At 45.0% G+C, this 72089-nt stretch overlaps 1 protein-coding gene across 3 annotated transcripts; it reads left to right on the forward strand.

Annotated features, from left to right (window-relative positions):
• The first annotated feature begins 22740 nt into the window (after positions 1-22740).
• LOC138671389 (oocyte zinc finger protein XlCOF6-like) lies at positions 22741-35723 on the forward strand. Of its 3 annotated transcripts, none has more exons than XM_069759525.1 (7): positions 22741-23007; positions 26820-26972; positions 27080-27247; positions 28346-28469; positions 28588-28670; positions 29171-29231; positions 34286-35723. In XM_069759525.1, exons 2-7 carry the CDS (start codon positions 26895-26897, stop codon positions 35578-35580), a joined length of 1809 nt encoding a protein of 602 aa, XP_069615626.1. In that variant the 5' UTR covers positions 22741-23007; positions 26820-26894; the 3' UTR covers positions 35581-35723. The 3 variants fall into 3 exon arrangements, with proteins under 3 accessions (XP_069615626.1, XP_069615628.1, XP_069615627.1); XM_069759527.1 differs by having other exon boundaries at positions 22759-23007; positions 29174-29231; positions 34286-35611; XM_069759526.1 differs by lacking the exon at positions 22741-23007 and having other exon boundaries at positions 26343-26972; positions 34286-35611.
• The last annotated feature ends 36366 nt before the right edge of the window (positions 35724-72089 follow it).

Consider the following 72089-nt stretch of genomic DNA (forward strand, 5'->3'; position numbering starts at 1 on the left):
AAATACATAAATAACAACATGTAAACAGTAAATATATAAAACCTCGAGGGGGGGGCTCTTGGAGCTAAAAAATCTGGCTCATAATAGGCAGAGAGCCTACCCAAAATTTTTACAAAAAACACGTATTTACCCTCAGCCGTAACCACCAGCTCGAGGGCACCATGTAACCCATTTCGGGCAAACCAACCACAAAGCTCCCGAGGTAAACACCCCGTCCAGAGCCCGTACCAAAAGCCAGATCAACCCTATCAGCATCATCACCAACTCCAAGAACCCCCACCCCCCGCCACACACGAACAGCCCTGACCACCTCAGGCTCGTGAGTGCCCCACCACCGCCAAAGCTCTTTCAACTCCTTCCTGTAGACCGAGCGCCCATAAATCCATCCCGATCTCGTTAAGATGCACTCCATCATCCCTCCAAAAATTACCGACCCCGGCCTCCAGCTCGAAATGCCTCACGGCAATACCCCCATTCCGGGACACAAAACTCGCCACCATCCTGTTCAATTTTACCCTGGCTCTGTTAATCCCTTTATGGGAACGGGCCTCCCGCCACGTCTTCCGCGGCACAATGTCTGACCACACAGTCAGCATACCGGGAAAAGATACCCACAGCCTCAACAAGTCATAACGGATATCCCGAATGAGTTCCCTCACGGGTTTTGCCCCCAAATCATTACCCCCCAAGTGAACCACTAAAATATCCGGAGGGCGATCCAGACGGGCGGCGCGGGAGAATTCCGGCAAAAAACTACGCCACGACATACCACGAGTCCCCATCCAACGGATGATCACTGCCTCTCGGCCGAAACCCAGTTGCCTACCATTCGCGCGCGCATCGGCCCGGAGGGCGCCCCAATAAACGAAAGAGTGTCCGACAATCCACGCCAAAAGAGGGGTACGACCTGAAAAACACAACCATAATTAACAATCCGCAAAGACGTCCCTCTTCACCCCGCATTGTTGATTTAATGCCGCACATAAGACAGGTAACGATTAGAACTCCATCTGCCTATTTTCTTGATCACCTCCGGCCCAAACCATCGGCCTCAGATGCGGCCCCAATCCTAAAAGAATGCGAGCCGAAATTTTCCGGGTTAACACCCAGCAAACCCAAGCCCTTCTTCAAAATGGCTACAAACTGGAAACGTGACAAGAAATCCCCCTCTCGGTGTTGCAACAGAGGGCCTGACCTGACTGATGACAAATTCCAATATGCCTCTAAGCAGCGTTGCGGACACATCCCGCTACCCGCCACCCTTCCTAGCACTACTTTCTTTCCCCTACCTAGCTGATCCGTCTTTGAACGCCTTATCCAAAAGGCAACTCCCCCTTCCCAAAAAACCACATCTTCCGCCAAAAGACCACCTGACCTGTCCTTGCTCGGGGAAACCAATTCACCCAGACGCAAAGCACCAAAAAACGCTAGAGAAAAGGCCAATTGAAACAGTACCACCTCAAACTGAGATGAACAAATTACGCCCAAGGCCTCCCCTAACCGCTGCAACAACCCAAAAGAAATGGGCCTGCGCTTATCAAAAGTCGAATTACCCTTACGAAAACCTTTCAACGCCTGCCGTATAACAAAGTCCTTTGTGACGTCCCTCAATCCTTGCAACTGAAAACCAAAAGCCAAACCTGCTATAAACTTGTTTAACCTAGACACGGACCAACCCCACTCCACGACCTTACCTACCAGTGCCAATAACGCCATTGCCCTGTCGCTATCTGACTCAGCCGAGCCGCATTGAAACAACCAACTTTCCCACATGGCCCATGACGCCGCATAATCTGACCATGTCCTGTTTGACACCGAGGCTTGGATCAATCGGCCTCCCCTTCCGTAACCACCTGCCACAGATGCAAAGGACATGCTGCTCCTGCCGCCTCCGAATCTGGAGCCAAATCCCGGAATCGGTCCCACTGCAAACGAAACAAAGCATCAGCTATATTGTTCTGAACTCCTGGCACGTGCACCGCCGTAATCCATGCATTCAACTCCAAGCATCTCAGTACCAACTCCCTGACCAACCTAATTACTGGAGGGGAAGAAGAAGATAAGCTGTTAATCACGGCCACCAGGCTCGAGTTATCGCAATGGAAACGTACTCGCCGATCACGAAAGCTGTCACCCCAAACAAACACTGACACCACAATCGGGAACAACTCCAACAATGCCAAATTCTTGGTGAGCCCCTTCTTTCGCCAATCCTCTGGCCACACCCCGACGCTCCATTTTCCTCCACAGTAGGCCCCATAACCAACTCCACCTGCTGCGTCTGTGTAGATCTCGCAATCAAAAGCATTCAGATCCTCCTGCTGAATAAGCGACCTGCCATTATAGCCTTCCAAAAAACGTTGCCAAACAAGAAGGTCCTCCTTATGCTCTCTACCCAAACGAATAAAATGATGAGCCGACCGAACTCCAGCCGTCGCCCTGGACAATCTGCGGCAAAATATCCTGCCCATTGGCATAATACGACAAGCAAAATTCAGGCGGCCCAGCAGCGACTGCAACTCCTTCAATGAAGTCTTCCGCAATTTTCCAATCCGACTCACCTCTCGCTTAAGCAACTCCAACTTATCATCAGGCAACCTACACTCCATTTTCTCAGAATCAATGAGAATCCCTAAGAAACTCAAGACCATGCAGGGGCCCTCCGTTTTTCCCTGTGCCAAAGGAACACCAAACTGTCCGGCCACCCATTCCATGGTCCCAAGTAAATGACAGCACACTGCTGAATCCGGTGGACCAACAAACAAAAAATCATCCAAGTAGTGAATGACAGAAGGAACGGCCGATACATCTCTCACTACCCACTCTAAAAAGGTACTGAAAGTCTCAAACAATGCACAGGAAATAGAACATCCCATAGGCAAACACCTATCCAAGTAAAAACCACCCTCCCACCAACAACCTAACAAAGGAATGCTCTGCAGGTGCACCGGCAAGAGCCTAAATGCCGACTCGATGTCCGTTTTTGCCAGCAATGCTCCAGGCCCGTACCTTCGCACCCACCGAACAGCCGCATCAAACGATGTGTAAACAACGGAGCACAACTCCTCCGCAATCCCGTCATTAACCGAGGATCCTTTGGGATATGAAAGATGCTGAATTAGCCGGAACTTGTTCGGCTCCTTCTTGGGCACCACCCCAAGCGGGGAAACAATTACACCCGCCATGGGCAACGAACTAAAAGGCCCCGCCATTCTTCCCAGCTCAACCTCTTTTGCCAATTTAGCCGAAACCACCTCCGCATGCAAGCCAGCTGATCTCAAATTTTTTGTAGAAAAAGGAACAACATGCATCGGGTGAGGGATCTTAAACCCCTCAAGAAAACCGTCCCTAATAACCTCCGCCTTTTTAACATCCGGGTATCTACTTAGATAGGGGGCCATCTTTTGAACCCTCACCGGAGTCACCCCCTTGACCGCCACCCACTGATGGCTTACCACGTGATTTCTTGAAACACTTAGCGGCTCCGTGAGAGGCCCCGTTGCAATGAGAGCACACGTGTTTAAATTTACAAGTGGTGCCATACTTGCACTGGCCCTCATTAAACTGCCAGCATGTCCCAGATTTTTCCTTTGAACCCTGAGACCCGTGTCCTCCACTTTGTCCTGACTGCTGACTGCTACCCCCCCTCCCCCCTGAAAGGACTGCCCATAACGCACCGGAGCCATCACCTTCAGCCACAACCCGATGTCTTTTTGGTCCCACCTTATCTCCGACCTCACTGCTTTTCGCTGCCTGAACTGTTCATCGTATCTCAGCCAAGCCTGGCCCCCGTAGGTACGATGCGCTTCACCAATAGCATCCAAATAACAAAACAGGCCCGAGCAATTCTCGGGGAATTTCTCCCCTATAACACTCGCTAGAATGGCAAAGGCCTGCTGCCAGTTAACGAACGTCTGAGGAATAAGGCGCCAATGCCTCTTTTCTTCCTCTTCCTTTTTGCTGTCGTCTTTCTTTCCTTTATCCAAGTTAAATTTTTCTAAAGGAAGGAGAGAGAAAATCTCTACGTATTCATCTTTCCAAATCTTTTCCTTGACTTCTTTCTTCAAATGGGCCCCCAGCGGACCCTCAAAACACACATATACCTCGCCTTTTGCCCTGTCGTCTAACTTAACGGTATCACCTTTTCCCGTTTCCGTTTGTACCGACACCGACACCCCCGCCACAGAAACAGGTGTCCCGCTACCCGAGCTCGCAATCTCGTTCGAACCCCCTGCTACGCCCCCGGCAACTGACACCCAGGCACCAGCGGGCGACGATCCCACACTGTTAGCAACTGAGCTACCCCCGCCCCCATCCAATCTACGCAAAATCTGCGACATACCCGCTAGAAGTTCTCTGACCCCCGGGACCTCATTACAGCCCCCACCCCGCTCCACCACACCCGAAACACCCGGCACTGGGGAAAGACTGGACATGTACTCACGTGGCTGCGCAGGTGCTGTGTCCCCACCAGCCGTGCTTCCTGAATCCTGCTGGTCCATTTCGTCGCGATGTTCGTTCCCGGAATCATCGCTGCCGCTCATCTGCCCCAGGCCCGCGCCCCTGGCCTCCACGTCACCAGGGGGGACCGAGACTGGCGAAGGCGACCGGTCCCTCGACCTCCTGCTGGATCTGGATCTGTCCGGCTCCGTGATTCCTCTGCCTCCAGCCGCTGGACTGTCTCCTCTGGACGCCGCTCCTGCGGCCCGACCGCGACCCGCTCCTTGCCGTGATGCCGCCGCTGTCCTGCCCGATAGTCTGCTCTGCCGTCCTGTCGCAGAGCCAGGTGCACTGGGGGGATGGGATCCGGGTGCCCCCGCCGCAATTGCGCCCGCCGCGATACTCCCCGGCTCCTGCCTGGTGGATGCTGCCGCCGCCGCTGGGCTCCTTCCCCGTCCCCCTGCCCGTGTTGCCGCCACCGCGGGAGGTGCTCCCCGGCGGGTAGAAGCTGCTGCTATCGGTGCTGCGGCGCCGCCGCGCCCTCTGCTAGGCCGCACCGGAAGTGCAGCCCTGACATCCTGTGCAGCGCCGGCGTCCTGACGCGTCTGCACCGCTCGCCCAGCACCGCGCCGCCTCGCGCCGGCAGGGCCGCCAGGTGGATTCCTGCCGGGGGAGGGGGCGGGCAAGGTGGATCGGCCGCGTCCCCCAGCCCCCGCAGGGTCCCTGGAGGGGCTCCGCGGCCTGCGCCTGCCGCGCGGTGTAGTGTCGGGGGACAGCCTGTCTGGCGGCCTAGACCGCCTGGTTCTGCTGCCCCGACTCCCGCTGTCCTGGCTCCCACTGCCTCCGAGCAGCCCTGTGAGCTGCTCCTCCAGCCATCCGGCCCTCCTGGAACTGGCCTCCCGACGAAGCTGAGCTACCAGGCTGTCCACAGAAGACATGGTAAGAGGATGTGGCAGCAGGTCCACTCACTTCGCCCGTCTAAGGTAACTGATCTCCCCTTTTCCCGCACTTTCCCAAGCCCCCACCTCCCTTTTTGCATAAATCCCCACCCCAAATCCTACTCTTCCAATCCCCGGGCTCCTTTACTCAATAACACCTTTATTTTTTAAAAGAAAACCTACTGCACTGCTCCCATGGCAACGCAGTCATGTGGGGGCCTCCTTTTAGCTGCGCCCCATACAGCCCCCCCTCTTTCTGGACTACCCCCAAACTTGCTGTCCCCATCAGCCTCAAGGATTTGTTGTTCACTCTGGCAATGCTCCCGGGAATGGTTACCTGCACCCCATGTAATTCCATGTCCACCGAACTCATTATGTCGGGAGACCAGGCGAGCTCCATGGCCCGAGCCCTAGGCTTAAGACACTGATGGATTGTACATCAGGAAACTCCATTTGACCTCCCACTGCCTCGATCGGTTGGCTCATGCTGCCCCTAGCAACCCAGCCACACTGATCTCTCTCTAACCAGGAAGTGCTCCACTTTATATCAGCACTGGTGCCCACCCGCTGGGCTAACTCTATTCTTAACCATTTCCTAGCTAATATGCTAAATCTCCTATATCCTATGTTGTCTTGTCCTAAGCTTATCCTTAAACTATACTCACATTATGCATTAACACCTTATATACTGTACATCACCATAATACATTACATTAGACGGATGTTACTTTTACATATAAAATTGCATGACTATAGTCACACAGTTCTTCTGTTGTCTTCAGGGGGAGGAACAGGGTGCGACAGTCAACATCCTTAGGCTACGTTCACATTGGCGTTCCGCCAATGTGCGTCGCTGTTGCGCCGGCGACGCAGCGGCGACGCAGCGGCGACGCAGCGGCGACGCGCCCCTATGTTTAACATAGGGGACGCGTGCGTTGTTTTGGTGGCGTTTTTGCCACATGCGTCGTTTCCGACGCTAGCGTCGGACGCAAGAAAACGCTACATTGTAGCATTTTCTGTGCGTCCGATTTTCGTCAAAAACGACGCACGCGTCGCAAAACGCGCGCGTTTTTGCGCGCGTTTGCGCGCGTTTTTACGTGCGTCGCGCGTTGCGTCGCCGACGCAGGGCGGCGCAACGCTAGTGTGAACCTAGCCTTACATTACTCCCCTCTTTAAACATGGTAATCCTCAACCATTCTGGGACCTGGAAGATCACACACAGCATACAAAAATCACATAAAACATTTAAACTCTTAGTCTCCTCTTTTTTGGGTATAGAGTGTCCATTGCTGGTGAGTGCACTTACCCATAGGACAGCTTAACAGCTGTCCAACAGTCCTAGACCAATGTCTATGTGAATCAATGTTCCAGAAAAACAATGGCCCTGAGGACCACACATTAACAGTTGCCCCACAGTCCATGGGTGTAGTCCAGTTCCTTCATGGGTCCACATGACCTTGGTCTAACCAATCTGGAGACCTCGACACTGTGTGACTAAGTTCTTTTTAATCACAGGACTATTGGCCAACACAGCAAAAGCTCCAGTAGTTTCGGGAGCACAGTCCATACAGTCCCTTATCCGTCTGTAAAGACAAGGGTTCTGACCTTGCTCAATCTTTGGGTTGTTCGATTCATCCCCTACCCTTTGTGAACAACAGTCCCTTTAACTTACACAGTCCATAAGGCTGGAAGGGTTTGAGACCCTTAGTGGGTCACAGTCCCACAATCCAGCAAGGGGATACGCAATGTGCGTAAAACAAACTGGGAAGGGGGAACACAAAAATTATTCTGCCAACCTTGCCAACATCGGGGGTTCTCAACATATTTAGGGCCTCCTGCCCTCAGAAATGCAAAACAGTTCCTCATGTGTGGTTCTTCTTCGGGGCAATGAGCACAACTAAGCCTTCAGGCAGCATTTTACGTATGGCCGCCATACACCAGAGTTTCTCTCACTCCAGCCTGCCCAATATAGGTGGATGAGCAGGGGCCCTAAGAGACAATAACAGTGGCCAGAACACTGGCTGCCTCAGGCTTGGCCAGACAACTGGTACTGGTGGTGGAGAACACGCTGCTGGACAACAATTGACCACTGTTCTTCTGGGGCTAAGGGGCATTGGGGCCTTGGCTGCAGGCTCTACCTGTTGCAGTTGAGCGGTCACACAAGGACTCACCTTCTCCTGCCACATTCCTCTGGGATTTTCTTCTTCTGGAGGGATTACAGTCGGCGCAACTGCATACCACCCTCGTGGTCTGTACTCCTTGATAAAAGTGAGTCAATCTCCTGGCTGCAGGATATAGGGCCCATGTGGCAAGGACCCAGCATTCATATGGATTTTTTTACAGTGACCGCCTCCCGGATAAATCCATAGCCCTACCTGGAATGATAATGCCGCATGATACCTTTAGTTAGTCAGTGGCCAACGTTGCTACCTTTGCGGAGCTGCAACTGGGCCCATAGCTATTTTTCCCATTGCTTTTTCCTTTGGATCACCCTTGACACCCATTTAGCTTTCTCAGCCACCGGGCTTCAGCCACACTGACACAACCAGTTCTTTTTGTATGTCAGACTCGGGTTCAGGGGCCGACCAATAAACTTCGGTCTTGAGGTCATGTTCTGGGTGCTGAAGTTTTCAAACAGGCTCGCTGAGATCCATCAGAGACGGCAGTTCTTCCGGCAGTATCTCCTGCTCCCGCAGCTTTTCATAGAATCATAGAAAGTTAGAGTTGGAAGGGACCTCAAGGTTCATCGTGTCCAAACCCTGATCAATACAGGATTCACTAAACTATCTCAGACAGATGTCTGTCCAGCCTCTGCTTAAAGACTTCCATTGAATGAGAACTCACCACCTCTCTTGGCAGCCTGTTCCACTCATTGATCAACATCATTGTCAGGGCCCACCATGAAGCGCAGCATTGTAGAATCTCTCCATATCACCTGACTCTTCTCCTCTCTCTCTCTTTCACCAATAATGCCGCCGGACTGCTGTTCAGAGGGTGTACTTTTCCAGGGCTCCCCCCATTCCAGGGTGGAGCTATATCTGTCTCTCCTGCCTGTTTTCCAGCTGTTCTCCATTGACTCCCTGCAACCTGCAATGGACGTGGTTTCTTTTTCTTTCATCGTACCCATTGGGGGCTAGCACTGCTCACCATGGGCCGACCTCTCTGGACAAGCCTCTTCCTAGGCTTGACAAATTTCTGCCTGATGTATCATCAGGTACGCCCATGATGGGCAGGTCCATCTAGCCAATTCAAGCTACTCACAGTCATCTTGTCGTCGGTGTTCAGCTCATCATTGCTTTCGCTGCATCTTTCTCTTCAAGTGAAGTGATCGAGCTGCTGTTGCGCTCTGGCCCTTTACAGACAAGGGGTGTCCCAGTCCCAGTGTGCTGTATAGTGTGGGATGCATTACACTCACTAGTAGGCCACAGGTCTCCACTGCCTCCAGGCTTCCCTCTTCAGGAGACACCGCACACAATGCATGGGACACCAAAGACTGCCTCTATATACAGCTCTGGAAAAAATTAAGAGACCACTGCAAAATGCTCAGTTTGTCTGATTTTTCTCTTTATAGGTATACTAGCTGAAGAGCCCGGCGTTGCCTGGGCATAGTAAATATCTGTGGTTAGTTATAGCACCTCACTTCTCTTATTTTCCCATCAGGCCTCTCATTTTCCCCCTCACACCTCTCATTTTCTCCCTCACTCCTCTCATTCCCCCCTAACACTTGTCATTTCGACCTCACATCTGTGATTTTCCGATCACTCCACTATTTTACCTCACTCCTCTCATTTTGCACTCACACCTTTTCATTTTCACCTCACACCTCTCATTTTCACCTCATTATATACATGTTTGTCATCTCCCTTATATATAGTATACACCTGTATGTCATCTCCTGTATATAGTATATACCTGTATGTCATCTCCCCTGTATATAGTATATACCTGCTGTGTGTCATCTCCCCTGTATATAGTATATACCTGTATGTCATCTCCTTCTATATATAGTATATACCTGTATGTCATCTCCTCCTGTATATAGTATATACCTGTGTCATCTCCTCCTGTATATAGTATATACCTGTAGGTCATCTGCTCCTGTATATAGTATATACCTGTGTGTCATCTCCTCCTGTCTATAGTATATACCTGTATGTAATCTCCTCCTGTATATAGTATGTACCTGTATGTCATCTCCTCTTCTATATAGTATATACCTGTGTCATCTCTTCTGTATATAGTATATATCTGTGTGTCATCTCCCCTGAATATAGTATATACGTGTGTCATCTCCTCCTATATATAGTATATACCTGTGTGTCATCTCCTCCTGTATATAGTATATACCTGTATGTCATCTCCTCCTGTATATAGTATGTACCTGTATGTCATCTCCTCCTCTATATAGTATATACCTGTGTGTTATCTCTCCTGTATATAGTATATATCTGTGTGTCATCTCCCCTGTATATAGTATATACCTGTGTGTCATCTCCTCCTGTATTAGACCTCGTTCACACGATATTTGCTCAGTATTTTTACCTCAGTATTTGTAAGCTAAATTGGCAGCCTGATAAATCCCCAGCCAACAGGAAGCCCTCCCCCTGGCAGTATATATTAGCTCACACATACACATAATAGACAGGTCATGTGACTGACAGCTGCTGTCTTTCCTATATGGTACATTTGTTGCTCTTGTAGTTTGTCTGCTTATTAATCAGATTTTTATTTTTGAAGGATAATACCAGACTTGTGTGTGTTTTAGGGTGAGTTTCGTTTGTCAAGTTGTGTGTGTTGAGTTGCGTGTGGCGACATGCATGTAGCGACTTTTGTGAGATAAGTTTTGTGTGGCAACATGCGTGTAGCAACTTTTTGTGTGTCGAGTTGCATGTGACAGGTTAGTGTAGCAAGTTGTGTGCAGCGAGTTTTGCGCGTGGCGAGTTTTGTGTGGTGCCTTTTGAGTATGTGCAAGTTTTGTGTGAGGCAACTTTTGCATGTGTTGCAACTTTTGTGCATGTGGCAATTTTTCCGCGTGTGCAAGTTTTGCGTGTGGCGAGTTTTCCATGAGGTTAGTTTTGCACTTGTGGCGAGTTTTGCGTGAGCCTGGTTTTTGCATGTGGCAAGTTTTGCGCGTGGCAAGTTTTGAGCGGTGACATTTGTGTTACGACTTTTATGTGGCGAGGTTGGTGTATGTGTGGTGAAATGTGTGCTGAGGGCAATATGTGTTCAAGCACGTGGTAGTGTGTGGCGCATTTTGTGTGTGTGTTCATATCCCCGTGTGTGGTGAGTATCCCATGTCGGGGCCCCACCTTAGCAACTGATCGGTATATACTCTTTGGCGCCATCGCTCTCATTCTTTAAGTCCCCCTTGTTCACATCTGGCAGCTGTCAATTTGCCTCCAACACTTTTCCTTTCACTTTTCCCCATTATGTAGATAGGGGCAAAATTGGTGAATTGGAAAGCGCGGGGTTAAAATTTCACCTCACAACATAGCCTATGACGCTCTTGCGTCCAGACGTGTGACTGTGCAAAATTTTGTTTCTGTAGCTGCGACGCCTCCAACACTTTTCCTTTCACTTTTTTCCCCATTATGTAGATAGGGGCAAAATTGTTTGGGGAATTGGAACGCGCGGGGTTAAAATTTCGCCTCACAACATAGCCTGTGACACTCTCGGGGTCCAGACGTGTGACTGTGCAAAATTTTGTGGCTGTACCTGCGACAGTGCAGATGCCAATCCCAGACATACATACATACATTCACACACACATTCAGCTTTATATATTAGATTTTTGAGTAAAATGTAAATTGTTCTTTTATTCTATAAACTCCTGACAACATGTCTCCGAAGTTCCAAGCAATAAATTTTGTTTGTTTTTTTTCTGACAAAGAAAAATGGTCAAACCACCGCCCCCCCCCAAAAAAAAAAACAGTGCTTTCAGACCTCAAATAATTCAAAGAAAACAAGTTCATAATCATTTAGAAACAACAATACTAATATTTTAACTCAGTAAGAGTTCAGAAATCAATATTTTGTGGAATAACCATGTTTGTTAATCCCAGCTTTCATGCGTCTTGGCAGCTTTCCACCAGTCTTTCACGCTGCTTTTGGGTGACCTTATGCCACTCCTGGTACAGAAATTTAAACAGTTCTTCTTTGTTTGATGGCTTGTGACTATCCATCTCCCTTATGATTACATTTCAGAGGTTTTCAATGGGGTTCAGGTCTGGAAATTGGGCGGCCATGACAGGGATTTGATGTGGTGGTCTCTTAGTTTTTTCCAGAGCAGTAGATGTGAGCAGGTTGCGGGATGCAGTAACGGCAGGAGGCAGAGCAATGGTTAGTGTAACACCCCAGGTAACCGGTTGTTACAGTGGTGTTGCCTTCCTTTCGGGGAGGGTGATATCATGCTTGCAGGCAAGGAGGATTCTCTTTACCAGGTAAGCACCTACAAACAACATGTTCTGAATCCAGGCCAGAAGGAGGAGCTCTGAACCCGGATTCAGGGGAGCTTCCCTAGCTTTAAGTGTTCTGATCTGGAGGAGGAGTCAGACAGTCTATAGCAGACAATGAGGAGAGGGAGAAGAGGAGAGAGTGTGCGGAGACGTGCAGCCAGGACTGAGCTGCAGCTCCAGGAAAGGAATAGAACCCGAGGGGTTGAATGTAATGGAGCATCTGAGGAAAGGAGCACAGTGGAGGAAGGGGCTCAGAGGGGAGCGGCGACTGGACACCCTCAGAGCCCGAGGTCGTGTTGCTCTCCAGGACGCATGACAGAACCGGAGGGCATAGGACTGTATGTTATTTGCCCACACCAAGTCTGAGGTGAAGCAATAACCTGAATAATAATAATAATATAATAATAATAATTTTTATTTATATAGCGCCAACATATTCCGCAGCGCTTTACAAATTATAGAGGGGACTTGTACAGACAATAGACATTACAGCATAACAGAAATACAGTTCAAAACAGATACCAGGAGGAGTGAGGGCCCTGCTGCTCGCAAGCTTACAAACTATGGGGAAAAGGGGAGACACGAGAGGTGGATGGTAACAATTGCTTTAGTTATTCGGACCGGCCATAGTGTAAGGCTCGGGTGTTCATGTAAAGCTGCATGAACCAGTTCACTGCCTAAGTATGTAGCAGTACAGACACAGAGGGCTAATACTGCATAAAGTGTATGAGAACATGATGCGAGGAACCTTTTTTTTTTTTTATATATATATAAATAGGCCACACAGGGATCGTTAGGTTAATGCATTGAGGCGGTAGGCCAGTCTGAACAAATGAGTTTTTAGGGCACGCTTAAAACTGTGGGGATTGGGGATTAATCGTATTAACCTAGGTAGTGCATTCCAAAGAATCGGCGCAGCACGTGTAAAGTCTTGGAGACGGGAGTGGGAGGTTCTGATTATTGAGGATGCTAGCCTGAGGTCATTAGCGGAGCGGAGGGCACGGGTAGGGTGGTAGACTGATACCAGGGAGGAGAAGTAGGGTGGTGCTGAGCCATGGAGTGCTTTGTGGATGAGGGTAGTAGTTTTGTACTGGATTCTGGAGTGGATGGGTAGCCAGTGTAATGACTGGCACAGGGTAGAGGCATCGGTGTAACGGTTGGTGAGGAATATGATCCTCGCTGCAGCATTCAGGACAGATTGGAGCGGGGAGAGTTTTGCAAGAGGGAGGCCGATTAATAGAGAGTTACAATAGTCCAGACGAGAATGAATAAGTGAAACAGTCAGAGTTTTTGCAGAGTCGAAAGTAAGAAAAGGGCGAATTCTAGAAATGTTTTTGAGATGCAGGTAAGAGCGAGCCAGTGATCGGATGTAGGGGGTGAATGAAAGGTCAGAATCAAGGATGACCCCAAGGCAGCGGGCATGTTGCTTTGGAGTAATCGTGGAACCGCACACGGAGATGGCAATGTCAGGCAAAGGTAGGTTAGTAGAGGGAGAGAACACGAGGAGTTCAGTTTTTGACAGGTTTAGTTTCAGGTAGAGGGAGGACATGATGTCAGAGACAGCGGTAAGACAATCACTGGTGTTTTCTAAAAAGGTCGGTGTGATATCAGGAGCAGATGTATATAATTGGGTGTCGTCAGCATAGAGATGGTACTGGAAACCAAATCTACTGATTGTTTGTCCAATAGGGGCAGTATACAAAGAGAAGAGGAGGGGGCCTAGGACTGATCCTTGAGGAACCCCAACCGTAAGGGGAAGGTGAGAGGAGGAGGAACCAGCAAAACATATAGTGAAGGATCGGTCAGAGAGATAGGAGGAGAACCAGGAGAGAACGGTGTCCTTGAGGCCGATGGAGCGGAGCATAGTGAGGAGGAGCTGATGATCCACAGTGTCGAATGCTGCAGAGAGATCCAAGAGAATTAGCATGGAGTAGTGACCATTAGATTTAGCTGTTAGTAGGTCATTGGAGACTTTAGTGAGGGCAGTTTCAGTAGAGTGTAAAGAGCGGAAGCCAGATTGAAGAGGGTCGAGAAGAGAGTTATCTGAGAGATAGCGGGTAAGACGGGAGTGGACCAGGCGTTCGAGGAGTTTAGAGATGAAGGGAAGATTAGAGACAGGTCTATAATTAGCGGCACAGTTTTGATCGAGGGATGGTTTTTTAAGTAATGGATATATGATGGCATGCTTAAATGAGGAGGGAAAAATACCGGAAGTGAGGGAAAGGTTGAATATTTTTGTTAGGTGAGAGGTGACAGCCGGGGAAAGGGACTGGAGGAGATGTGATGGAATGGGGTCACTGGTGCAAGTGGTCGGGCGAGAAGATGCAAGGAGCCTGCTTACTTCTTCTTCTGTAACTGCTTCAAAGTCAGAGAGTGAACTAGATGCAGTGGGGGAGGGAGGACAGTGCATGGTATGAAGGGATTGGGAGATGATTTCCTGTCGAATGTGGTCAATTTTTTCTTTGAAGTAATTGGCCAGATCGTCAGCACGGAGATCCGTGGTTGGGGCCTGCTCTCTTGGGTTGAGTAGGGACTGGAACGTGTCAAAGAGACGTTTAGGGTTATTGGACAGGGAGGTGATGAGGGTGTTGAAGTAGGTTTGTTTGGAGAGGTGAAGGGAAGAATTGTATGTCTTTAGCATGAACTTATAATGGATGAAATCTTCGGGTAGATTAGATTTTCTCCACAAACGTTCTGCGCACCTGGAGCACCGCTGCAGGAAACGTGTTTGCAGCGTGTGCCACGGTTGTTGCCGTCTGTGCCGAGTTGTTTTATGTATAGGAGGAGCAGCTTCATCCAGAGCACTTTGCAGGGTTTCATTGTAATGCTTCAATGCAGAATCAGGACATGAGATGGAGGAGATAGGGGCCAATGAGGACTGCAAGTTCTTCATAAGTTTCTGGGTGTTAATGGCCTGGATGTTTCTATAAGTGTGGAAAGTGGGGGTGACCTGAGCGGGATGGCAGTTCTTGATAGAGAATGAAAGAAGGTTGTGGTCAGAGAGCGGGAGAGGGGAGTTTGTGAAATCATCCACTGAGCAAAGTCGGGAGAAGACCAAGTCAAGGGAGTTTCCATCTTCATGTGTTGGAGAGTTAGTATGCTGCGAGAGGCCAAAAGAGGAGGATAGAGATAAAAGGTGAGAAGCAGATGGGGAGAGGGGAGAGGCAATGGGGATGTTGAAATCACCCATGATAAGGGTGGGGGTGTCACAGGAGAGAAAGTGTGGAAGCCAGGTGGCAAAGTGATCCAGGAACTGATGACAGGGGCCGGGAGGACGATACACCACCGCCACTCGCATGGAGAAGGGGACGTAGAGTCTGACCACATGGACCTCAAAGGAAGGGAAGACAAGTGAGGGTACTTGGGGGATAACATGGAAAGTACATTTGGGTGAAAGGAGCAGGCCAACGCCTCCACCTGCTCTGTTGTCTGATCTTGGGGTATGAGAAAAGTGTAGTCCACCATATGAAAGAGCAGCAGCAGCAGTGGTGTCTGACTGCTGGATCCAGGTTTCAGTAAGAGCCAGGAGATTAAGAGAATTAGAAAGGAAGAAGTCATGAATGAAGGAGAGTTTATTACACACAGAGCGAGAATTCCAAAGGGCACAATTGAAAGAGACAGCAGGCATGCAGGGAATATTAATAAGGTTAGAGGGGTTTCTGGGTGTAGCAATTGGGAGGTTTGACTGGCTATAACATGGGGGGCCGGGGTTTGGAGATATGTCTCCAGCGACTAGGAGAAGGAGGATCGAAAGAGTGAGCAGATGGTTAAGTGATTTGTGAGAGCGTCTCTTGTGTTGGATGTTGGGACTGAATGGATCTGTGCTGTTAAGCAATGTGAACAAAGCATGAGAGCTATACATAGGAGAGGCAAGGACAGAGGGGCCGATATGGATGGAGTGTAGAGAGTTAATGCAAGGGCTGTGAATGTGAGTGAATGCAGCAGCCAGAATATAGATTATACAAATAAATATGGTGAGTATTTGTGCTGTTTCAAGTGAATATGGATTAGATTTAGATTGTCTTACCTGTCTCCTGCCCTGTCTAACTGCCATGTTATAACTGCCGAGTACTTAGAAAAAAAGTACTTTGAATAAAAAATACACAAATAACAGTGCATGAATGCACCCCTGCATGAATGCTTCCCCAAGCTAAGTCTACATTTATAGAAGGCTAGCCCTTAGATCTCTCTTTTTTTTTTTTTTTTTTTTTTTTTGGGGTTAAAGCTCGTTAGCAATCAATCTAACTCAGTTGAGACAACAGGACACAATAAATGTAGTGATCAGATAAACAAATGTCCAGGTCTACATGGATCATAAACCGCTTTGAAACAGTTATGTGATCTCTCTGAGTAAGGACATGCAAAAGTGAGTTAAATATCTATAAACACAAACAAAGGCATAATAGGATGACTAACATATATAGATACATGCAGGATTCAATGCCGAAGATAGAATGACTCAGATACCATCCAAGCTGCTTGCTGTCAGGGACTGGAGCAATAGACATGCAGGATATTTCAGCTCAGAGAATGAATGATATGTTTACCTGTAACCTGAAGAGCCCAGGTCGTGATAGAGACCCTATAAAATGGCTCACACTGCCCACCGTGCAGACATCTGTCTCAGGACAGGAGAGAGAGGGTACCTTGCCAGCAAGCTACAAGCAGCAGGGACCTCGCCAACTAGCGCAAGTAAGAAAGGCTCACGGACCTCACCTGGGAGAGAGATCCACTAATGCCTTCAGGCCGGCTGGCCCACAGCTACACCTGTGCTTGGTACCCTGGACTGAGGCCTGCTACTATCAGTAAACCAGGTAAAGACTGCAAACCTGTGTCCTCGTTCTTTGCTATACCATCCACCACACCATCAGAGCCGTACACCTTGGGTGCCCTGGGGGCCTACTTCACCGGCGGGAAGTTATACCATCTAGCTGCCAAACCATCACCCCAGAGGACTGACTGAATACCACAGGTGGTGTCATGAACAAACTTTATTCACCATATCCCTTTAAAAACCTTCCCTTTAACATGGGCGCCCAGGGCCACAGACCGGGTCGCCGTCACTGTGACATCCCCTTTGAGTACCGGACCCGGTACCGAATACCCCACGGCCCTGTCGGGCGACTCATTAACGTAGACTTTTACTTGTACAGTGAATGCTCCACGGAGGTAGAGGGAAAGAGAGGCAGGGGTCTGGCAGGTGGTATGGGCACAAAAGGTATGCTGAGGGAGGTAACAGGGCAAAAGTATAACAAATGTTCATGAAGATCAAGAATGCAGAGTCTTCCGTTCGAATGTTTTACCTCAGGACAGAAATAGGATAGAGGGGGGAACTTTCCTGCTCAAAAACTTGTATGCCTCTTTTACCCCCTCTCTTTCCTTTATAACCAATTAACATTCATCAGACCCCAAGTCAAACGATATCATCCCACCTTATTTTAATTGTTAACCCTTGCAGTCCCTGGCACCTTCATTAACCACTGTGGTACCTATAATCTACTATATAATTGTCTAAGGGTCACTTCCGTCTTTCTGTCTGTCCCGGATATTCATTGATCATGGCCTCTGTCTGTCATGGAATCCAAGTCGCTGATTGGTTGTGGCAAAACGCCCACGACCATTGCCACGACCAATCAGCGACGGCCACAGTCCGGCGGCAACATGGCCGCTCCTTCCTCCCCGCAGTCAGTGCCCGCTCCATACTCCCCTCCAGTCATCCAGTCAGCCCTCACACAGTTTAATGCCAGCGTTACCGGAGCGCGGTGTAACGCACTCCGGTTACGCAGCTATTAACCCTGTGTGACCAACTTTTTACTATTGATGCTGCGTATGCAGCATCAATAGTAAAACGATCTAATGTTACAAGTAATAATAATAAAAAAAAACATTATTCTCACCCTCCGACGTGTCGCCCTGTCCTCGGCAATACAAACGTCAGGTTCCAGTGCTAAGGATGGTATGCGAGAAGGACCTGCCATGACATCACGGTCATGTCACCGCGACGTCATCACAGGTCCTGCGCTCATACCAACCCTGGGACCGGAAGCTGCCGCGTGCACCGCACACAGGCGACAGAACTACAAGGGGCCCTCGGAAGGTGAGTATATGTTTCTTTTTTATTTTTTAACCTGTTACATACGTGGCTGGGCAATATACTACGTGACTGGGCAATATACTACATGTCTGTGCTGTATACTACGTGGCTCTGTGCTGTATACTATGTGGCTGGGCAATATACTACGTCACTGGGCAATATACTACGTGACTGGGCAATATACTACATACCTGGGCAATATACTACTTGGCTGGGCAATATACTACGTGACTGGGCAATATACTACGTCACTGGGCAATATACTACGTAGCTGGGCAATATACTACGTGGCTGGGCAATATAGTACGTGGCTGGGCAATATACTACGTGGCTGGGCAGCATACTACGTGGGCTGTGCAATATACTACGTTGACATACATATTCTAGAATACCCGATGCGTTAGAATCGGGCCACCATCTAGTCTATATATATAATTGTCTAAGGGGTACTTCCATCTTTCTGTCGGCAACTTCCGTCACGGAAATCCCACGTCGCTGATTTGTCTCGCCAGCTGCCTGTCATGGCTGCCGTGACCAATCAGCGACGGGCACAGTCCAATTAGTCCCTCCCCTACTCCTCTGCAGTCAGTGCCCGGCGGCCGCTCCGTAATCCCCTCCACTCATCGCTCACACAGGGTTAATGCCAGCGGTAACGGGCCGTGGGTACCGCACTCCGTTACTGCTGCTATTAACCCTCTGTGTCCCCAACTTTTTTACTATTGATGCTGCCTGTGCAGCATCAATAGTAAAAAGATGTAATGTTAAAAATAATAAAAAAACAAAAAACCTGCTATTGTCACCTTCCATCGTCCCACGATGCGCCCGCGCCGGCCGCCATCTTCCGTTCCTGGAGATGCATTGCAAAATTCCCCAGAAGACTTAGAGGTCTCGAGACCGCTAAGTCATCTGGCTAATTTCGCAATGCATCCCGGGAACGGAAGATGGCGGCAGCCGCGTGCGTATCGCCAGAGTTTCGCTGGATCCCAGGGGGTGAATATATAACTATTTTTTATTTTAATTATATTTTTTAACAGGGATATGGTGCCCACACTGCTAAATACTGCGTGGGCAGTGTTATATACTGCTTGGCTGCTATATACTACATGGGCAGTGTTATATACTGCGTGGGCTGTGCTATATACTATGTGCCCTGTGTTATATGTTACATGGGCTGTGTTATATACTGCGTCTCCTGTGTTATATACTGCGTGGCTGCTATATACTGCATGGGCTGTGTTATATAGTACGTGGGCTGTGTTATATAGTACGTGGGCTGTGATATATACTCTGTGGGCTGTGTTATATACTCCGTGGGCTGTGTGATATACTGCGTGGGCTGTGCTATATACTACGTGCCCTGTATTATATACTACGGCGCCTGTGTTATATACTGCTTGGCTGCTATATACTACATGGGCAGTGTTATATACTCCGTGGGCTGTGCTATATACTATGTGTCCTGTGTTATATGTTACATGGGCTGTGTTATATACTGCGTCGCCTGTGTTATATACTGCGTGGCTGCTATATACTGCATGGGCAGTGTTATATAGTACGTGGGCTGTGTTATATAGTACGTGGGCTGTGATATATACTCTGTGGGCTGTGTTATATACTCCGTGGGCTGTGTGATATACTGCATGGGCTGTGCTATATACTACGTGCCCTGTATTATATACTACGGCGCCGGTGTTATATACTGCGTGGCTGCTATATACTGCGTGGGATGTGTTATATAGTATGTGGGCTGTGTTATATACTGTTTGGGCTTTGTTATATACTGCGTGGCCTGTATTAACGCATCAGGTATTAGCAGCCACATAATATATAGCACAGGCCACGTAGTATTTGCTATATACTACGTGTCCTCTGCTATATACTATGTGGCTGCTATATACATACATACATACATATTCTAGAATACCCGATGCGTTTGAATCGGTCCACCATTTAGTTCTTTATAACAGTCAACCTTTTACTAAGCAGTCCAAGTTCACCAGGTAGGATCAAGTGGGATAGGGCACAGTAATTTGCACTTCCTTCTTCTGCCCCCCATGTAATTCCATGTCCACTGAACTTGTGATGTTTCAAGACCAGGCCCGCTCCTTGGTACCTGGCCCAAGCCCTAGGCTCCAGATGCTGGTGGAGTGTCCATCAGGAATGTCCGGTTGGCCCGTGCTCCTCCTAGCAGCCACCGCACCTGAACTTGGCCTACACTCTCCGCTTCACTGACAGTAAACTCCCAGTAACCAGGAAGTGCCCCTTATTATCAGTACTAGTGCCCCCCACTGAATTAATCCTAACATTATCCATTTCCTATCATATGCTAAATCTACTGTATTATCCTTATTCTATATCATATGTTGTCCTAGGCTTATCCTTATGCTATCCTCACATTATGTATTAACACTTTATATACTGTACATTACCATAATACATTACATTAGATGCATGTTACTTAGTGTATCTGTTGTCTTCAGGGGTGGGAAGTTGGTAACAGGGTAAGGCTACTTTCACACAAGCGTCGTACGACGCAATGCGTCGTGGCGACGTACCGACGCATGCTGTGAAAGCGCAGCACAATGTGGGCAGCGGATGCAGTTTTACAACGCATCCGCTGCCCCATTGTGAGCTTCGGGGAGGAGGGGGCGGAGTTCCGGCCGCGCATGCGCGGTCGGAAATGGCGGACACAACGCACCAAAAAAGTTACATGCAATGTTTTTTGGGCCGACGGTCCGCCACAACACGACGCAACCGTCGCATGACGGTTGCGACATGTGGCAATGCGTCTCTAATACAAGCCTATGGAGAAAAAACGCATCCTGCAGACAACTTTGCAGGATGCGTTTTTTCTGCCAAACGACGCATTGCGACGTGCGTCATACGACGCTAGTGTGAAAGTAGCCTTATAAGACAGTCCACATTCCTACACGTCCTATGTAGATGCGTCCACAATGTCCTGATGATATACAGGTCCTTCTCAAAAAATTAGCATATAGTGTTAAATTTCATTATTTCCCATAATGTAATGATTACAATTAAACTTTCATATATTATAGATTCATTATCCACCAACTGAAATTTGTCAGGTCTTTTATTGTTTTAATACTGATGATTTTGGCATACAACTCCTGATAACCCAAAAAACCTGTCTCAATAAATTAGCATATCAAGAAAAGGTTCTCTAAACGACCTATTACCCTAATCTTCTGAATCAACTAATTAACTCTAAACACATGCAAAAGATACCTGAGGCTTTTATAAACTCCCTGCCTGGTTCATTACTCAAAACCCCCATCATGGGTAAGACTAGCGACCTGACAGATGTCAAGAAGGCCATCATTGACACCCTCAAGCAAGAGGGTAAGACCCAGAAAGAAATTTCTCAACAAATAGGCTGTTCCCAGAGTGCTGTATCAAGGCACCTCAATGGTAAGTCTGTTGGAAGGAAACAATGTGGCAGAAAACGCTGTACAACGAGAAGAGGAGACCGGACCCTGAGGAAGATTGTGGAGAAGGACCGATTCCAGACCTTGGGGAACCTGAGGAAGCAGTGGACTGAGTCTGGTGTGGAAACATCCAGAGCCACCGTGCACAGGCGTGTGCAGGAAATGGGCTACAGGTGCCGCATTCCCCAGGTAAAGCCACTTTTGAACCATAAACAGTGGCAGAAGCGCCTGACCTGGGCTACAGAGAAGCAGCACTGGACTGTTGCTAAGTGGTCCCAAGTACTTTTTTCTGATGAAAGCAAATTTTGCATGTCATTCGGAAATCAAGGTGCCAGAGTCTGGAGGAAGACTGGGGAGAAGGAAATGCCAAAATGCCTGAAGTCCAGTGTCAAGTACCCACAGTCAGTGATGGTGTGGGGTGCCATGTCAGCTGCTGGTGTTGGTCCACTGTGTTTCATCAAGGGCAGGGTCAATGCAGCTAGCTATCAGGAGATTTTGGAGCACTTCATGCTTCCATCGGCTGAAATGCTTTATGGAGATGAAGATTTCATTTTTCAGCATGACCTGGCACCTGCTCACAGTGCCAAAACCACTGGTAAATGGTTTACTGACCATGGTATTACTGTGCTCAATTGGCCTGCCAACTCTCCTGACCTGAACCCCATAGAGAATCTGTGGGATATTGTGAAGAGAAAGTTGAGAGACGCAAGACCCAACACTCTGGATGAGCTTAAGGCCGCTATTGAAGCATCCTGGGCCTCCATAACATCTCAGCAGTGTCACAGGCTGATTGCCTCCATGCCACGCCGCATTGAAGCAGTCATTTCTGCCAAAGGATTCCCCACCAAGTATTGAGTGCATAACTGAACATTATTATTTGATGGTTTTTTTGTTTGTTATTAAAAAACACTTTTATTTGATTGGATGGGTGAAATATGCTAATTTATTGAGACAGGTTTTTTGGGTTATCAGGAGTTGTATGCCAAAATCATCAGTATTAAAACAATAAAAGACCTGACAAATTTCAGTTGGTGGATAATGAATCTATAATATATGAAAGTTTAATTGTAATCATTACATTATGGTAAATAATGAAATTTAACACTATATGCTAATTTTTTGAGAAGGACCTGTATGTGTATATAGTGATGGATCATGGGCCTGTCTCGTCACCGTGTCGTACACATACGGCATGTGGCGGGAAGAGACACCTTAATGGGGTGAAGGCTGCAGCGGTGAGCGAGGGGGTACAGGAGTGACACTGATGGCGGAGGACTCACACTCTGCATATGATACACAGGCGGTAATGTTACTGAGGGCAGGAGGATAAGACCAGCAAAGGATTCTGGAAGTTGTAGTTTACAGAGGACAGTCAGCCTGACAGGAAATGCTGGAGGAGAATGGAGGAGACATATCTCATCAGAAAACCTCCCCCAGAGATCAGAAAAGGCGCAGTGACCAGAGCTCTGGGGGATTTTGTATTTTTTCCCCCATCTTTGCTCCTGTCAGCTCAGTAGAGGACGGGGGATGGTGAAGGGGACAAGTCCTGCCATGTTCTCACTCCCTCCGCCTGCTGCTTCTCTGGAGTCTCTGGGCTCAGAGTGAAAAGATCCGTCCAGCCGGCACTAAAGGTAATCCTGTCATGTACCTACAAGTGTCCGAGAACATTCGGGAAAAAGGGAAGATCTCCTGGAATCACGGAGGAGGAGCCGGCAAATCGACTGCACAACCATTAACAATCATTTCTGGAATCTTTTTGGGTTGGTGTCTCCTCAAAAAAGGAGCACGGTCACCAGTGAAAATGTCCTACATTCTCCAGGGCCTCAATTCTGTGTGTGTATGTTATATATAATAATAATAATAATAATAATATTTATTTATATAGCGCCAACATATTCCGCAGCGCTTTACAAATTATAGAGGGGACTTGTACAGATAATAGACATTACAGCATAACAGAAATCACAGTTCAAAACAGATACCAGAGGAATGAGGGCCCTGCTGCTCGCAAGCTACAAACTATAGGAAAAGGGGAGACACGAGAGGTGGATGGTAACAATTGCTTTAGTTATTCGGACCGGCCATAGTGTAAGGCTCAGGTGTTCATGTAAAGCTGCATGAACCAGTTACCTGCCTAAGTATGTAGCAGTACAGACACAGAGGGCTAAATATATATTTATATACACAGAGGGTTATATATAGATAGATCGACAGAGAGTTACTTGCGTCTTATGACAGTGGAATTTGTCAGTTTTACTGAATTTTTCCAAAAAATTGGATTTGCACCTGATCAATTTACTGTGAATTACAAGAACTGTAAAGTCTCCAATTGCCCTGTGTCCCACTCTGAGGTCTTCTACGACACTACTGAACAAGCTCTAGAACACAGACAGCTTTAAAGAAAAAAAAAAAAAAAACAGACGAGCACCCATGACGGAATGAAGCAGGTGCGAACAGGGGCAAGCGGCCATGACTGCATAGTACACAAATAATAGTAATGCAGCGGTTTCTGCTCCTGAATTCTCTCGTTTGTATATTATGCAGTCACTTGCGTTATTCTGTTTGGAGCGACTGGTCGGTGTTTTGTAGAACATTGTTAGGCCGGCTTCACACTTGCGAGTTTTACGGACGTAAGAGCGCAGAAACTACGTCCGTAAAACTCGCAAAAAATATGGCACAATTATTCTCTATGCCCCTGCTCCTATCTGCCGTATTTTACTGATCAGTATTATACGGCTTTCTACGGCCGTACAAAATCGCAGCATGCTGCGTTTGTCACCGTACTGCGCAAGAAATACGCCAATGAAAGTCTATGGAAGCGTGAAAAATACGGATTACACACGGACAAGCAGTGTGACTTGCGAGAAATACGCAGCGCTGTTAGAGAGAAAAGCCGGTAATTCAGTGCGGTGTACAGAAATATCACACTGACAGCTTACAGTAGAATAGGTAGAATAAATGTGTACACATAGAATAGGTATATATATATATATATGTATGTCAGTGAGACACATATATGTATATATATTAATATTTTTTCCAGCGCTATACAGCTTGAAAGCCGGTAATTCAATTACCGGCTTTTTCTTTCTCCTTCTTAAACCCGACATGATTTGAGACATGGTTTACATACAGTAAACCATGTCTTCTCTCCATTTTTTTTGCAGATTCCACACTACTAATGTCAGTAGTGTGTATCTGCAAAATTTGGCTGTTCTAGCTCTTAAAATAAAGGGTTAAATGGCGGAAAAAATTGGCGTGGGCTCCCGCGCAATTTTCTCCGCCAGAGTAGTAAAGCCAGTGACTGAGGGCAGATATTAATATCCTGGAGAGGGTCCACGGTTATTGGCCCCCCCCTGGCTAAAAATATCTGCCCCCAGCCACCCCAGAAAAGGCACATCTGGAAGATGCGCCTATTCTGGCACTTGGCCACTCTCTTCCCATTCCCGTGTAGCGGTGGGATATGGGGTAATGAAGGGTTAATGCCACCTTGCTATTGTAAGGTGACATTAAGCCTAATTAATAATGGAGAGGCGTCAATTTTGACACCTATCCATTATTAATCCAATTGTAGTAAAGGGTTAAATAAAAGACAAACACAATATTTAAAATTATTTTAATGAAATAAACACAATGGTTGTTGGAGTATTTTATTCTACGCCCAATCCAGTCACTGAAGACCCTTGTTCTGTGAAAGAAAAAACATAATAAACCAACAATATACTTACCCTCCACAGATCTGTAACGTCCAACGATGTAAATCCTTCTGAAGGGGTTAAAACAGTTTGCAGCAAGGAGCTGTGCTAATGCAGGCTGCTCCTCGCTGCAAAACCCCGGAGAATGAGTCTAAATATAGATCAATGAGCTATATTTAGCTTCATTTGCGGTGAGGCGCCCTCTGCTGGATGTTCATAGATCGTGGGAAATTACCTAGAAAGCCTGGGAGCTGGGAGCCTGGGAGCTTTCTAGGTAAGTTCCCACGATCTATGAACAGCCAGCAGAGGGCGCCTCACCGCAAATGAAGCTAAATATAGCTCATTGATCTATATTTAGACTCATTCTCCGGGGTTTTGCAGCGAGGAGTAGCATTGCATTAGCAAAGCTCCTTGCTGCAAACTGTTTTAACCCCTTCAGAAGGATTTACATCGTTGGACGTTACAGATCTGCGGAGGGTAAGTATATTGTTGGTTTATTATGTTTTTTTACTTACAGAACGAGGGTCTTCAGTGACTGGATTGGGCGTAGAATAAAATACTCCAACAACCATTGTGTTTATTTCATTAAAATAATTTTAAATATTGTGTTTGTCTTTTATTTAACCCTTTACTACAATTGGATTAATAATGGATAGGTGTCAAAATTGACGCCTCTCCATTATTAATTAGGCTTAATGTCACCTTACAATAGCAAGGTGGCATTAACCCTTCATTACCCCATATCCCACCGCTACACGGGAATGGGAAGAGAGTGGCCAAGTGCCAGAATAGGCGCATCTTCCAGATGTGCCTTTTCTGGGGTGGCTGGGGGCAGATATTTTTAGCCAGGGGGGGGCCAATAACCATGGACCCTCTCCAGGCTATTAATATCTGCCCTCAGTCACTGGCTTTACTACTGTGGCGGAGAAAATTGCGCGGGAGCCCACGCCAATTTTTTCCGCCATTTAACCCTTTATTTTAAGAGCTAGAACGGCCAAATTTTGCAGATACACACTACTGACATTAGTAGTGTGGAATCTGCAAAAAAAATGGAGAGAAGACATGGTTTACTGTATGTAAACCATGTCTCAAATCATGTCGGGTTTTAGGAAGGAGAAAGAAAAAGCCGGTAATTGAATTACCGGCTTTCAAGCTGTATAGCGCTGGAAAAAATATTAATATATATACATATATGTGTCTAATGACATATATATATATATATATATATATAGACAGTATATATATATATATTTTTTTTTTTTTCTTTTTGGGACACATGGATCATTTCTATAGCGGTATGTCGGTTTTGCAAGCCTGCGAGAAAACCACGCAGTACGGATGCCATACGGATTACATACGGAGGATGCCATGCGCAAAAAACGCTGACACACCCTGCCTACGGAGGAGCTACGGACCACTATTTTCGGGACATTTCAGCGTATTACGGCCGTAATATACGGACCGTATTTTCATACGCTGAGTGTGAAGCCGGCCTTAGAGTCAGCAGATCTCCTCTCGTCAGCCTGCGGCTGTTTTTAATTAGTGCCCCATACATGAGTAGATTACCGTAATCCCATGTGTGATGAATGCTAGGCTCCCGGTCCTACCAGAGAAGGTAAGTCTGTCTGTGGCTGGGGGACTGTAGTGGCCAATCTGTGCACTAAGCACGTCCAATTTTTCAGTGCCATGAATGTTAAACTGGACAGACTTCACCCATAAATTTGCTCTCAATCCTGTTTTTTCCTTAGGTTCCCTTAAGGGTGCAGAGCATCAAAAGTTTTCTTTTAAAAACCATTACCCTTTTCATTGATGACCCTCTGAGGATGGAGCAGGACAGAAGCCACATGGCTGCTTGGATATTAGACCTCACGCTGGAGATAATCTACTGGATCACTGGAGAGGTGAGAGCTTCACATCACTCTGATCTCTAGGAATAAAGCAGGGAAATGACGGGAAAGGTGAAGGATCCTTAGAATAGATGTAGTGATCGGCGTCTCCTCATACACAGGATCACACAGTAGTGAAGACGTCGTCTGGGGAGTGTGTGACCCCCCGTGTGTCAGGAGGGCGGAGCAGGACCCCGAGTGACATCACCGAGCCTCCACCTCATTTACTAATCGATGAGCAGAAGATCCTGGAACTGACCCACAGGATCACTGAGCTGCTGAGCGGAGAGGTGAGCGCTGCCGGGAATGCTGGGACATTGTATAATAATAATTTTATTTCTATAGCGCCAACATATTCCGCATGACTTTACATTATAGAGGGGATTTGTACAGACAATAGACATTACAGCATGACAATAAACACAGATCAAAATAGATACCAGGAGGAGTGAGGGCCCTGCTGCTCGCAAGCTACAGACTATAGGAAAAGGGGAGACACGAGAGGGGGATGGTAACAATTGCTTTCGTTGTTCGGACTGGCCATAGTGTAAGGCTCGGGTGTTCATGTAAAGCTGCATGAACCAGTTAACTGCCTAAATATGTAACAGTACAGACACAGAGGGCTATTAACTGCATAAATTGTATGAGAACATGATACGAGGAACCTGATTATGGTTGAAGTTTTTTGAATGGGCCACACAGGGATCGTTAGGTTAATGCGTTGAGGCGGTAGGCCAATCTGAACAAATGCATTTTTATGGCACGCTTAAAGCTGTGGGGATTGGGGATTACCGTAATTGTATTCACCTGGGTAGTGCATTCCAAAGAATCGGCGCAGCACGTGTAAAGTCTTGGAGACGGGAGTGGAAGGTTCTGATTAATGAGGATATTAACCTCAGGTCATTAGCAGAATGGAGAGCACGGGTAGGGTGGTAGGCTGAGACCAGGGAGGAGATGTAGGGTGGTGCTGAGCCATGGAGCGCTTTGTGGATGAGGGTAGTAGTTTTGTACTGGATTCTGGAGTGGATGGGTAACCAGTGTAATGACTGGCACAAGGTAGAGGCATCGGTGTACCGGTTGGTGAGGAATATGATCCTGGCTGCAGCATTCAGGACAGATTGGAGCGGGGAGAGTTTGGTAAGAGGGAGGCCGATTAGTAGAGAGTTACAATAGTCCAGACGAGAATGAATAAGTGAAACAGTAGGAGTTTTTGCAGAGTCGAAAGTAAGAAAAGGGCGAACTCTAGAAATGTTTTTGAGGTGCAGATATGAAGAGCGAGCCAGTGATTGGATGTGGGGGGTGAATGAAAGCTCGGAATCAAGTATGACCCCAAGGCAGTAATAAGGCCGAGGATTGGTCTACTAATGACTGATCATTGTGTGTGTCAGGTTCCTATAAGATGTCAGGACGTCACCGTCTATTTCTCCACGGAGGAGTGGGAGTATATAGAAGGACACAAGGATCTGTACAAGGACGTCATGATGGAGGATCACCAGCCCCTCACATCTCCGGGTAAGAGGAAACCTTCCTGATTGCAGAGGAGAGGCCGGGTCTGAGGTCACCTAGACCCCACATCATCTGCTCATCACATGTAGACGATGTATTCAGTCACTGTGTATATTTCTTATAGATGAGTCCAGTCTGAGAAGTCCCAGTCCTCTATATTCCCAGGATCGTCCAGAGGAGAAGCAGAATGTCCTCCTGGATCATCAGGTAAATGGAGCTGAGATTACAGGAAATCCTCCATAGGCTGATGTTGTGACGCTTTTCTAACCTCCAGCAGTGGCGTTTAGGCGCTATGTCGTCTGGGATCAGTAGCAGCTACAAATAGTTTTGATTTCTTAAATGTTTATATTCATTTTCCACCAGTTTTGACATCACACGACAATATTCAGTGACGATAAATATTTAGTTTTACCATGTAGATGAAAATAATTGCACAATGCCAATAAGCTGCTTCTAAGGCTTTTCGCTGCCAAAAGCTGAATAATCTAAAAAAAACTATCAATGTAAACAGCTCTATACTCTGAGATCCATCAATGTAGAAAAATAAAAGAAACATTTATGTTGATGTGTGAAACATTTGGTTGACTGTTGCTGTCTGTTCGTTAATTGCGGAGGTTAAGTTTTTTTTGTTTTTTTTTATCTTCATTTGATGTAAGAAACTATTGTTGGTTGCTTATTTTTTTCTCATGTCAAATGTGGGATCTTAGCAGGAATATCATGATGACACGACAAATGGACTTGAAAAACCTTTATCTGTCTCGGTGTATGGTAAGACCTTGTTTATTGTTATTTTCTTATTTGAACATCCTTAGATGTGGTCACAGTTACCAGTGTGGTAACTCGGGGTCAGTATTGGGGATTCTACTTATTAGCGGGGTAATACCAGCCACGGGATGTCAGCACAGCTATAAGGACAGTGTTGGTTATGTAGATATGCTTTATTAAAGGCATTAGATACTATGCAATTATGAAGGATGGAGAATGATGGAATAAGTGGAATTACCATATATACTCGAGTATAAGCCGACCCGAGTATAAGCCGACCCCCCCTAATTTTGCCACAAAAAACTGGGAAAACGTATTGACTCGATTATAAGCCTAGGGTGGAAAATGCAGCAGCTACCGGTGAATTTCAAAAATAAAAATAGATGCTCCATACTGTTCATTATGGCCCCATAGCTGTGCCATATAGTGCTCTGCACCGTTCATTCTTGCCCCATAGCTGTGCCATATAGTGCTCTGCACAGTTCATTATTGCCCCATAGCTGTGCCATATAGTGCTCTGCACCGTTCATTATTGTCCCATAGCCGTGCCATATAGTGCTCTGCACCCTTCATTATTGTCCCATAGCTGTGCCATATAGTGCTCTGCACCGTTCATTATTGTCCCATAGCCGTGCCATATAGTGCTCTGCACCCTTCATTATTGTCCCATAGCTGTGCCATATAGTGCTCTGCACCGTTCATTATTGTCCCATAGCCGTGCCATATAGTGCTCTGCACCCTTCATTATTGCCCCATAGCTGTGCCATATAGTGCTCTGCACCGTTCATTCTTGCCCCATAGCTGCGCCATATAGTGCTCTGCACCGTTCATTCTTGCCCCATAGCTGCGCCATATAGTGCTCTGCACAGTTCATTATTGCCCCATAGCTGTGCCATATAGTGCTCTGCACCGTTCATTATTGCCCCATAGCTGTGCCATATAGTGCTCTGCACCGTTCATTATTGTCCCATAGCTGTGCCATATAGTGCTCTGCACCGTTCATTATTGTCCCATAGCCGTGCCATATAGTGCTCTGCACCCTTCATTATTGTCCCATAGCTGTGCCATATAGTGTTCTGCACCGTTCATTCTTGCCCCATAGCTGTGCCATATAGTGCTCTGCACCATTCATTATTGCCCCATAGCTGTGCCATATAATGCTCTGCACCGTTCATTATTGCCCCATAGCTGTGCCATATAGTGCTCTGCACCGTTCATTATTGTCCCATAGCCGTGCCATATAGTGCTCTGCACCGTTCATTATTGTCCCATAGCTGTGCCATATAGTGCTCTGCACCGTTCATTATTGTCCCATAGCTGTGCCATATAGTGCTCTGCATCGTTCATTATTGTCCCATAACTGTACCATATAGTGCTCTGCACCGTTCATTATTGCCCCATAGCTGTGCCATATAGTGCTCTGCACCGTTCATTATTGTCCCATAGCTGTGCCATATAGTGCTCTGCACCGTTCATTATTGCCCCATAGCTGTGCCATATAGTGCTCTGCACCGTTCATTATTGTCCCATAGTTGTGCCATATAGTGCTCTGCACCGTTCATTCTTGCCCCATAGCTGTGCCATATATTGCTCTGCACCGTTCATTCTTGCCCCATAGCTGTGTCATATAGTGCTCTGCACCGTTCATTATTGCCCCATAGCTGTGCCATATAGTGCTCTGCACCGTTCATTCTTGCTCCATATCTGTGCCATATAGTGCTCTGCACTGTTCATTATTGCCCCATAGCTGTGCCATATAGTGCTCTGCACTGTTCATTATTGCCCCATAGCTGTGCCATATAGTGCTCTGCACCGTTCATTATTGCCCCATAGCTGTGCCATATAGTGCTCTGCACCGTTCATTATTGTCCCATAGTTGTGCCATATAGTGCTCTGCACCGTTCATTCTTGCCCCATAGCTGTGCCATATAGTGCTCTGCACCGTTCATTATTGCCCCATAGCTGTGCCATATAGTGTTCTGCACCGTTCATTCTTGCCCCATAGCTGTGCCATATAGTGCTCTGCACCGTTCATTCTTGCCCCATAGCTGTGCCATATAGTGCTCTGCACCGTTCATTATTGCCCCATAGCTGTGCCATATAGTGCTCTGCACCGTTCATTCTTGCTCCATATCTGTGCCATATAGTGCTCTGCACTGTTCATTATTGCCCCATAGCTGTGCCATATAGTGCTCTGCACTGTTCATTATTGCCCCATAGCTGTGCCATACAGTGCTCTGCACCGTTCATTATTGCCCCATAGATGTGCCATATATTGCTCTGCACCGTTCATTATTGCCCCATAGATGTGCCATATATTGCTCTGCACCGTTCATTCTTGCCCCATAGCTGTGCCATATAATGCTCTGCACCGTTCATTATTGTCCCATAGCTGTGCCATATAGTGTATAGTATAGTTATTAAGGTTGAAGGAAGACTATATGTCCATCTAGTTCAACCCATAGCCTAACCTAACATGCCCTAACATGTTGATCCAGAGGAAGGCAAAAAAACCCCATGTGCAAAGAGTAAGCTCCACATTGGGGAAAAAAATTCCTTCCCGACTCCACATACGGCAATCAGACTAGTTCCCTGGATCAACGCCCTATCAAGGAATCTAGTGTATATACCCTGTAACATTATACTTTTCCAGAAAGGTATCCAGTCCCCTCTTAAATTTAAGTAATGAATCACTCATTACAACATCACACGGCAGAGAGTTCCATAGTCTCACTGCTCTTACAGTAAAGAATCTGTGTCTGTTATTATGCTTAAACCTTTTTTCCTCCAACCGCAGAGGATGCCCCCTTGTCCCTGTTTCAGGTCTATGATTAAAAAGATCATCAGAAAGGTCTTTGTACTGTCCCCTCATATATTTATACATTAAAATGAGATCACCCCTTAGTCTTCGTTTTTCCAAACTAAATAGCCCCAAGTGTAATAACCTATCTTGGTATTGCAGACCCCCCAGTCCTCTAATAACCTTGGTCGCTCTTCTCTGCACCCGCTCCAGTTCAGCTATGTCTTTCTTATACACCGGAGACCAGAACTGTGCACAGTATTCTAAGTGTGGTCGAACTAGTGACTTGTATAGAGGTAAAATTATGTTCTCCTCATGAGCATCTATGCCTCTTTTAATGCATCCCATTATTTTATTTGCCTTTGTAGCAGCTGCCTGACACTGGCCACTGAATTTAAGTTTGTCATCCACCCATACACCCAGGTCTTTTTCATTGACGGTTTTTCCCAGAGTTTTAGAATTAAGCACATAATTATACATCTTATTACTTCTACCCAAGTGCATGACCTTACATTTATCCCCATTAAAGCTCATTTGCCATTTATCAGCCCAAGCTTCTAGTTTACATAAATCATCCTGTAATATAAAATTGTCCTCCTCTGTATTGATTACCCTGCAGAGTTTAGTGTCATCTGCAAATATTGAAATTCTACTCTGAATGCCCCCTACAAGGTCATTAATAAATATGTTAAAAAGAAGAGGGCCCAATACTGACCCCTGTGGTACCCCACTGCTAACCGCTACCCAGTCCGAGTGTGCTCCATTAATAACCACCCTTTGTTTCCTATCCCTGAGCCAGCTCTCAACCCACTTGCACATATTTTCCCCTATCTCCATTATTCTCATTTTATGTATCAACCTTTTGTGTGGCACCGTATCAAAAGCTTTTGAAAAGTCCATATACACTACATCCACTGGGTGCTCTGCACCGTTCATTATTGCCCCATAGATGTGCCATATAATGCTCTGCACCGTTCATTATTGTCCCATAGCTGTGCCATATAGTGCTCTGCACTGTTCATTATTGCCCCATAGCTGTGCCATATAGTGCGCTGCACTGTTCATTATTGCCCCATAGCTGTGCCATATAGTGCTCTGCACCGTTCATTATTGCCCCATAGATGTGCCATATATTGCTCTGCACCGTTCATTCTTGCCCCATAGCTGTGCCATATAATGCTCTGCACCGTTCATTATTGTCCCATAGCTGTGCCATATAGTGCTCTGCACTGTTCATTATTGCCCCATAGCTGTGCCATATAGTGCTCTGCACCGTTCATTATTGCCCCATAGCTGTGCCATATAGTGATCTGCACCGTTCATTTTTGCCCCATAGATGCTCCTTATAAAGCTGTGCCATTGCTGCTGCTGCAATAATAACAAAAAAAAGCCATACTCACCTCTCTTGCTTGCAGCTCCCGGCGTCTCGTCTCGGCGTCTCTCTGCACTGACTGTTCAGCCAGAGGACGGCGCGCACACTATATGCGTCATCGTGAATATAAAATACTTACCTAGTCCCGGCGCTACTGACGCTGCCCCTGCCTGTCACACTGTCTTCGGGTGCCGCAGCTCTTCCTGTGAGCGGTCACTGGCACCGCTCAGAGGAATGAATATGTGGCTCCACCCCTATGGGAGTGGAGTCCATATTCATTTTTCTAATGAGCGGTCCCACGTGACCGCTGAACAGGGGAAGAGCTGCGGCACCGGGAGACCGTGGGACAGCAGGGGCAGCGTCAGGAGCGCCGGGACTAGGTGAGTATGCCTCAGTGCCCTCTCCCCCTCACCCGCCGACCCTGCCGCCCACCGTGACTCGAGTATAAGCCGAGAGGGGCACTTTCAGCCCAAAAATTTGGGCTGAAAATCTCGGCTTATACTCGAGTATATACGGTAAGTAAAGAGAACTGTCTGATAAAAAACAGAGGATGGTTATTCATTCACCCCATTGTTTTCCCTAATTTTTTATGTTTACTAATGACCTTGTAGAAGACTAACAGATTATAATTTTAATTTTTGTATAAGAAACTGTGCATTATCATCGTTATTGTATTTTTTTTTTTTTTACTTGTGTGCTTAGATGAAGTTGTTCCAGCACCAATGCTATTATCCTCACAGGACTTATAATGTAAATGTGTCCTATGTCCAACGCTGATCTTTTGATTGTATTTTGATATCTTTCTTGCTTACAGTATGTAGATTTTCACATATAATTGAAAAAATATCAACTAATGGGATTAGGATTTTTTTTTTTTTTTCCCAGGTGAAGACTGGATGAGTGGCTCACATGGACATCTCTTCTTATCTCCTTATAATAAAGTTAATGACAGCCAGCTACAGATTTCCAAAAGTAGCACTGGACATAAACTTGATAATGGGTTCACATGTTCAGAATGTGGGAAACATTTTAAAAAGAAATCGAATCTTACCACACACAAGACGATTCACAAGGATGAAAGGCCATTTTCATGTTCTGAATGTGGGAAGTGTTTTAATAGGAAATCAATTCTTGTGGCACACCAGAGAATTCACACAGGAGAGAAGCCATATCCGTGTTCAGAATGTGATAAACGTTTTAGTCAGAAATCACATCTTTTGGAACATATAAAAACTCACACAGGGGAGAAGCCATTTTCATGTACAGAATGTGGAAAATCTTTCACTCAGAAATCAGATCTTGTTGGACATCAGAGAAGTCACACAGGAGAAAAGCCATTTTTATGTCCAAAATGTGGGACGTGTTTTAGTCACAGATCAAATCTTATGGAACATCTAAGAACTCATACAGGAGAGAAGCCATTTTCATGTTCTGAATGTGGGAAATGTTTTATGGTTAAAGGTCATCGTGAGAGACATAAAAAAACCCACTCAGGGGAGAAGCCATTTTCATGTGTGAAATGTGGAAAAAGCTATACGCGTAAAGATTCTCTTGAGAAACACCAAAGGATTCACACAGGGGAGAAGCCATTTCCATGTCTTGAATGTGGAAAATGTTTTACCATTAAATCAGTTCTTATTAAACATCTGAACACTCACACAGGAGAGAAACCATTTCTATGTTTTGAATGTGGAAAATGTTTTACTCAGAAATCAAGTCTTGTTACACATGAGCGAATTCATACGGGGGAGAAACCATACTTCTGTTCAGAATGTGGCAAATTTTTCATGCTTAAAGGTCATCTTGAGAGACATCAGAGAAGTCACACAGGGGATAAGCCATTTTCATGTTCAGAATGTGAAAAATGTTTTCGTCAGAAATCACATCTTATGGAGCATCTAAAAACTCACACAGGTGAGAAGCCATTTTCATGTTCAGAATGTGAGAAGTGTTTTACCCAAAAATCAGATCTTTTTGGACATAGAAGAATTCACACAGGTGAGAAGCCATTTTTATGCCCTGAATGTGAGAAGTGTTTTAGTCACAGATCAAATCTTATTGAACATCTGAGAATGCACACAGGGGAGAAGCCATTTTTATGCTCAGAATGTGGGAAATCTTTCAATCGTAAATCTGTTCTTGTTAACCATCAAAAGACACACAAAAGAGAAGACATTTAATGTTATCACTGTATTATATGTTTAATCGGGATATTTTACATAGTAACATAGTAACATAGTTAGTAAGGCCGAAAAAAGACATTTGTCCATCCAGTTCAGCCTATATTCCATCATAATAAATACCCAGATCTACGTCCTTCTACAGAACCTAATAATTGTATGATACAATATTGTTCTGCTCCAGGAAGACATCCAGGCCTCTCTTGAACCCCTCGACTGAGTTCGCCATCACCACCTCCTCAGGCAAGCAATTCCAGATTCTCACTGCCCTAACAGTAAAGAATCCTCTTCTATGTTGGTGGAAAAACCTTCTCTCCTCCAGACGCAAAGAATGCCCCCTTGTGCCCGTCACCTTCCTTGGTATAAACAGATCCTCAGCGAGATATTTGTATTGTCCCCTTATATACTTATACATGGTTATTAGATCGCCCCTCAGTCGTCTTTTTTCTAGACTAAATAATCCTAATTTCGCTAATCTATCTGGGTATTGTAGTTCTCCCATCCCCTTTATTAATTTTGTTGCCCTCCTTTGTACTCTCTCTAGTTCCATTATATCCTTCCTGAGCACCGGTGCCCAAAACTGGACACAGTACTCCATGTGCGGTCTAACTAGGGATTTGTACAGAGGCAGTATAATGCTCACATCATGTGTATCCAGACCTCTTTTAATGCACCTCATGATCCTGTTTGCCTTGGCAGCTGCTGCCTGGCACTGTCTGCTCCAGGTAAGTTTATCATTAACTAGGATCCCCAAGTCCTTCTCCCTGTCAGATTTACCCAGTGGTTTCCCGTTCAGTGTGTAATGGTGATATTGATTCCCTCTTCCCATGTGTATAACCTTACATTTATCATTGTTAAACCTCATCTGCCACCTTTCAGCCCAAGTTTCCAATTTATCCAGATCCATCTGTAGCAGAATACTATCTTCTCTTGTATTAACTGCTTTACATAGTTTTGTATCATCTGCAAATATCGATATTTTACTGTGTAAACCTTCTACCAGATCATTAATGAATATGTTGAAGAGAACAGGTCCCAATACTGACCCCTGCGGTACCCCACTGGTCACAGCGACCCAGTTAGAGACTATACCATTTATAACCACCCTCTGCTTTCTATCACTAAGCCAGTTACTAACCCATTTACACACATTTTCCCCCAGACCAAGCATTCTCATTTTGTGTACCAACCTCTTGTGCGGCACGGTATCAAACGCTTTGGAAAAATCGAGATATACCACGTCCAATGACTCACCGTGGTCCAAGTCTATAGCTTACCTCTTCATAAAAACTGATTAGATTGGTTTGACAGGAGCGATTTCTCATAAACCCATGCTGATATGGAGTTAAACAGTTATTCTCATTGAGATAATCCAGAATAACATCCCTCAGAAACCCTTCAAATATTTTACCAACAATAGAGGTTAGACTTACTGGCCTATAATTTCCAGGTTCACTTTTAGAGCCCTTTTTGAATATTGGCACCACATTTGCTATGCGCCAGTCCTGCGGAACAGACCCTGTCGCTATAGAGTCACTAAAAATAAGAAATAATGGTTTATCTATTACATTACTTAGTTCTCTTAGTACTCGTGGGTGTATGCCATCCGGACCCGGAGATTTATCTATTTTAATCTTATTTAGCCGGTTTCGCACCTCTTCTTGGGTTAGATTGGTGACCCTTAATATAGGGTTTTCATTGTTTCTTGGGATTTCACCTAGCATTTCATTTTCCACCGTGAATACCGTGGAGAAGAAGGTGTTTAATATGTTAGCTTTTTCCTCGTCATCTACAACCATTCTTTCCTCACTATTTTTTAAGGGGCCTACATTTTCAGTTTTTATTCTTTTACTATTGATATAGTTGAAGAACAGTTTGGGATTAGTTTTACTCTCCTTAGCAATGTGCTTCTCTGTTTCCTTTTTGGCAGCTTTAATTAGTTTTTTAGATAAAGTATTTTTCTCCCTATAGTTTTTTAGAGCTTCAATGGTGCCATCCTGCTTTAGTAGTGCAAATGCTTTCATTTTACTGTTAATTGCCTGTCTTACTTCTTTGTTTAGCCACATTGGGTTTTTCCTATTTCTAGTCCTTTTATTCCCACAAGGTATAAACCGCTTACACTGCCTATTTAGGATGTTCTTAAACATTTCCCATTTATTATCTGTATTCTCATTTCTGAGGATATTGTCCCAGTCTACCAGATTAAGGGCATCTCTAAGCTGTTCAAACTTTGCCTTCCTAAAGTTCAATGTTTTTGTGACTCCCTGACAAGTCCCCCTAGTGAAAGACAGGTGAAACTGCACAATATTGTGGTCGCTATTTCCTAAATAAATTTTCTAATGCGTAACGTAATTACTATATAGAGAACGATTATTACTAACCAAACAAGTGATGCTTGGGTTTGATCTCAGTTACTGCTGGTGTGTATTAATGGCCAAAATCATCTGTGATGGATGAACCTAGAACAGAAAACTCTAGTATGGGTGTCAAGAAGTTGCCCACTCCTGGCACAAGTGACTTGGATGTGATCAAAAACGGAGACTGTTTCTCACACTGAGGCCATGTTCAGTATTTTATATCAGTATTTTTAGGCCAAAACCAAGAGTGGGTGAAAAATGCAGAATTGGTGCACATGTTTCTACTATACTTTTCCTTTGATTGTTCCACTCCTGATTTTGGCTTACTGATGTAAAATACTGACCAAATACCGAACGTGTGAACATGGCCTTACTCGTCCACTCACCTATCTCATTGACCTGACCTGCACAACCCACTAATACAGCCGTACACCCAGCTTTCTCAAGCACGTGACAGGTACACTGCCTGCACTCTAATATACAAGGTGACACAACCAGGCAATAATTTCCCTCTTTGAGGTTGTTGGTACCTTAAGACCAGAACCGAAAACATTTATTACATTTTAAATTTAATTTTTTGAAAAAGTACAGTGCTTACAAAAATGATTAAAAAATGACATAATAAAAAGACATTCAAGGAAAAACAGTACAAAATTAAAAGGAATAAAATACAGAAACATCTTATGGATTGTGGGACCTTCTTTGTGGAAGAGTTGCCATGGGAATTTGGATAGATGTATGATACTCGTTTCCCCTGGGTCTGACAAAGGAAAAATGGGTGCAGGCTATAATTCAAATTTATGTCCTATTTTTTTCACTAAAACCTCCTAGTGGAATTTTTTTTTCTGGTCAGTGTTCACTGCGAGGACAATGTGATATTATTAGTGATGAGCACTAAAATGCTCAAGTGCTCGAATGGAGCTCTATTCGAGTAACAAGTATAATGGCAGTCAATGAGGGGCAGCAAAAATCGCTGAAATGGATGGAACAGCACTCCAATGGAAAGGGGAAGACCCCTGGATACATCTCTGAATCCCAGGTCGCTGCTTGGAACAATGTTGTTTGAGTATTACGCCACTTTTACAGACTGACAATAAAACCTACAAACTGAAGATTAAATGTATTTTACAGGAAAAAATATTATGAAACATTCCTTCCTTATATATACCGTATATACTCGAGTATAAGCTGAGATTTTTAGCCCACTTTTTTGGGCTGAAAGTCCCCCTCTCGGCTTATACTCGAGTCATACCCAGGGGTCGGCAGGGGAGTGGGGGCTGTCTACTTATACTCACCTGGTCCTGGCGCGGTCCCTGCACGTCCCTGCTTCTTCCAGCGCTGCAGCTTCTTCCTGTAGTGAGCGGTCACTTGGTACCGCTCATTACAGTAATGAATATGCGGCTCCACCTCCCACAGAGGTGGAGCCGCATATCCATTACTGTAATGAGCGGTAACAGTGATTGCTCACTACAGGAAGAAAATGCAGCGCCGGGGAACAGACGTTCAGCAACGGAGCAAGGAGCAGGTAAGTATGACGGGGCAGTGCGCAATACTCACCTGCTCCTCGTTCCACCGTCGACGCCGCTGTGTCTTCCGCAGTGACGCTCAGGTCAGAGGGAGCAGTGATGTGATTAGTGCGCGCCGCCCTCTTCCTGAACGTCGGCACAGAGGATGGGAAGACACAGCGGCGGTCAGCGGTGGAACGGGAAAGGTGAGCATAGCAAGTGCCGGGGGCCTGAGGTGAGTATGTAATTTTTTTATTAATCGCAGCAACAGCATATGGGGCAAATACCTGTATGGAGCATCTTATGTGGCCATGTGCAGCATTATATGTGGGCAAATATCTGCATGGGGTATCTGGGGCCATGTGCAGCATTATATGGGGGCAAATATCTGTATGGAGCATCTTATGTGGCCATGTGCAGCATGATATGGGGTGTTATGACCTGGTGGTCAGGATAATAATGGACCTGGTGGTTAAGAGCACACGGAATGACCTGATAGTTACTGATAATAAGGACAAGCTCTGGGACGTGGGAACTCTGCTGACCGCAATCCCTAAACCTATCAAACACACTAGAAATAGCCGTGGATTGCGCTTAACGCTCCCTATGCAACTCGGCACAGCCTAAGAAACTAGCTAGCCCTGAAGATAGAAATATAAAGCCTACCTTGCCTCAGAGAAATTCCCCAAAGGAAAAGGCAGCCCCCCACATATAATGACTGTGAGTAAAGATGAAAATACAAACACAGAGATGAAATAGATTTAGCAAAGTGAGGCCCGACTTACTGAACAGACCGAGGATAGGAAAGGTTACTTTGCCGTCAGCACAAAAACCTACAAAAAGGCCACGCAGAGGGCGCAAAAAGACCCTCCGCACCGACTCACGGTGCGGAGGCGCTCCCTCTGCGTCCCAGAGCTTCCAGCAAGCAAGACATAGTAACATAGTAACATAGTTAGTAAGGCCGAAAAAAGACATTTGTCCATCCAGTTCAGCCTATATTCCAGCATAATAAATCCCCAGATCTACGTCCTTCTACAGAACCTAATAATTGTATGATACAATATTGTTCTGCTCCAGGAAGACATCCAGGCCTCTCTTGAACCCCTCGACTGAGTTCGCCATCACCACCTCCTCAGGCAAGCAATTCCAGATTCTCACTGCCCTAACAGTAAAGAATCCTCTTCTATGTTGGTGGAAAAACCTTCTCTCCTCCAGACGCAAAGAATGCCCCCTTGTGCCCGTCACCTTCCTTGGTATAAACAGATCCTCAGCGAGATATTTGTATTGTCCCCTTATATACTTATACATGGTTATTAGATCGCCCCTCAGTTGTCTTTTTTCTAGACTAAATAATCCTAATTTCGCTAATCTATCTGGGTATGGTATTGTCTATCTGGGTAAGACAACAAATTAAATAGCAAGCTAGACAGAAAAATAGCAAACCAAAGAAATACAAGCTGGAACTTAGCTTCTGATGGGAAGACAGGTCACAAGAACGATCCAGGAGTGAACAGACCAATACTGGAACATTGACAGGTGGCATGGAGCAAAGATCTAAGTGGAGTTAAATAGAGCAGCAGCTAACGAATTAACCTCGTCACCTGTGAAACTCAGAAACACCCACCAGAGGAAGTCCATGGACAGAACCAGCCGAAGTACCATTCATGACCACAGGAGGGAGCGCGACAACAGAATTCACAACAGTACTTCCCCCTTGAGGAGGGGTCACCGAACCCTCACCAGAGCCCCCAGGCCGACCAGGATGAGCCAAATGAAAGGCACGAACCAGATCGGCAGCATGAACATCAGAGGCAAAAACCCAGGAATTATCTTCCTGACCATAACCCTTCCACTTGACCAGGTACTGGAGTTTCCGTCTCGAAACACGAGAATCCCAAATCTTCTCCACCACATACTCCAACTCCCCCTCAACTAACACCGGGGCAGGAGGATCAACGGATGGAACCACAGGTGCCACGTATCTCCGCAATAACGACCTATGGAACACATTATGGATGGCAAAAGAAGCAGGAAGGGCCAAACGAAATGACACAGGATTGATAACCTCAGAAATCTTATACGGACCAATGAAACGAGGCTTAAACTTAGGAGAGGAAACCTTCATAGGAACATAACGAGACGACAACCAAACCAAATCCTGTTGTGAGTTCTGTTTTTGGGCTCCCTCTGGTGGTTACTGGTGGTACTGGGTGATTTGTGTTCTGCTGTCTTTGGTGTCCACCTGTTTTATTAGGATTTGGGAGTTTCCTATTTAACCGGGCTTTCTTGTCATTTCCCCGCCGGCTATCAAGGTTATCAGAGTGTTTTGTTACCTCAGCTTCTGGCTTCAGTAATCTTCAGGACAAGCTAAGTTTTTGATTTTCTTGTTCCACGTTTTGCTTTATTTTTGTCTTGTCCAGCTTGCATATAATTGTTTCTTTGCTGCTGGTTGCTCTAGTGGGCTGTAATTGCTCCTCATGTTCCATGAGTTGGAACATGAGTTCAAGTAATTGCAGGATGGTTTTTTTGAAGGGTTTTTTGCTGACCGCGCAGTTTACTTTTGTATCCTCTGCTATCTAGTTTTAGCGGGCCTCATTTTGCTGAATCTGTTTTCATACTGTGTATGTGCCTTCCTCTCATTTCACCGTCATTATATGTGGGGGGCTGCTATTTCTGTGGGGTATTTCTCTGGAGGCAAGAGAGGTCTGTGTTTCTTCTAATAGGGGAAGTTAGATCTTCGGCTGGTGCGAGACGTCTAGGATCAACGTAGGCACGTTCCCCGGCTATTGTTATTTGTGTGTTCAGGTTTAGGGTCGCGGTCAGCTCAGGTTCCATCACCCTAGAGCTCGTTGGTGCTTGTCCTTTTGTGATTCCCTGCCATTGGAATCATGACAGTATAGCCGGCCAAAATGTTTGGGCTGAAGTAGGAGGAAAAGTAGTCTGAGGAAGTTTTTTTTTTTTCTCTCCTCTGAGGTTGCTGCTTAGCCTTAATTGCAGCCTGGCTGATTTTTTTTTTTTTTTTCCCTCCTCTTAATCCTTGAATGGCTCTGACCTTAGCTGTTTATCATGGACGTCCAGAGTTTAGCTTCCAGCTTGAATAATCTTGCTGCTAAGGTTCAAAATATACAAGATTTTGTTGTACATGCTCCTATGTCTGAACCTAGAATTCCTATTCCAGAGTTCTTTGCTGGAGATAGATCTAGTTTTCTGAATTTTAGGAACAATTGCAAGCTGTTCCTTTCTTTGAAATCTCGCTCTTCTGGAGACCCTGCTCAGCAGGTTAAGATTATTATATCTTTCCTGCGGGGTGACCCTCAAAATTGGGCATTTGCATTGGCACCAGGGGATCCTGCGTTGCTTAATGTGGATGCGTTTTTTCTGGCATTGGGTTTGCTCTATGAGGAACCTAACCAGGAGATTCAGGCTGAAAAAGCTTTATTAGCTCTCTCTCAGGGGCAAGATGAAGCAGAAATATATTGTCAAAAATTTCGGAAATGGTCAGTGCTTACTCAGTGGAATGAGTGCGCCCTGGCTGCAAAGTTCAGAGATGGCCTTTCTGAGGCCATTAAAGATGTTATGGTGGGGTTCCCTGCGCCTACGGGTCTGAATGAGTCTATGACTATGGCTATTCAGATTGATCGGCGTTTACGGGAGCGCAAACCTGTGCACCATTTGGCGGTGTCTTCTGAACAGGCACTTGAGACAATGCAATGTGATAGAGTTCAGTCTAGAAGTGAACGGCAAAACTATAGGCGGAAAAATGGGCTGTGCTTTTATTGTGGTGATTCAGCTCATGTTATATCAGCATGCTCTAAACGCACAAAAAAGGTTGATAAGTCTGTTGCCATTAGTACGTTACAGTCTAAGTTCATTCTGTCTGTGACTCTGATTTGCTCATTATCATCCATTTCCGTCAATGCCTATGTAGATTCAGGCGCTGCCTTGAGTCTTATGGATTGGTCATTTGCCAAGCGATGTGGGTTTAGTCTTGAGCCTCTGGAAGTCCCTATTCCTTTGAAGGGAATTGACTCTACACCTTTAGCTATGAATAAACCTCAGTACTGGACACAAGTGACCATGCGTATGACTCCCGTTCATCAGGAGGTGATTCGCTTCCTGGTACTGTATAATTTACATGATGTTCTAGTACTTGGTCTGCCATGGTTACAAACTCATAACCCAGTCCTGGACTGGAAAATAATGTCTGTGTTAAGCTGGGGATGTCAGGGGGTTCATGATGATGCACCTCCGATTTCTATCGCTTTATCTACTCCTTCTGAGGTTCCTGTATTTTTGTCTGATTATCGGGATGTTTTTGAGGAGCCTAAGCTCAGTTCGCTTCCTCCTCACAGGGATTGCGATTGTGCTATAGATTTAATTCCTGGTAGTAAATTTCCTAAAGGTCGTTTGTTCAATCTGTCAGTGCCAGAGCATACTGCTATGCGGGATTATGTTAAGGAGTCCTTGGAAAAGGGACATATCCGTCCATCTTCGTCCCCTTTGGGAGCAGGTTTTTTTTTCGTGGCCAAAAAAGATGGGTCCTTGAGGCCTTGTATAGATTATCGTCTTTTGAATAAGATTACCGTAAAATATCAGTATCCTTTGCCTTTGTTGACTGATTTGTTTGCTCGCATTAAGGGGGCTAAATGGTTCACTAAGATTGATCTTCGGGGTGCGTATAATCTTATACGAATAAAGCAAGGTGATGAGTGGAAAACCGCATTTAATACGCCTGAGGGCCATTTTGAGTATTTGGTAATGCCTTTTGGACTTTCTAATGCTCCTTCAGTCTTCCAGTCCTTTATGCACGATATTTTCCGTGAATATCTGGATAAATTTATGATTGTGTATTTGGATGATATTTTGGTTTTTTCTGATGACTGGGAGTCTCATGTTCAGCAGGTCAGGAAGGTGTTTCAGGTCCTGCGGGCTAATTCCTTGTTTGTAAAGGGCTCAAAGTGTCTCTTTGGAGTCCAGAAGATTTCTTTCTTGGGGTATATTTTTCCCCCTTCTACTATTGAGATGGATCCCGTCAAGGTTCGGGCTATTTGTGACTGGACGCAGCCTGCATCTCTTAAGAGTCTGCAGAAGTTCTTGGGCTTTGCTAATTTCTATCGTCGTTTTATAACTAATTTTTCTAGTGTTGTTAAGCCTTTGACGGATTTGACTAAGAAGGGTGCTGATGTTGCTGATTGGTCTCCTGCGGCTGTGGAGGCCTTTCAGGAACTTAAACGCCGGTTTTCTTCTGCTCCTGTGTTGCGTCAGCCTGATGTTTCGCTTCCTTTCCAAGTTGAGGTTGATGCTTCCGAGATTGGCGCAGGGGCGGTTTTGTCACAGAGAAGCTCCGATTGCTCGGTGATGAAGCCATGTGCGTTCTTTTCTAGAACATTTTCGCCCGCTGAGCGGAATTATGATGTGGGTAATCGGGAACATTTGGCCATGAAGTGGGCATTTGAGGAGTGGCGTCATTGGCTGGAGGGTGCTAGACATCGTGTGGTGGTCTTGACTGATCACAAAAATCTGATTTACCTTGAGTCTGCCAGGCGTCTGAATCCTAGACAGGCTCGTTGGTCACGGTTTTTCTCTCGTTTCAATTTTGTGGTTTCATACCTGCCAGGTTCAAAGAATGTGAAGGCGGATGCTCTTTCTAGGAGTTTTGTGCCTGACTCCCCTGGAAATTCTGAGCCCACTGGTATCCTTAGGGATGGGGTGATTTTGTCGGCCGTCTTCCCAGACTTGCGACGTGCTTTGCAGGAGTTTCAGGCGGGTAAACCTGATCGTTGTCCGCCTGAGAGACTGTTTGTTCCGGATAGTTGGACCAGTAGAGTCATCTCCGAGGTCCATTCTTCTGCGTTGGCAGGTCATCCTGGAATATTTGGTACTAGAGACTTGGTGGCCAGGTCTTTTTGGTGGCCTTCCTTGTCGAGGGATGTGCGTTCTTTTGTGCAGTCTTGTGAGGTTTGTGCTCGGGCTAAGCCTTGCTGTTCTCGAGCCAGTGGATTGTTGTCACCTTTGCCTATCCCGAAGAGGCCTTGGACGCACATTTCCATGGACTTTATTTCGGATCTCCCTGTCTCTCAAAAAATGTCTGTCATCTGGGTTGTGTGTGACCGCTTTTCTAAAATGGTTCATCTTGTACCCTTGCCTAAGTTGCCTTCCTCCTCTGAGTTGGTCCCTCTGTTTTTCCAGAACGTGGTTCGTTTGCATGGGATTCCGGAGAACATCGTTTCTGACAGGGGATCCCAGTTTGTGTCTAGATTTTGGCGGACATTCTGTGCTAAGATGGGCATTGATTTGTCCTTTTCGTCTGCATTCTATCCTTAGACAAATGGCCAGACGGAGCGAACTAATCAGACCTTGGAAACTTATTTGAGGTGTTTTGTTTCTGCTGATCAGGATGACTGGGTTACCTTTTTGCCGCTGGCCGAGTTTGCCCTTAATAATCGGGCTAGTTCTGCTACCTTGGTTTCTCCTTTCTTTTGTAATTCGGGGTTTCATCCTCGTTTGTCCTCTGGTCAGGTGGAGCCTTCTGATTGTCCTGGAGTGGACATGGTGGTGGATGGGTTGCATCGGATTTGGAGTCATGTGGTGGACAATTTGAAGTTGTCCCAGGAGAAGGCTCAGCAGTTTGCTAATCGCCGTCGCCGCGTGGGTCCTCGACTTCGTGTTGGGGACTTGGTGTGGTTGTCTTCTCGTTTTGTTCCTATGAAGGTCTCTTCTCCTAAGTTCAAGCCTCGGTTCATCGGTCCTTATAGGATCTTGGAAATTCTTAGCCCTGTGTCGTTTCATTTGGATCTCCCGGCATCGTTTGCTATTCATAATGTGTTCCATCGGTCGTTGTTGCGGAGGTATGAGGTACCTGTTGTTCCTTCGCTTGAGCCTCCTGCTCCGGTGCTGGTGGAGGGAGAATTGGAGTATGTTGTAGAGAAGATCTTGGATTCTCGTGTTTCCAGACGGAAACTCCAATATTTGGTCAAGTGGAAGGGTTATGGTCAGGAGGATAATTCTTGGGTGGTTGCCTCTGATGTTCATGCTGATGATTTGGTCCGCGCTTTTCATAGGGCTCATCCTGGTCGCCCTGGTGGTTCTCGTGAGTGTTCGGTGACCCCTCCTCAAGGGGGGGGTACTGTTGTGAGTTCTGTTTTTGGGCTCCCTCTGGTGGTTACTGGTGGTACTGGGTGATTTGTGTTCTGCTGTCTTTGGTGTCCACCTGTTTTATTAGGATTTGGGAGTTTCCTATTTAACCGGGCTTTCTTGTCATTTCCCCGCCGGCTATCAAGGTTATCAGAGTGTTTTGTTACCTCAGCTTCTGGCTTCAGTAATCTTCAGGACAAGCTAAGTTTTTGATTTTCTTGTTCCACGTTTTGCTTTATTTTTGTCTTGTCCAGCTTGCATATAATTGTTTCTTTGCTGCTGGTTGCTCTAGTGGGCTGTAATTGCTCCTCATGTTCCATGAGTTGGAACATGAGTTCAAGTAATTGCAGGATGTTTTTTTTTGAAGGGTTTTTTGCTGACCGCGCAGTTTACTTTTGTATCCTCTGCTATCTAGTTTTAGCGGGCCTTATTTTGCTGAATCTGTTTTCATACTGTGTATGTGCCTTCCTCTCATTTCACCGTCATTATATGTGGGGGGCTGCTATTTCTGTGGGGTATTTCTCTGGAGGCAAGAGAGGTCTGTGTTTCTTCTAATAGGGGAAGTTAGATCTTCGGCTGGTGCGAGACGTCTAGGATCAACGTAGGCACGTTCCCCGGCTATTGTTATTTGTGTGTTCAGGTTTAGGGTCGCGGTCAGCTCAGGTTCCATCACCCTAGAGCTCGTTGGTGCTTGTCCTTTTGTGATTCCCTGCCATTGGAATCATGACAAAATCCCCAACACGAAGTCGGGGACCCACACAGCGCCGGCGGTTAGCGAAACGTTGAGCCTTCTCCTGGGACAATGTCAAATTGTCCACCACATGAGTCCAAATCTGCTGCAACCTATCCACCACAGTATCCACACCAGGACAGTCCGAAGACTCAACCTGCCCTGAAGAGAAACGAGGATGGAAACCAGAATTGCAGAAAAACGGCGAAACCAAAGTAGCCGAGCTGGCCCGATTATTAAGGGCGAACTCAGCCAACGGCAAAAAGGACACCCAATCATCCTGATCAGCAGAAACAAAGCATCTCAGATATGTTTCCAAAGTTTGATTAGTTCGTTCGGTTTGGCCATTTGTCTGAGGATGGAAAGCCGAGGAAAAAGACAAATCAATGCCCATCCTAGCACAAAAGGATCGCCAAAACCTTGAAACAAACTGGGAACCTCTGTCAGAAACGATGTTCTCCGGGATACCATGTAAACGAACCACATGCTGGAAAAATAATGGCACCAAATCAGAGGAGGAAGGCAATTTAGACAAAGGTACCAAATGGACCATCTTAGAAAAGCAATCACAAACCACCCAAATGACCGACATCTTTTGAGAGACGGGGAGATCCGAAATAAAATCCATAGAAATATGCGTCCAGGGCCTCTTCGGGACCGGCAAGGGCAAAAGCAAGCCACTGGCACGAGAACAGCAGGGCTTAGCCCGAGCACAAGTCCCACAGGACTGCACAAAAGAACGCACATCCCGCGACAAAGACGGCCACCAGAAGGATCTAGCCACGAAATCTCTGGTACCAAAGATTCCAGGATGCCCAGCCAACACTGAACAATGAATCTCAGAGATAACTCTACTAGTCCATCTATCAGGGACAAACAGTTTCTCCGCTGGGCAACGGTCAGGTCTATCAGCCTGAAATTTTTGCAGCACCCGCCGCAAATCAGGGGAGATGGCAGACAAAATTACCCCCTCTTTGAGAATACCCGCCGGCTCAGGAACACCCGGAGAGTCAGGCACAAAACTCCTTGACAGGGCATCAGCCTTCACATTCTTAGAGCCTGGAAGGTACGAAACCACAAAATCAAAACGGGAGAAAAATAACGACCATCGAGCCTGTCTTGGATTCAACCGTTTGGCAGACTCAAGATAAGTCAAATTCTTGTGATCTGTCAAGACCACCACGCGATGCTTGGCTCCTTCCAGCCAATGACGCCACTCCTCGAATGCCCACTTCATGGCCAACAATTCACGATTACCAACATCATAGTTACGCTCAGCAGGCGAAAACTTTCTAGAAAAGAAAGCACATGGCTTCATCACCGAGCCCTCAGAACTTCTTTGCGACAAAACAGCCCCAGCTCCAATCTCAGAAGCATCAACCTCAACCTGAAACGGGAGCGAAACATCTGGCTGGCACAACACAGGGGCAGAAGAAAAACGACGCTTCAACTCCTGAAAAGCCTCTACAGCCGCAGAAGACCAATTGACCACATCAGCACCCTTCTTGGTCAAATCAGTCAACGGTTTAGCAACAGTAGAAAAATTAGCGATGAAGCGCCGATAAAAATTAGCAAAGCCCAGGAACTTTTGCAGGCTCTTCACAGATGTCGGCTGAGTCCAATCGTAAATGGCCTGGACTTTAACAGGGTCCATCTCGATAGTAGAAGGGGAAAAAATGAACCCCAAAAATGAAACCTTCTGAACTCCAAAGAGACACTTTGAGCCCTTCACAAACAAGGAATTTGCACGAAGGACCTGGAACACCATTCTGACCTGCTTCACATGAGACTCCCAATCATCCAAAAAGACCAAAATATCATCCAAATACACAATCAGGAATTATCCAGGTACTCTCGGAAGATGTCATGCATAAAGGACTGAAATACTGATGGAGCATTAGAAAGCCCGAATGGCATAACCAGGTACTCAAAATGGCCCTCGGGCGTATTAAATGCTGTTTTCCATTCATCGCCTTGTTTAATACGCACAAGATTATACGCCCCTCGAAGATCTATCTTGGTGAACCAACTAGCCCCTTTAATACGAGCAAACAAATCAGACAGCAACGGCAAAGGATACTGAAATTTGACTGTAATTTTATTAAGAAGGCGGTAATCAATACAAGGTCTCAAAGAACCATCCTTCTTGGCCACAAAAAAGAACCCTGCTCCCAACGGTGATGACGACGGGCGAATATGGCCTTTCTCCAAGGATTCCTTTATATAACTCCGCATAGCGACGTGTTCTGGCACAGATAAATTGAACAATCGGCCCTTAGGAAACTTACTACCAGGAATCAAATTAATTGCACAATCGCAATCCCTATGAGGAGGTAGGGCACTGGCTTTGGGCTCATCAAATACATCCCGATAATCCGACAAAAACTCTGGAACTTCAGAAGGAGTGGAAGACGAAATAGACAAAAATGGAACATCACCATGTACCCCCTGACAACCCCAGCTGGACACAGACATAGATTTCCAGTCCAATACTGGATTATGAACCTGTAGCCTTGGCAACCCCAAAACGACCACATCATGCAGATTATGCAACACCAGAAAGCGGATATCCTCCTGATGTGCAGGAGCCATGCACATGGTCAATTGGGTCCAATACTGAGGCTTATTCTTGGCCAAAGGCGTAGCATCAATTCCTCTCAATGGAAAAGGATACTGCAAGGGCTCCAAGAAAAAAACACAGCGCCTAGCATACTCCAAGTCCATCAAATTCAGGGCAGCGCCTGAATCCACAAATGCCATAACAGAATAGGATGACAAAGAGCAAATCAGAGTAACAGACAATAGAAATTTAGACTGTACCGTACCAATGGTGGCAGACCTAGCGAACCGCTTAGTGCGCTTAGGACAATCGGAGATAGCATGAGTGGAATCACCACAGTAAAAACATAGCCCATTCCGACGTCTGTGTTCTTGCCGTTCAGCTCTGGTCAAAGTCCTATCACATTGCATAGGCTCAGGCCCATGCTCAGATAGTACCGCCAAATGGTGCACAGCTTTACGCTCACGCAAGCGTCGATCGATATGAATGGCCAAGGACATAGACTCATTCAGACCAGCAGGCATGGGAAACCCCACCATGACATCCTTAAGGGCTTCAGAGAGACCCTTTCTGAAGATTGTTGCCAGGGCACATTCATTCCACTGAGTGAGCACAGACCACTTTCTAAACTTCTGACAATATATCTCCGCTTCATCCTGACCCTGACACAGAGCCAGCAAGATTTTCTCTGCCTGATCCACTGAATTAGGTTCGTCATAAAGCAATCCAAGCGCCAGGAAAAACGCATCAACATCACGCAATGCCGGATCTCCTGGCGCAAGGGAAAATGCCCAGTCTTGAGGGTCACCACGTAACAAAGAAATAATGATCTTTACTTGTTGAACAGGGTCACCTGAGGAGCGAGGTTTCAAGGCAAGAAACAATTTACAATTATTTTTGAAATTCAAGAACTTAGATCTATCACCAAAAAACAAATCAGGAATTGGAATCCTAGGCTCTGACATCGGATTCTGAACCACAAAATCTTGAATGTTTTGTATCCTTGTAGTGAGATTATCCATCCAAGAGGACAGACCTTGAATGTCCATGTTTACACCAGTGTCCTGAACCACCCAGAGGTAAAGTGGAAAATAGAGACAAAACACACTGCAAAGAAAAAAAAATGGTCTCAGAACTTCTCTTATCCCTCTGAGATGCATTAGTACTTTGGGCCACCTGTACTGTTATGACCTGGTGGTAAGGACAATAATGGACCTGGTGGTTAAGAGCACAGGGAATGACCTGATAGTTACTGATAATAAGGACAAGCTCTGGGATGTGGGAACTCTGCTGACCGCAATCCCTAAACCTATAAAACACACTAGAAATAGCCGTGGATTGCGCCTAACGCTCCCTATGCAACTCGGCACAGCCTAAGAAACTAGCTAGCCCTGAAGATAGAAATATAAAGCCTACCTTGCCTCAGAGAAATTCCCCAAAGGAAAAGGCAGCCCCCCACATATAATGACTGTGAGTAAAGATGAAAATACAAACACAGAGATGAAATAGATTTAGCAAAGTGAGGCCCGACTTACTGAACAGACCGAGGATAGGAAAGGTTACTTTGCGGTCAGCACAAAAACCTACAAAAAGACCACGCAGAGGGCGCAAGAAGACCCTCCGCACCGACTCACGGTGCGGAGGCGCTCCCTCTGCATCCCAGAGCTTCCAGCAAGCAAGACAACAAATTAAATAGCAAGCTGGACAGAAAAATAGCAAACCAAAAAAATACAAGCTGGAACTTAGCTTCTGATGGGAAGACAGGTCACAAGAACGATCCAGGAGTGAACAGACCAATACTGGAACATTGACAGGTGGCATGGAGCAAAGATCTAAGTGGAGTTAAATAGAGCAGCAGCTAACAAATTAACCTCGTCACCTGTGAAACTCAGAAACACCCACCAGAGGAAGTCCATGGACAGAACCAGCCGAAGTACCATTCATGACCACAGGAGGGAGCCCGACAACAGAATTCACAACAGTGGGGGCAAATATCTGTATGGGACATCTTATGTGGCCATGTGCAGCATGATATGGGGTCAAATATCTGTATGGAGCATCTTATGGGGTCATAATCAACATTTGTGGAGCATTATACGGGGCAAATATCTGTATGGAACATCTTATGTGGCCATGTGCAGCATTATATGGGGGCAAATATCTGTATGGAGCATCTTATTGGGCCATGTGCAGCATTATATGGGGCAAATATCTGTATGGGCCCATGTGCAGCATGATATGGGGGCAAATATCTGTATGGGGCATCTTATGGGGTCATAATAAACAATTTGTGGAGCATTATATGGGGCATATTTTAATATGGAGCATCTTATGGGCCCATCATGAACTGTATGGAGCATTATATGGGGCTCCTGATTCAATATGGATATTCAAAAACACTTAACCTACTGATGTCTCAATTAATTTTACTTTTATTGGTATCTATTTTTATTTTTGACATTTACCGGTAGCTGCTGCATGTTCCACCCTAGGCTTATACTTGAGTCATTAAGTTTTCCCAGTTTTTTGTGGCAAAATTCGGAGGTCCGCTTATACTCGAGTATATACGGTAAGGCAAAATTAAAAAGAAAAAAAAAAGCTCCTCCACCTTTTAGGATGTTCACACGTAGCATTTTTGCAACTTCTCATTGCTTTCAATGGTGAAAAAACACTGAAACAATTGACATGCTGTTTTATTAAAAAAAAGCAGCAGTTTTCCATGTCGTGAAAAAAAATCAGTCGTGTGCATGAGATTTCTGAAATCTCATAGCTTTTGCTGGTACTATAATAATAATGATAATTTTTATATAGCGCCAACATATTCCGCAGCACTTTACAATTAAGCGGGGACATGTACAGACAATAAATTCAGTACAAGTTAAGACAATTTAAACTGATATTAGGGGTGAGGTCCCTGCTCGCAAGCTTACAATCTACAAGGAAATGGGGGGACACAATAGGTGAAAAGTGCTCGTTATTTCAGGTCTGGCAATTATAATAAATAGAAATTTTCATACAAAGCTCCATGATCCGGTCATCAGCCCGTGTGTTTAAGTGCAATAGTCAAGTATCAAGTGCGGTTATCGTGTGCATGGAGGGTGTGGAGACAGATGAATAGTAGGGGGCAGATTTAGAATAATATTTGGAGGGAGGGAACAGGGCAAAGTTAGTTTACTGAGTAGTTGATGTGGTAGGCTTGTTTGAAGAGATGAGTTTTCAGAGCGCGCTTGAATAGGTCGGGGCTAGGTATCAGTCTGATCGTCTGGGGAAGTGCATTCCAGAGAGCTGGCGCAGCACGAGAGAAGTCTTGGAGACGGAGGTGCGAGGTTCGGATTACGGGGGATGTTAGTCTTAGGTCATTTGTAGAATGGAGGGCACGTGTAGGGCGATAGACGGAGATGAGAGAGGAGATATAAGGCGGTGCAGAACTGTGGAGAGCTTTGTGGGTGAGAGATGAGTTTATACTGGACCCTGTAGCGAATGGGTAGCCAGTGTAATGACTGGCACAAGATGGAGGCATCGGTGAAGCGGCTGGACAGAAATATGACCCTGGCTGCCGCATTCAAGATGGATTGGAGAGGAGAAAGTTTGGAAAGAGGGAGACCGATCAGAAGAGAGTTGCAGTAGTCCAGACGGGAATGAATAAGAGCGACAGTAAGAGTCTAAGCAGTTTCAAAGGTGAGAAAAGGTCGGATTCTGGAGATGTTTTTAAGATGCAGGTGACAAGAGCGAGTGAGTGATCGGATATAGGGAGTAAAGGAAAGTTCGGTGTCGAATATGACCCCAAGACAGCGGGCATGCTGCTTGGGAGTTATGGTTGAACCCTCCGTGGTAATTTCGATGTTGGGTAGAGTGAGGTTAGTAGAAGGGAGAAACACAAGTAGTTCAGTTTTGGAGAGATTTTTTCTTTCTGGCCTCTTTTTCTTTGTTTTTTTCTTTGTCATGGGTCAAAAGACTATCTCTGGGCTTACTATCCACTATTTTTTGTGCTCTGCTGAGGGTCCAATCTGGATACCCTCTTTTTTTTTATTTAGTTTTTAACAAAGAAAACTCCTCTTTGCTTGCCGTATCTTTACTACAATTTCTTTTGAGCCGCGTGTATTCCCCAACGGGAATCGATTTGACGGTATGTTTGGGGTGGCTACTTTTAGCGTGTAGTACCGTGTTCCCACTGATGGGTTTAACATGCGTTTTACTATTGATGATCTCATCGTTTACACCCATTAGATCAAGATCCAGGAAGGAGATTTCATTCTGGTTCCATCTGTGGGTGAATCTAATGCCATAATCGTTCCCATTAATGTACTCCATGAAGTCCGGCACGGTAGACACATCGCCACCCCAGATGATAAGGGTGTCATCAATGTATCTACCGTACCAGACAAGGAGACTGGCAAAAGGGTTATCTGCACAATAAATGAAATTACGTTCCCAATACGACATAGTAAGATTAGCTAATGAGGGTGAATATTTAGCCCCCATCGGAACACCTGTTCTTTGCTCATATACCGTTTTTTCAAAGGAAAAAATGTTGTGCTTCAAAAGAAAAAAAGTGACATCCAGGACATAATTAGTAAAGTCTTGTGTATAAGTACTGAAATTTTCCAAATAGAAACGTACCGCTTCCATGGCCAATGTGTGTGGGATACACGTGTATAATGAAATTACATCACAACATAGCCATGAATGGTTTTCGTTCCACACTTTGGTAGAAAAAGTTCGGAGGACCTCTCTGGAATCTTAAATGTGACCGGGTAATTTGACTACAAGCGGTTGTAAGATGGAATCCACCCACTCACATAAAGGGCTCATCTCCACTTGCTAGGAAAACGGACGAGTGCAATCCGATAAAAAATCGGATTGCACTCGGACCAATGTTAATCAATAGGTAACATTCCATTTGCGATTTTTTTCCCAGCCGAAATCGGACTGAGAAAAATGTGTGTCGGCTGAGAAAAAAATCGCAGCATGCTGCGTATTGCTGAGATTCTCGGACGAGACTCGCCAATGCAAGTCAATGGGTGCGAGAAAAAAAACGCACAGCACTCGCACCATGCGAGTGCTGTCCGATTTTTACGCACCCGTGTCCTTAGAAAAGCCGGCAATTCAGCGCAGAGTACAGTAAAATCACACTGACATGTTAGATTAGAGTAGATATATACACATAGAATAGGTATATATACATATATATATGTCAGGGAGACACCTATATATATATTTATATTTAATGCAGCGCGAGACAGCTTTAAAGCTGTTAATTCAATTACCGGCTTTTGCTTTCTCCTTCCTAAACCCGACATGATATGAGACCTGGTTTACATACAGTAAACCATCTCATATCACCATTTTTTTTGCATATTCCACACTACTAATGTTAGTAGTGTGTATATGCAAAATTTGGCCGTTGTAGCTATTATATTTAAGGGTTAAATGGCGGAAAAAATTGGCGTGGGCTCCCGCGCAATTTTCTCCGCCAGAGTAGTAAAGCCAGTGACTGAGGTCAGATATTAATAGCCTGGAGAGGGTCCACGGTTATTGGCCCCCCCTGGCTAAAAACACCTGCCCCCAGCCACCCCAGAAAAGGCACATCTGGAAGATGCGCCTATTCTGGCACTTGGCCACTCTCTTCCCATTCCCGTGTAGCGGTGGGATATGGGGTAATGAAGGGTTAATGCCACCTTGCTATTGTAAGGTGACATTAAGCCTAATTAATAATGGAGAGGCGTCAATTATGACACCTATCCATTATTAATCCAATACTAGTAAAGGGTTAAAAAATTACACAAACACATTATTAAAAATTATTTTAATGAAATAAAAACAAAGGTTGTTGTAATATTTTATTTAACGCCCAATCCAATCACTGAAGACCCTCGATCTGTAAATAAAAAAACATAATAAACCAACAATATACATACCTTCCGCAGATCTGTAAAGTCCAACGATGTAAATCCTTCTGAAGGGGTTAAAATATTTTGCAGCAAGGAGTTCTGCTAATGCAGCGCTACTCCTCGCTGCAAAACCCCAGGGAATGAAGGTAAAGTAGGTCAATGACCTATATTTACCTGCATTTGCGGTGAGGCGCCCTCTGCTGGCTGTTCATAGATCGTGGGAACTTTCCTAGAAAGCCTGGGAGCTTTCCTGGCTGCAAAATATTTTAACCCCTTCAGAAGGATTTACATCGTTGGACTTTACAGATCTGCGGAAGGTATGTATATTGTTGGTTTATTATGTTTTTTTATTTACAGATCGAGGGTCTTCAGTGATTGGATTGGGCGTTAAATAAAATATTACAACAACCTTTGTTTTTATTTCATTAAAATAATTTTTAATAATGTGTTTGTGTAATTTTTTAACCCTTTACTAGTATTGGATTAATAATGGATAGGTGTCATAATTGACGCCTCTCCATTATTAATTAGGCTTAATGTCACCTTACAATAGCAAGGTGGCATTAACCCTTCATTACCCCATATCCCACCGCTACACGGGAATGGGAAGAGAGTGGCCAAGTGCCAGAATAGGCGCTGTTGTGAATTCTGTGGCAGACTTCACTCCTGTGGTCACAAGTGGTACTTCGGCTGATTCTCTCTGGGATCTTCCGTTTGTGGAGGAAAGTGGTACTGCAGCTTCTGAGTTTCCTCCCTCAGGTGATCTGGTGAGCTCGTTAGCTTCTTCTCTACTTAACTCCACCTGATGCTTTGATCTATGCTTCCTGTCAATGTTTCAGTGTGGGACTTGTTTTTTCCCTGGATCATTCCTGTGGCCTGCTGCTCTGCAAAGCTAAGTTTTGCTTATGTTATTTTGTTGCTATTTTTCTGTCCAGCTTGCTTTATTGGTTTTTCTCGCCTGCTGGAAGCTCTGAGACGCAGAGGGACCACCTCCGTACCGTTAGTCGGTGCGGAGGGTCTTTTTGTCCCCTCTGCGTGGTTTTTTATAGGTTTTTGTGCTGACCGCAAAGTTATCTTCCCTATCCTCGTTCTGTTCAGCTAGTCGGGCCTCACTTTGCTAAATCTGTTTCATCTCTATGTTTGTGTTTTCATCTTACTCACAGTCATTATATGTGGGGGGCTGCCTTTTCCTTTGGGGAATTTCTCTGAGGCAAGGTAGGCTTATTTTTCTATCTTCAGGATTAGCTAGTTTCTCAGGCTGTGACGAGGCGCCTAGGTTCTGGTCAGGAGCGCTCCACGGCTACCTTTAGTGTGGTTTGATAGGCTTAGGGATTGCGGTCTGCAGAGTTCCCACGTCTCAGAGCTCGTTCTATTATTTTGGGTTATTGTCAGTTCACTGTATGTGCTCTGACCTCCATGTCCATTGTGATTCTGAATTGCCTTTCATAACAGTACAGGAAGCCAAAAGTGCTAATGATTCTCAATAGAGGGAAAAAAGAAGTTCTGAGACCATTTTTTTTTCTTTGCACTGTGTTTTGTCTTTTTTTTCCCCTAGACATTTGGGTGGTTCAGGACACAGGTGTAGCAATGGACATTAAAGGTCTGTCTTCATGTGTGGATCAGCTCACGGCAAGAGTTCAAAATATTCAAGATTTTGTGGTCCAGAATTCTTTGCTTGAACCGAGAATTCCTATTCCAGATTTGTTTTTTGGAGATAGAACTAAATTTCTGAGTTTCAAAAATAATTGTAAACTATTTCTGGCTTTGAAACCTCGCTCTTCTGGTGACCCAATTCAACAGGTTAGGATCGTCATTTCTTTTTTGCGCGGCGACCCTCAGGACTGGGCGTTTTCTCTTGTGTCAGGAGATCCTGCATTGAGTAATATCGATGCGTTTTTCCTGGCGCTTGGGTTGCTGTACGATGAGCCTAATTCAGTGGATCAGGCAGAAAAAAATTTGCTGGCTCTTTGTCAGGCTCAGGATGAGATAGAGGTATATTGTCAGAAATTTAGAAAGTGGTCAGTGCTCACTCAATGGAATGAATCTGCTCTGGCAGCAATATTCAGAAAGGGTCTCTCTGAAGCCCTTAAGGATGTCATGGTGGGATTTCCTATGCCTGCTGGTTTGAATGAGTCTATGTCTTTGGCCATTCAGATCGGTCGACGCTTGCGTGAGCGTAAACCTGTGCACCATTTGGCGGTATTACCTGAGCTTAAACCTGAGCCTATGCAGTGTGATAGGACCTTGACCAGAGTTGAACGGCAAGAACATAGACGTCTGAATGGTCTGTGTTTCTACTGTGGTGATTCCACTCATGCTATCTCTGATTGTCCTAAGCGCACTAAGCGGTTCGCTAGGTCTGCCACCATTGGTACTGTACAGTCAAAATTTCTTCTGTCCGTTACCTTGATCTGCTCTTTGTCATCATATTCTGTCATGGCATTTGTGGATTCAGGCGCTGCCCTGAATTTGATGGACTTGGAATATGCTAAGCGTTGTGGGTTTTTCTTGGAGCCCTTGCAGTGTCCTATTCCATTGAGAGGAATTGATGCTACGCCTTTGGCCAAGAATAAGCCTCAATACTGGACCCAGCTGACCATGTGCATGGCTCCTGCACATCAGGAGGTTATTCGGTTTCTGGTGTTGCATAATCTGCATGATGTGGTCGTGTTGGGGTTGCCATGGCTACAAGCCCATAATCCAGTATTAGATTGGAAATCCATGTCGGTGTCCAGCTGGGGTTGTCAGGGGGTACATGGTGATGTTCCATTTCTGTCAATTTCATCATCCACCCCTTCTGAGGTTCCAGAGTTCTTGTCTGATTACCGGGATGTATTTGATGAGCCCAAGTCCAATACCCTACCTCCGCATAGGGATTGTGATTGTGCTATCAATTTGATTCCTGGTAGTAAATTCCCAAAAGGTCGATTGTTTAATTTGTCCGTGCCTGAGCACACCGCTATGCGCAGTTATGTGAAGGAATCCCTGGAGAAGGGGCATATTCGCCCGTCATCGTCGCCATTAGGAGCAGGGTTCTTTTTTGTAGCCAAGAAGGATGGTTCGCTGAGACCTTGTATAGATTACCGCCTTCTTAATAAGATCACGGTTCAATTTCAGTACCCCTTGCCATTGTTATCTGATCTGTTTGCTCGGATTAAGGGGGCTAGTTGGTTCACAAAGATAGATCTTCGTGGTGCGTATAATCTGGTGCGAATTAAGCAAGGTGATGAGTGGAAAACTGCATTTAATACGCCCGAGGGTCATTTTGAGTATCTCGTGATGCCGTTCGGACTTGCCAATGCTCCATCAGTGTTTCAGTCCTTTATGCATGACATCTTCCGAGTGTACCTGGATAAATTCCTGATTGTGTACTTGGATGACATTTTGATCTTCTCGGATGATTGGGAGTCTCATGTGAAGCAGGTCAGAACGGTTTTTCAGGTCCTGCGTGCTAATTCTTTGTTTGTGAAGGGATCAAAGTGTCTCTTTGGTGTGCAGAAGGTTTCATTTTTGGGGTTCATCTTTTCCCCTTCTACTATCGAGATGGATCCTGTTAAGGTCCAGGCCATCCATGATTGGACTCAGCCGACATCTCTGAAAAGTCTGCAAAAGTTCCTGGGCTTTGCTAATTTTTATCGTCGCTTCATCTGCAATTTTTCTAGTATTGCTAAACCGTTGACCGATTTGACCAAGAAGGGTGCTGATGTGGTCAATTGGTCTTCTGCTGCTGTGGAAGCTTTTCAAGAGTTGAAGCGTCGTTTTTCTTCTGCCCCTGTGTTGTGTCAACCAGATGTTTCTCTTCCGTTCCAGGTCGAGGTTGATGCTTCTGAGATTGGAGCAGGGGCTGTTTTGTCGCAGAGAGGTTCTGGTTGCTCAGTGATGAAACCATGCGCTTTCTTTTCCAGGAAGTTGTCGCCTGCTGAGCGTAATTATGATGTGGGCAACCGAGAGTTGCTGGCCATGAAGTGGGCATTCGAGGAGTGGCGTCATTGGCTTGAAGGAGCTAAGCATCGCGTGGTGGTATTGACTGATCATAAGAACTTGACTTATCTCGAGTCTGCCAAGCGCTTGAATCCTAGACAGGCTCGTTGGTCGTTGTTTTTTGCCCGTTTTGACTTTGTGATTTCGTACCTTCCGGGCTCTAAAAATGTGAAGGCGGATGCTCTGTCTAGGAGTTTTGTACCCGACTCTCCGGGTTTATCTGAGCCGGCGGGTATCCTCAAGGAAGGAGTAATTGTGTCTGCCATCTCCCCTGATTTGCGGCGGGTGCTGCAAAAATTTCAGGCTAATAAACCTGATCGTTGCCCAGCGAAGAAACTGTTTGTCCCTGATAGGTGGACGAATAGAGTTATCTCTGAACTTCATTGTTCGGTGTTGGCTGGTCATCCTGGAATCTTTGGTACCAGAGAGTTAGTGGCTAGATCCTTTTGGTGGCCCTCTCTGTCGCGGGATGTGCGGGCTTTTGTGCAGTCCTGTGGGATTTGTGCTCGGGCTAAGCCCTGCTGTTCTCGTGCCAGTGGGTTGCTTTTGCCCTTGCCGGTCCCGAAGAGGCCTTGGACACATATCTCTATGGATTTTATTTCTGACCTTCCCGTTTCTCAAAAGATGTCGGTCATTTGGGTGGTCTGTGATCGCTTTTCTAAGATGGTCCATCTGGTACCCTTGTCTAAATTGCCTTCCTCCTCTGATTTGGTGCCTTTGTTCTTCCAGCATGTGGTTCGTTTGCATGGCATTCCAGAGAATATTGTTTCTGACAGAGGTTCCCAGTTTGTTTCGAGGTTTTGGCGAGCCTTTTGTGGTAGGATGGGCATTGACTTGTCTTTTTCCTCGGCTTTCCATCCTCAGACTAATGGCCAGACCGAGCGAACCAATCAGACCTTGGAAACATATCTGAGGTGCTTTGTTTCTGCTGATCAGGATGAATGGGTGTCTTTTTTGCCTTTGGCTGAGTTCGCCCTTAATAATCGGGCCAGCTCGGCTACCTTGGTTTCACCGTTTTTCTGCAATTCTGGGTTCCATCCTCGTTTCTCTTCTGGACAGGTTGAGTCTTCGGACTGTCCTGGTGTGGATACTGTGGTGGACAGGTTGCAGCAGATTTGGACTCAGGTAGTGGACAATTTGACCTTGTCCCAGGAGAAGGCTCAACTTTTCGCTAATCGCAGACGCCGTGTGGGTCCCCGACTTCGTGTTGGGGATCTGGTTTGGTTATCTTCTCGTCATATTCCTATGAAGGTTTCCTCTCCTAAGTTTAAACCTTGTTTTATTGGTCCGTATAGGATTTCTGAGGTTCTTAATCCTGTGTCTTTTCGTCTGACCCTTCCAGATTCTTTTTCCATATATAACGTATTCCATAGGTCATTGTTGCGGAGATACGTGGCACCTATGGTTCCATCTGTTGAGCCTCCTGCCCCGGTTTTGGTGGAGGGGGAATTGGAGTATATTGTGGAGAAGATTTTGGATTCTCGTGTTTCAAGACGGAAACTCCAGTATCTGGTTAAATGGAAGGGTTATGCTCAGGAGGATAATTCCTGGGTTTTTGCCTCTGATGTCCATGCTCCCGATCTTGTTCGTGCCTTTCATGTGGCTCATCCTGGTCGGCCTGGGGGCTCTGGTGAGGGTTCGGTGACCCCTCCTCAAGGGGGGGGGGGTACTGTTGTGAATTCTGTGGCAGACTTCACTCCTGTGGTCACAAGTGGTACTTCGGCTGATTCTCTCTGGGATCTTCCGTTTGTGGAGGAAAGTGGTACTGCAGCTTCTGAGTTTCCTCCCTCAGGTGATCTGGTGAGCTCGTTAGCTTCTTCTCTACTTAACTCCACCTGATGCTTTGATCTATGCTTCCTGTCAATGTTTCAGTGTGGGACTTGTTTTTTCCCTGGATCATTCCTGTGGCCTGCTGCTCTGCAAAGCTAAGTTTTGCTTATGTTATTTTGTTGCTATTTTTCTGTCCAGCTTGCTTTATTGGTTTTTCTCGCCTGCTGGAAGCTCTGAGACGCAGAGGGACCACCTCCGTACCGTTAGTCGGTGCGGAGGGTCTTTTTGTCCCCTCTGCGTGGTTTTTTATAGGTTTTTGTGCTGACCGCAAAGTTATCTTCCCTATCCTCGTTCTGTTCAGCTAGTCGGGCCTCACTTTGCTAAATCTGTTTCATCTCTATGTTTGTGTTTTCATCTTACTCACAGTCATTATATGTGGGGGGCTGCCTTTTCCTTTGGGGAATTTCTCTGAGGCAAGGTAGGCTTATTTATCTATCTTCAGGATTAGCTAGTTTCTCAGGCTGTGACGAGGCGCCTAGGTTCTGGTCAGGAGCGCTCCACGGCTACCTTTAGTGTGGTTTGATAGGCTTAGGGATTGCGGTCTGCAGAGTTCCCACGTCTCAGAGCTCGTTCTATTATTTTGGGTTATTGTCAGTTCACTGTATGTGCTCTGACCTCCATGTCCATTGTGATTCTGAATTGCCTTTCATAACAAGGCGCATCTTCCAGATGTGCCTGTTCTGGGGTGGCTGGGGGCAGGTGTTTTTAGCCAGGGGGGGCCAATAACCGTGGACCCTCTCTAGGCTATTAATATCTGCCCTCAGTCACTGGCTTTACTACTCTGGCGGAGAAAATTGTGCGGAAGCCCACGCCAATTTTTTCCGCCATTTAACCCTTAAATATAATAGCTACAACGGCCAAATTTTGCATATACACACTACTAACATTAGTAGTGTGGAATATGCAAAAAAAATGGTGATATGAGATGGTTTACTGTATGTAAACCAGGTCTCATATCATGTCGGGTTTAGGAAGGAGAAAGCAAAAGCCGGTAATTGAATTACCAGCTTTAAAGCTGTCTCGCGCTGCATTAAATATAAATATATATATATAGGTGTCTCCCTGACATATATATATGTATATATACCTATTCTATGTGTATATATCTACTCTAATCTAACCTGTCAGTGTGATTTTACTGTACTCTGCGCTGAATTGCCGGCTTTTCTAAGGAGACCCGTGCGTAAAAATCGGACAGCAATACGGATGTCATACGGATGTTGCGAAAAAAAAAAATCGCATCACACTCGCATGACACTCGCATGGCACTCGCAGACGTTACATCAGTTTTTTCGGTCCGTAAATCGGACCGTTTTTTTCTCACACAAGTGGAGATGAGCCCAAATGCTCATTCATTGAGCCTATGCCCGAAACTATGGGTCTCATTGCTGGTAAACCCACCCCTTTGTGTACTTTAGGCAAACCATATAGTATGGGCATTTTAGGATGGGGAACATATAGATAATCTGCTTGTTTTTTACTGAGGATACCTAGGCTCAAGCCTTCATTTATGATGATGTTAATTTCCTCATTATATCTCTTTGATGGATTTCCCCTCATTTTACCATATGTTACATCGTCCGTTAGTAGTTCCAACATTTTATCTTTATAATCATTTTTGTTCATAACGACTATCATGCCCCCTTTGTCACTTTTTTTTATAATTATCTCTTTTTTGTTTTTCAATTCTGTAAGAGCTTTCTTTTGTTTATATGTGAGATTATTAGTTTTATTTTTATACTAGCTGAAGAGCCCGGCGTTGCCTGGGCAAAGTAAATATCTGTGGTTAGTTATAGCACGTCACTTCTCTTATTTTCCCATCACGCCTCTCATTTTTCCCCTCACATCTCTCATTTTCTCCCTCACACCTCTCATTTTCTCCCTCACTCCTCTCATTCCCCCCTAACACTTGTCATTTCGACCTCACATCTGTCATTTTCCTATCACTACACTATTATCCCTCACTCCTCTCATTTTGCACTCACACCTTTTCATTTTCACCTCAGTATATACATGTTTGTAATCTCCCTTATATATAGTATACACCTGTATGTCATCTCCTGTATATAGTATATACCTGTATGTCAACTCCCCTGTATATAGTATATACCTGCTGTGTGTCATCTCCCCTGTATATAGTATATACCTGTATGTCATCTCCTCCTGTATATAGTATATACCTGTAGGTAATCTGCTCCTGTATATAGTATATACCTGTGTGTCATCTCCTCCTGCATTTAGTATATACCTGTAGGTAATCTGCTCCTGTATATAGTATATACCTGTATGTCATCTCCTCCTGTATATAGTATGTACCTGTATGTCATCTCCTCCTCTATATAGTATATACCTGTATGTCAACTCCCCTGTATATAGTATATACCTGCTGTGTGTCATCTCCCCTGTATATAGTATATACCTGTATGTCATCTCCTCCTGTATATAGTATATACCTGTAGGTAATCTGCTCCTGTATATAGTATATACCTGTGTGTCATCTCCTCCTGCATTTAGTATATACCTGTAGGTAATCTGCTCCTGTATATAGTATATACCTGTATGTCATCTCCCCTGTATATAGTATGTACCTGTATGTCATCTCCTCCTCTATATAGTATATACCTGTGTGTTATCTCTCCTGTATATAGTATATATCTGTGTGTCATCTCCCCTGTATATAGTATATACCTGTGTGATCTCCTGTATTAGAACTCGTTAACACGTTATTTGCTCAGTATTTTTACCTCAGTATTTGTAAGCTAAATTGGCAACCTGATAAATCCCCAGCCAACAGGAAGCCCTCCCCCTGGCAGTATATATTAGCTCACACATACACATAATAGACAGGCCATGTGACTGACAGCTGCTGTCTTTCCTATATGGTACATTTGTTGCTCTTGTAGTTTGTCTGCTTATTAATCAGATTTTTATTTTTGAAGGATAATACCAGACTTGTGTGTGTTTTAGAGCGAGTTTCGTTTGTCAAGTTGTGTGTGTTGAGTTGTGTGTTGCGACATGCATGTAGCGACTTTTGTGAGATGAGTTTTGTGTGGCAACATGCGTGTAGCAACTTTTTGTGTGTCGAGTTGCATGTAACAGGTTAGTGTAGCAAGTTGTGTGCAGCAAGTTTTGCGCATGGCGAGTTTTGCGCGTGGTGAGTTTTATGTCTGGTGCCTTTTGAGTATGTGCAAGTTTTGTGTGAGGCAACTTTTGCATGTGTTGCAAATTTTGTGCATATGGCAATTTTTCCGCGTGTGCAAGTTTTGCGTGTGGCGAGTTTTCCATGAGGTGAGTTTTGCACTTGTGGCGAGTTTTGCGTGAGCCTAGTTTTTGCATGTGGCGAGTTTTGCGCGTGGCGAGTTTTGAGTGGCGACTTTTGTGTTTCGACTTTTATGTGGCGAGGTTGGTGTATGTGTGGTGAAATGTGTGCTGAGGGTGGTATATGTGTTCAAGCACGTGGTAGTGTGTGGCGCATTTTGTGTGTGTGTTCATATCCCCGTGTGTGGTGAGTATCCCATGTCGGGGCCCCGCCTTAGCAACTGTACGGTATATACTCTTTGGCGCCATCGCTCTCATTCTTTAAATCCCCCTTGTTCACATATGGCAGCTGTCAATTTGCCTCCTACACTTTTCCTTTCACTTTTCCCCTTTATGTAGATAGGGGAAAAATAGTTTGGTGAATTGGAAAGCGCAGAGTTAAAATTTCACCTCACAACATAGCCTATGACGCTCTTGGGTCCAGACGTGTGACTGTGCAAAATTTTGTGGCTGTAGCTGCGACGCCTCCAACACTTTTCATTTGACTTTTTCCCCATTATGTAGATAGGGGCAAAATTGTTTGGTGAATTGGAAAGCGCGGGGTTAAAATTTCACCTCACAACATAGCCTATGACGCTCTCAGGGTCCAGACGTGTGACTGTGCAAAATTTTGTTTCTGTAGCTTCGACGCCTCCAACACTTTTCCTTACACTATTTCCCCATTATGTAGATAGGGGCAAAATTGTTTGGTGAATTGGAACGTGCGGGGTTAAAATTTCACCTCACAATATAGCCTATGACGCTCTCAGGGTCCAGACGTGTGACTGTGCAAAATTTTGTGGCTGTAGCTGCGACGGTGCAGATGCCAATCCCGGACATACACACACACATACACATTCAGCTTTATATAGTAGATGTTGTTTTAGACATTTTGTCCTTGAGGTCCTTCAAATCTTTTTCTATCTTATCTTGGAACCTATCCATACACTCCACCCTAGATTGAATTGGGTAGAAATATGGATTTTTAGTGCCAAAATGAGTAGTCTGTTTATTATGTGTAAATTCCGTTTCATTCTGTGCCGATAAATCCAATAGACACGAAAGCGCTAATTGCTCGCCAAAGTCCAAATGTGCAAACTCATTTTCCTCTTGTCTTTGCGTTTCTGAGACTCTCTCCTCTTCACTGTTGGAGAAATGTTTTTTTTATGGTAAGATTTCGTATAAACTTATTAACGTCCATAATAGTCATAAATAAATTAAATTCATTGTCCGGCACGAAATTCAAACCCAGGGACAATACATCTAATTGATCAGTTGTAAGTTCACAATTGGAGAGGTTAATGACATTACATCTTATTTCTTTTTCTGTCTGCTCCGATATCTGGTGGTCACTCTTGGTGTATTTTTTATGCTTTCTCCCACCCCGTCTTTTACGTTTTTTGACGGTTTGTATGATGTCCTCCTGTTCTCCCACGTGTTATTTTCCAGGGATATATCTGATGTACTGATATTTGTATCCGTTGATTCGGCATCTGACGATATAAAGCCCACCTGCGATTTATTGGTCGGTTTTCTATGAGCTGAGCTGGTTTGTAAAATGGATCTCGGGGATTTATAATTTCTGTCCCACTGACCCCACTCATAAACTTTATCCGAGGCATAATCTTTGAGATCTCTCTCGAATTTCCGTTTTTTACGATCCATGATTTCAGTTTCAAGCATGCTGATATTATTCTTCATTATTTTTAACGAGGATTCGAAATGTGAGGAATCCCTGAATTTATCAAGGGTGATATTTAGTTCCTCAATGTTCTTTTGTATTTCACCCAATTTCAGTTCCTCATTTTTTATTAGCAGTCTCATCAGATTCAATGAGCAATTCGTCAGTACCTGGTTCCATTCTTTCTGAAAGTCTTCAGAATAGATCGTGGTGGAGACTTTTTTATTCTTAAGCCCCGTGGGATCATCTCTTTTGCCAGATAATTATGTAGTGTAGTATTATTCCACCAAATTCGCATCTCTTGTTTGGAGAGTTTTTCTAATTCCGACATGTGCAAGGAAAAATCAGAATTAACAGCTGAGGCGCTGTTGAAGTCACCAAAAACTTGAGCAGCCTTTGCTGATCTTTCATTGTTATTCATGGTGCCCTTCAGTGCTCTGCACTACTAACAGTCACACAAAAAATAATATATGGCAGGATAAGAATCGTGAGATCACGGCAAAGTCCAGAAAATGCAATATGCTGAAAAAAAAAGACTAAATAGCCACAGCCAGCTCACCGATATACGCAGGTGCACGGAACTTCATCTCGGACCAGGATGAGTGAATAGCAGAAGGAATAGAAGAAAGGCGTTCCAGCTCCTTTAAAAATTTCAAAAACTTTATTTCTCCATTAAAATGCGAAACAGCAATCCTTGCCTTAGTGCGAAAATGTGAGTGCAGAGTACATGCGACGCGTTTCGATCTAAATGATCTTACTCAATGCATGATGTTTGACAAACTGCAGTGGCTATTAATATACAGATGGACCAATCTCTTCACTGATACAAGTCACATGACTCATTACCACAGGTCCTATACATGTGAACTCCACTGCAGCTGCAAGAGATGAACAAACAAATAAGCCAAGGTAACACAACATACTTAAAAAATGTAGATACACAATAATAAAAACAATAATACAATAAGTAACTACAATAGTGGATAGTAAGCCCAGAGATAGTCTTTTGACCCAAGCAAAGAAAAAGAGGCCAGAAAGAAAAAACCGTATGTGTGCTTTCAGTATAGCACTCAATTTCAGGAGATAAAAAATATTATTTTGAAAAGGTTACCTTTATTAAAAGAAGATGCTTTTCTCTCTGAAATCCTTAGGGATGGTCTTAACGTTGTGGCGAGAAGGGCGCCCACTATTGGCAACTCTTTATCACCGAGTTTCTTTTCTTCATAGCCGGTTTCCAAAACCTGGCTTGAATGTAAAGGTTTTTATAAGTGTGGAGTTGCCGCTTGTACCACTTGCCGTAATGCACTGCTAAAAAATATGTTCCAGAACAGAGATAAAACCCAAACCTATCACATAAAAAGTTTCATTAATTGTCACACTAAGAACGTGGTTTATAAAATCGATTGCACTGAATGCAATGCAGCGTATATAGGCTGCACGACCAGAAAGCTGAAGACTAGGATATCTGAACACTTAAGGGACTTAGGAAGAAATGACATCGCTAGTAAAAATATATCAGCTGTCGCCAAGCATTTTAATGTGCACCATGAAGGGAATACATCTACCATGACAATCCAGGGCATAGAGCATATTAATTTATCACAGCGAGGTGGAGATGTCAAAAGACGGCTTCTGACCAGAGAAGCATTCTGGATTTTCAATTTGGGAACAAGACACCCATTTGGTCTAAATCGTAAAAATGAGATCATGTATCATTACTGCTAGTTACTTATTGTATCATTGTTTTTATTATTGTGTATCTACATTTTTTAACCCCTTCATGACCCAGCCTATTTTGACCTTAAAGACCTTGCCGTTTTTTGCAATTCTGACCAGTGTCCCTTTATGAGGTAATAACTCAGGAACGCTTCAACGGATCCTAGCGGTTCTGAGATTGTTTTTTCGTGACATATTGGGCTTCATGTTAGTGGTAAATTTAGGTCAATAAATTCTGCGTTTATTTGTGATAAAAACGGAAATTTGGCGAAAATTTTGAAAATTTCGCAATTTTCACATTTTGAATTTTTATTCTGTTAAACCAGAGAGATATGTGACACAAAATAGTTAATAAATAACATTTCCCACATGTTTACTTTACATCAGCACAATTTTGGAAACAACATTTTTTTTTGTTAGGAAGTTATAAGGGTTAAAATTTGACCAGCGATTTGTCACTTTTACAACGAAATTTACAAAACCATTTTTTTTAGGGACCACCTCACATTTGAAGTCAGTTTGAGGGGTCTATATGGCTGAAAATACCCAAAAGTGACACCATTCTAAAAACTGCACCCCTCAAGGTGCTCAAAACCACATTCAAGAAGTTTATTAACCCTTCAGGTGCTTCACAGAAGCAGAAGCAACATGGAAGGAAAAAATGAACATTTAACTTTTTAGTCACAAAAATTATCTTTTAGCAACAATTTTTTTATTTTTCCCAATGGTAAAAGGAGAAACTGAACCACGAAAGTTGTTGTCCAATTTGTCCTGAGTACGCTGATACCTCATATGTGGGGGTAAACCACTGTTTGGGCGCACGGCAGGGCTTGGAAGGGAAGGAGCGCCATTTGACTTTTTGAATCAAAAATTGGCTGCACTCTTTAGCGGACACCATGTCACGTTTGGAGAGCCCCCGTGTGCCTAAAAATTGGAGCTCCCCCACAAGTGACCCCATTTTGGAAACTAGACGCCCCAAGGAACTTATCTAGATGCATAGTGAGCACTTTGAATCCCCAGGTGCTTCACAAATTAATCCGTAAAAATGAAAAAGTACTTTTTTTTCACAAAAAAATTCTTTTAGCCTCAATTTTTTCATTTTCACATGGGCAACAGGATAAAATGGATCCTAAAATGTGTTGGGCAATTTCTCCTGAGTACACCAATACCTCACATGTGGGGGTAAACCACTGTTTGGGCACATGGTAAGGCTCGGAAGGGAAGGAGCGCCATTTGACTTTTTGAATGAAAAATTATTTCCATCGTTAGCGGACACCATGTCGCGTTTGGAGAGCTCCTGTGTGCCTAAACATTGGCGCTCCCCCACAAGTGACCCCATTTTGGAAACTAGACCCCCCAAGGAACTTATTTAGATGCCTAGTGAGCACTTTAAACCCTCAGGTGCTTCACAAATTGATCTGTAAAAATGAAAAAGTACTTTTTTTTCACAAAAAAATTATTTTCGCCTCAATTTTTTCATTTTCACATGGGCAGTAGGGTAAAATGGATCATAAAATTTGTTGGGCAATTTCTCCCGAGTACGTCGATACCTCATATGTGGGGGTAAACCACTGTTTGGGCACTCGGCAGGGCTCGGAAGGGAAGGCGCGCCATTTGACTTTTTGAATGGAAAATTAGCTCCAATTGTTAGCGGACACCATGTCGCGTTTGGAGAGCCCCTGTGTGCCTAAACATTGGAGCTCCCCCACAAGTGACCCCATTTTGGAAACTAGACCCCCCAAGGAACTTATCTAGATGCATATTGAGCACTTTAAACCCCCAGGTGCTTCACAGAAGTTTATAACGCAGAGCCATGAAAATAAAAAATAATTTTTCTTTCCTCAAAAATGATTTTTTAGCCTGGAATTTCCTATTTTGCCAAGGATAATAGGAGAAATTGGACCCCAAATATTGTTGTCCTGTTTGTCCTGAGTACGCAGATACCCAATATGTGGGGGTAAACCACTGTTTGGGCGCACGGCAGGGCTCGGAAGGGATGGCACGCCATTTGGCTTTTTAAATGGAAAATTAGCTCCAATCATTAGCGGACACCATGTCACGTTTGGAGAGCCCCTGTGTGCCTAAACATTGGAGATCCCCCAGAAATGACACCATTTTGGAAACTAGACCCCCAAAGGAACTAATCTAGATGTGTGGTGAGGACTTTGAACCCCCAAGTGCTTCACAGAAGTTTATAACGCAGAGCCATGAAAAAAAAAAAAATTATTTTCTCAAAAATGATCTTTTAGCCCGCAATTTTTTATTTTCCCAAGGGTAACAGGAGAAATTTGACCCCAAAAGTTGTTGTCCAGCTTCTCCTGAGTACGGTGATACCCCATATGTGGGGGTAAATCACTGTTTGGGCACATGCCGGGGCTCGGAAGTGAAGTAGTGACGTTTTGAAATGCAGACTTTGATGGAATGCTCTGTGGGCGTCACGTTGTGTTTGCAGAGCCCCTGATGTGGCTTAACAGTAGAAACCCCCCACAAGCGACCCCATTTTGGAAACTAGACCCCCAAAGGAACTTATCTAGATGTGTGGTGAGCACTTTGAACCCCCAAGTGCTTCATAGAAGTTTATAATGCAGAGCCGTGAAAATAATAAATACGTTTTCTTTCCTCAAAAATAATTATTTAGCCCAGAATTTTTTATTTTCCCAAGGGTTACAGAAGAAACTGGACCCCAAAAGTTGTTGTCCAGTTTCTCCTGAGTACGCTGATACCCCATATGTGGGGGTAAACCACTGTTTGGGCACATGCCGAGGCTCGGAAGTGAAGTAGTGACGTTTTGAAATGCAGATTTTGATGGAATGCTCTGTGGGCGTCACGTTGCGTTTGCAGAGCCCCTGATGTGGCTTAACAGTAGAAACCCCCCACAAATGACCGCATTTTGGAAACTAGACCCCGAAAGGAACTTATCTAGATGTGTGGTGAGCACTTTGAACCCCCAAGCGCTTCATAGAAGTTTATAATGCAGAGCCGTGAAAATAATAAATATGTTTTCTTTCCTCAAAAATAATTATTTAGCCCAGAATTTTTTAATTTTCCCAAGGGTAACAGGAGAAATTTGACCCCAATATTTGTTGTCCAGTTTCTCCTGAGTACGGTGATACCCCATATGTGGGGGTAAACTACTGTTTGGGCACATGCCGGGGCTTGGAATTGAAGTAGTGACGTTTTGAAATGCAGACTTTGATGGAATGCTCTGCGGGCGTCACGTTGCGTTTGCAGAGCCCCTGATGTGCCTAAACAGTAGAAACCCCCCACAAGTGACCCCATTTTGGAAACTAGACCCCGAAAGGAACTTATCTAGATGTGTGGTGAGCACTTTGAACCCCCAAGTGCTTCATAGAAGTTTATAATGCAGAGCCGTGAAAATAATAAATACGTTTTCTTTCCTCAAAAATAATTATTTAGCCCAGAATTTTTTATTTTCCCAAGGGTTACAGGAGAAATTGGACCCCAAAAGTTGTTGTCCAGTTTCTCCTGAGTACGCTGATACCCCATGAGAGGGGGTAAACCACTGTTTGGGCACACGTCGGGGCTCAGAAGGGAAGTAGTGACTTTTGAAATGCAGACTTTGATGGAATGGTCTGCGGGTGTCACGTTGCGTTTGCAGAGCCCCTGGTGTGCCTAAACAGTAGAAACCCCCACAAGTGACCCCATTTTAGAAATTAGACCCCCCAAGGAACTTATCTAGATATGTGGTGAGCACTTTGAACCCCCAAGTGCTTCACAGACGTTTACAACGCAGAGCCGTGAAAATAAAAAATCATTTTTCTTTCCTCAAAAATTATGTTTTAGCAAGCATTTTTTTTGATTCACAA

This window comes from Ranitomeya imitator, chromosome 3 (genome assembly GCF_032444005.1).
Source record: "Ranitomeya imitator isolate aRanImi1 chromosome 3, aRanImi1.pri, whole genome shotgun sequence".
NCBI lineage: Eukaryota > Metazoa > Chordata > Amphibia > Anura > Dendrobatidae > Ranitomeya > Ranitomeya imitator.

Bases quoted from the DNA above. Each gene is read 5' to 3' on its own strand.
- LOC138671389 (XM_069759525.1), top strand. From the start codon at position 26,895: ATGGAGCAGGACAGAAGCCACATGGCTGCTTGGATATTAGACCTCACG. The intron at 26,973-27,079 runs GTGAGAGCTTCA...CCTCATACACAG, and splicing joins TCTACTGGATCACTGGAGAG to GATCACACAGTAGTGAAGAC. The intron at 27,248-28,345 runs GTGAGCGCTGCC...TGTGTGTGTCAG, and splicing joins CTGAGCTGCTGAGCGGAGAG to GTTCCTATAAGATGTCAGGA.